General features: G+C 33.1%; 3 protein-coding genes across 4 annotated transcripts; 2 read left to right on the top strand and 1 right to left on the bottom strand.

Moving 5' to 3' along the window:
• Nucleotides 1-19,791: 19,791 nt before the first annotated feature.
• On the top strand, nt 19,792-23,203 carry LOC120091718 (BAHD acyltransferase BIA1-like). Its single transcript, XM_039049828.1, has 2 exons — nt 19,792-20,761; nt 22,493-23,203. Exons 1-2 carry the CDS (start codon nt 19,911-19,913, stop codon nt 23,019-23,021), a joined length of 1,380 nt encoding a protein of 459 aa, XP_038905756.1. The 5' UTR covers nt 19,792-19,910; the 3' UTR covers nt 23,022-23,203.
• Nucleotides 23,204-42,204: 19,001 nt separating this feature from the next.
• Nucleotides 42,205-42,777, top strand: LOC120090674 (tabersonine-19-hydroxy-O-acetyltransferase-like). Its single transcript, XM_039048391.1, has one exon. It carries the CDS (start codon nt 42,205-42,207, stop codon nt 42,775-42,777), a length of 573 nt encoding a protein of 190 aa, XP_038904319.1.
• A 792-nt stretch (nt 42,778-43,569) lies between these two features.
• LOC120092125 (bifunctional protein FolD 2) lies at nt 43,570-46,654 on the bottom strand. 2 transcript variants are annotated; one of them, XM_039050338.1, is made up of 6 exons: nt 46,533-46,654; nt 46,306-46,421; nt 46,000-46,183; nt 45,267-45,424; nt 44,878-45,090; nt 43,570-44,003 (listed from the first exon to the last, which is right to left on the bottom strand). In XM_039050338.1, exons 2-6 carry the CDS (start codon nt 46,417-46,419, stop codon nt 43,773-43,775), a joined length of 900 nt encoding a protein of 299 aa, XP_038906266.1. In that variant the 5' UTR covers nt 46,420-46,421; nt 46,533-46,654; the 3' UTR covers nt 43,570-43,772. The 2 variants fall into 2 exon arrangements, with proteins under 2 accessions (XP_038906266.1, XP_038906265.1); XM_039050337.1 differs by having other exon boundaries at nt 46,306-46,616.
• Between the last annotated feature and the right edge of the window lie 25,435 nt (nt 46,655-72,089).

Genomic DNA, 72,089 nt, shown 5'->3' with positions numbered 1-72,089 from the left:
CAACTACTGTGGCTTGATTATCGGCCTAAGACATATTGTCTTGCAAAAAAGAGAGGAAAGACTAAGGCAAGGGTGCCTAATAACTCATACACACAAAAGGTAAAAGACATCTTTTTTACCTAGAGGGCTAGCTTTCACACTCAACCGCTGAAAACCTATCCACTCTTTTCTCTTGAGGCTCTAATTAGACACGATGGATATACCTCTTTTCACCTCTATTCATGCACTCACACTTTTTTTTTTTTTTTTTTTTTTGTAGCAAGCTAGCATTTTTTTTATGCATTAAATAACTCTCCTTTTCTTTATATACAAGTATATTCTTTTTATATGCATCACATACTAGGTTCTATTTTATCCACTTTGTCTAGTTTTGTTTCTAAAACAAGTTGGTTACTCTAAAGGCTAAAAGTGGGTCTTTCAATGTGACAAAAAAAGTCAAGAAAAATAAAACTTTTCTAGAAATCTAGGATTCCAAAATGAAGTTGAAAGAAGGCAGTAAATTTTTCGTGAGATTGAAAAGAAATTTTGTTTTTTTTTTTAAAAAAAAAAATAAGGTCAAAATTTTGTTTGATTTTTTTTTTATCTAAGATCTCAAAAGAATACACTTAAATGAATGTGTCATAAACTTTTCATTGATTATAAAGAAATTACTGAGTAAAATAAAATGAAATGAATCAACAGATTGAATTGAATTGATTTTGGGTATATTATGTTTCATATAATCAAACATTCTTACATGTGAAGCAAAAATGTAAAACCCAAAGTCACAAATTTTGTTTTATCATATCATCCAGAAATCTAAATAATTATAAAAAAATTTAGATTGGGTCAAAATATGTCATCAATATATCAAAATCACAGAAAATGCAAAACTGCAAAATATATATTATAGCAAAAAAAAAAAAAAAAAGTTTTCAGCATGGTTGAAGGATATAGATAGAATTCAAACAAAAAAAAAAAAAGCGAGCATGCATCGCATATCCACCCCCAACTTTAAAAGCAAACATTGTCCTCAATGTTGTAAAAGTAAAAGAAAAGCACATGGACAAAATTGAAAGAGGTGTACAGACAAACTCCCTTGATTTTGGACGGATGCTTGAGTAAGCATGAGATACGCCTCTTCTTTTATTTTCAAGATTATCTGACAAAAAATAGATTAAAAAATTCTAGACCTTTAATATTAATATTGTTGTTTTTAAAACTTATTAGAGAAATATTGTTGTTTCGAAACTTATTAGAGAAATATTTTTGTTTTGGGAGTTCGAGGCTAGAAGTCGAGGGTTGCGGATTTGATTAATATAGAGGTCGAACGTTCAGAATTCGATAAACAAAGAAAAACTTGGAAATAATATGTATATTAGGGTTGTCGTATGTCGAAACTTCAACCCTCGACAAGGAAAAGGAAATCTAGCTAATTTTGTGATGAGGATCTCGCTCTAGAAGTAAATCTCGATAATTTTGTATATTAGATTGTCGAAGGTTGAAGTTTCGACATACATAAGTTATGTCGAAACTTCAACTCTCGACAAGGAAGATAAATGGGTGAAGGAAATCTCACTAATTTTGTGGTGAGGATCTCACTTTAGAAGAAAATCTCGCTAATTTTGTGATGGAGATCTCGCTCTAGAAGGGAATCTCACTAGAAATGTGGGTTGGATCTCGTGAGCATCGCTAGGAAAACAGTTTGTTAAAGAAATGCTTGAGGATTTCGCTCTAAAAGGAAATCTCGCTAATTTTGTGATGGGGATCTCGCTCTAGAAGGGAATCTCGCTAGAAATGTGGGCTGAATCTCGTGAGCATCGCTAGGAAGACCGTTTGTTAAAGAAATGCTTGAGGATCTGGCTCTAGAAGGAAATCTCGCTAATTTTGTGATGGGGATCTCGCTCTAGAAGGGATTCTCGCTAGAAATGTGGGCTGAATCTCGTAAGCATCGCTAGGAAGACAGTTTGTTAAAATGCTTGAGGATCTCGCTCATGAGGAGGAGCTCGCTCATAATTGTCTTCACTTTATTTACTTTCCATAGAAATATATATATACATATATATATATATTATGACCAATGGGAAAAAAAGCTAATAATCATTAATGAAAAAATAACAACAATAACAGAATTTTGTTACAATTAATAACTATAATTGAGTAAGTTTAATGAAAGTGCATATATTAAAATTGACTATAATTGAATAAGTCTAAAAAAAATATGGTCAACCTTGATTTTACTATCAAGTAAATTAAAAAAAGGTGTGAGGTCCTATCACCATGCTACCCCTGCTTCGATTCCCCTACGCGATTCCCTGCATATATTTACCCACTGATCCGATTCCCCTGCTCTGATTCCTTGCATGTATTGAAGCATTCATGCCCCTCTGCCATAGCCTTAATGCCTCTTCAACCACCCCAAACCCGTGGGTCGAGTGTTCAATACTCGACCTACATCCTTTTAAACCACCATCCTCTTCATTTTTGCTCACTCACTTTCTTGATAATTTTTGCTCCCTCTTCATTTTTGTTCACTCACTCCCTCGATAGCTCAATGCCCTTGATTTTTCTCACTCTTCTCCTCTTGATTTGCTCACTGCCCCTTCATAGCTCACTTTCCCTTCACTGCCTTCGAAAATAAGCCTTCGAAATCATCTTTATCTCCTCCCATTTCTCTTCTTGTATTTCGTTTAATACAAATTATTCTCACACAACTATATTGGTTCGTTACTCTACTAAATTTTTAATTTTAAGAATAATTATAAATTTTGTTTCTGTTCTTATATTATTATTTTTTCTATAGATTCTATTTTTTTTTTAATTTCTTATAGTTGTTGTCAGATAACAAATAACAGGAAAAAAGGGTGAACGTTGTCACTTTGAAGGAAAAAAGAGAACTACCGTCGAATTTGTGAGTTGAACTTATGATATTTGAAAATTTTAATTTATTCTTATGATATTTGATTTATTTAGTATTAACTTTGATGTTTATAGTTTAAAAATAACAATATTTTCCTAAATAATTTCTAAAAGGACAATATCCTTTTAATTTTTCCAGTTTTTGTTATGTTTAAGAAGTTGATATTTATAGTTTAATACAAAATTATTGTGATAGTTAACAAGTTTAATATAGTTTCAAAAGTTTAATATAGTTTGAAAATTTTAGTTTATTCATATGAAAATTATTGTTGTTATGTTTACTGTGATAAGTTGATATTTTCTAGTATTAACTTTGAAAATATAGTTTAAAATAGTTTGAAAAAGTTTAATTTAATTTACTTTTTTATTATTTTATTAAATTTGAAAAAATAGTTTTAAAAAGTTTACCTCATTTTAATTTGAAAAGTTTAATTTGTTGTTATGTTTAAAAATAGTTATAAAAAGTTTAGTTTATTGTTATGTTGAAAAAGATTCAAGAAATTACATGAGAAATTATTGAACATTCAACCTCTTACCAAGAAAATTAAGAATCAGACCTAAACTAAACTATATTATTTACCTTAATGTAGCATCTCCTTTAAGATTTGATCAAGGAATAGCATTGATGCATCAAAGGTAAGGAAAGAATCAAAGAAAAAGTGCAGAAAGGTAAGAAAATTAAGAGAAAATCGAATTGGATATGATCTCTTGTGTGAAAATGGTGAAATTTAATTTTATACAACAGATGTAATTTTGAAACGCTAAGGAAAGCATTGCAATTCCCTTGTCGATTTCAGACCTCAAGCGTTGGGATAGGGTTGCAATTGTGCGATGCTTGCTTGCGACAAGAGGCATGTGCGCATTTCTTCTTTTTTCGTCAAAACTTGTAGTGTTGCAACGTCAAGGGTAGCATTGTGATGCTACGTTGTTTCTCACTTACTGCCTTCAAGGTAGTATTACACAATCTCATCGTGTAGAACACCTTCGCTCACATGACTCTACATGAACGAACTGATCACATAGTTTATGATACTCTACAACATTTGTAACGATTATAAAGCGGGTCGTATTCAATAGTATCTCCAGAAATAGGTACCCAACCTAATCTAAGTACTATAGACGGTTTAGACTATTTTACTCAAACTTGATCAAGTTTATGTCTTCACATAAAGTCCAAGTATTCGTGACAATAGCCAAGGGTTTGTAGTTTATTGGATTTAGAGTTATTAAACAATCAACAACACTTGTCTGAATAAACTTTATATATGTTTACTGTCTACAAAAGTATGAGTTTTAGGATATACAACCCAACAGTCAAATCATCTTTCATTATTCAAGAGAAAGTTAGGGTTACTACAAGTAGGTTAGTTACTGATGAGATACCTATTTCTATCTCTGGTTTCTCTGAGAAAGAAAATGTTAATATGCTTGAATGTTATGCTTAAATGTTAGTCATTCACTGGGCTTCTAGCTCATGTTTTCAAATGTTTTCGTTTCTAGATCCCAAAAGAGTTCGCTGCTGCTGCTCTGCCACTTAAAGAATCAGGTTGAAGGAAGCCTAATTGAAGACCTGTATTAGTTAGTACACATGTGTCTTTCAGATGGGGACTAATATCCTAGATGGGGCTCATTAAGTTGTAATGTTCTTGTATAAAATGTTATAAAACCCTATAATGTAAATGTGTTAAGTTCTGAGTTAATTTGCTTGTATATTGATGAAATGCACATATTCAGGGTATGAGCAAAATTTAACAAGTTAGATAGGCAGTAAGTACCAACAAAAGGGTTAGTAACTGCTGCAGTCACCATTCCATCCAGGTTAAGAGGGTAATCTGGAGCGGGGTGTAACAGCTACTACTTGTACCGCATCATCAAATTGGTTCGAAGTTAGTTGTTCAATGATGCGGTTACCCATAGCATTTGGGTTATCTTATGCGTCGAGCACTTCATTGATGAATCAGGAGGAGAAGTGAACAACGCAGTCTTCTACCAATGACATATCCTTGGCTTCATCGAATTCACTACTGTAGAATGTGCGGAAAAGATGAAGCCAAATTCGTGATGGATCGACCCAGAGTTGACACCAGCCATTGCATCGATGGTATCTGTGATGTACACTAGCAAGGAACTGCGTTATGGGAAGAAACCCTTCTCTACAAGTATGTAACTAAATTGTCACTTCCTCCCTCTTGTAGGCTTGGGTGACCCGGTGCCACCATCTTTCTTTTCTTCTCTTTTTTCTTATACCTCCCGGGCCAAGCCCTCGCCTTCTCCTTCAATTCTCTTTGGAGGACGTTTTTCCTTTGTATATGTTTTGTAGGTTTGTACTCTTCTAACCTGCGTTCCAGCTCACTTGAGTCAAATGAGTTTCCTTCCTGCGTTGCAACCACAAAACCAATTGCAACTTCATTCTCCTTCCCTTCTTCTTCAATTATTAACCTTCTTTTTCTTCTTGAAGGCTAAACTGAGGACCCTTCATTCGCATCTGATAGGTATAAAATGATGCATCAAGGTCGACTGCTGCATTACTAAGTCCTTGCGACCTTTTTTCATTTTCTTCTTCAACCATTTCTTCTTCCAACATAATGATAAAGCGGTCAGCCTCGTCCATTTACTCCTCTACTAGGCCTGACGTGCTTTTAACCCTTTCTCTATCTAGCTCGTTTTCAGCCAATGTATCAGCAGCCTCGTGCTTTTAACGTATCTCTATCTGATCCACTTCCAAAAATTGTCTTTGGTCGAGGCTAGCTAGAATAGGCCCAAAAACCTCTTGCTTATCTCTTCGAGCCAACTCGCTAAGGTCTGGGTGAGCTTCTTTAGGTTATTCAAGTATGGGTTTATGTGTCAGCATATTGGATGTGATGGTTGGAATTGTTGGTGGAAGAGTTGGCTTTTTGTAAGGCTTTGCAGAAGCTGTTTTGGCATGACCTTTTGATGTAAGTTGCTGCATTGGTTTGGATGGGCTTGGATACTTAGGAATTTTGGTTTTTGGGGAGATGGAAGGCTTGGGTTTTGAGAGGGTTTTAGAGGAAATGGATGGTCGTTGGGGAGCGGAGGGTTTCGCTGGCCTTGTTTGGGTTGATGGTTTAGATTGGACAGTGGCTTTCTTGAAAGAAAACGAAACGGTCAATTTATGGGTCAAGACCATGGGTTTTGAAGGTGGAGATAGAGATGAGGGTGGGGTAGGAGAGAAACGAATGGAGAGAAGAAAGAGTTTACTGGGTTGTCTCTGGTGAAGCTCAACAATTTATTTTGGCTGTCCAAAGTGTCTAACATTGTTGTCGATGAGGGAGCTTGAAAGTTCTATGGAAGAAACAATCTGCACGAGATAGTCGGTCGACAAGAAAATGGGAAAGAATTTAGGGCTCAGGAGATAAAAGGAGAGAGAAGAAGATGATTTTGGAATTTTGACCCTTTTTATAGAGAAACGCATGAGGAAAGAGAGAAGGGACAGACGTGACATTTGTCAACTACACGTGACATTACAACTTCATAATAAATGTGAATCTAAAGAGACATGCCTAGGGCCACCCAAATACTCGAGTGATTCGTCTCCCAATATAACATCTCTTACTTTTCCAATGCATGGGTCAAACTAACTCTAATGCCTCAATTCAAGTATTCCAATTGATGAATCCACAAAGTTGGTTTTAAAAGCAATCATTCAAAAGACAAACTTAAAACTTCACTACCAAACAAGAATTTAAACAAGAATATGAAAGAAGCATGGTATATATAAAGAAAAAACAAAGCTTGAAAGAGGAAGCGTCCCTAGAATATGTATCTGTTTGCATGCAAGGACGACTTCGATGTCAGCTTCAAGCAGACTTATGTAGATCATAGTTGTTTTGCAACATTTTTCATTCCCTTTTAAGTATGGCTTGACTCTCTACTCATTTACTTTGAAGGTGTTTGTGCCATCCTCTCGAGTAAGCTCCATGGGGAAAGATTTCCTTGATAATAAATGGTCCAAACCACCTGAATTTTAGTTTTCCTAGAAACAATTGCAAAGGCGAGTGAGATAGCAAATCTTTTGACCAACGAAATTTTTTTTCTTACTGATGTGTTAGTCATGTCAACGTTTGGTCTTTTCCTTGTATATCTTCACATTCTCATATGCGTTCAATTACCATGCGTCTAACTTGTTTAGTTGCAGGTTTCAATGTTTTTTTGCGACTTCCAAGTTTAAATTTAGCTTCTTAATTTTCTAATATACTTTGTGCTCCAATTCCATGCAATCTAGTTTTGAAATAGTTGGGGAAATAGGGTGCAACATGGAATTCGCTCCTACCCATTTGTAGGAATAGTAAAAAGGTTGTTTTCTTAAGTGCTGACTCGGGGTCTTAAAAATGGGCTCCACCTTCTCATTGTCCCGAGAGGGACTCAGTTTAGTGATTGGATCACAAACCAATTGTTCATTAGAGAATCAGTGGGACTTAAGGACCAAGATGTAATCTCGGGGATAAAACAACTTTTGAACCCGCCGTCATTACGAACGATCTGTGAATGGTCGACTTACTGATTATGGTTAAATCAAGTGGACTGAAATATATCTACAATGAGGGGACTACAACTACTGAGCTTTAGTGGAGTGGCCCGGTAATTGACGAATGTTGGTTAACTAGATTAAAGAGTTTAGTCGGTTATTTTCGGATCGTTGGAACTCATGATCTGTAGGTTCATTAGGTCCCACTACTAGCTTACAAACAGATTAAACCTTAGAATAGAATGACGTGAGAATTTGAAATGTTCAAATTCAAATTGAGGGAATTAGTAATTATATACGATATAATTACATGTTTAGTTATCGAATTAAACGAAATTTGAGAAATGAATAATATTTAAATATGATTTAAATATTAAAATTACATAAATGGGGATTCATGTTTTTGGAGTTGGTAGTTAAATATTTTAATTTAATATTAGATATTAAATTATATTAATTAATTAAATTGATTAATTGATTAATTGAAATTTGAATTTTATGAAAATTCAAACAAAATTAATTTTGATTTAATTTGAATTAAAATTTTAAAATTGATTTTAAAATGAAAATTTGATTTTACTAAATTAATTTTGAAAATGAGTTTCAAAATTAAAAGGAAAATTACTTTTCATTTTGAAAACTCAAATTTTTGGAAAATTCGACTAAGTGGAATCATCCCACTTTTTAACACCTTCCAACTTACAAATCCACTTCGCATTTGAAGTAGGTGATGTCATCTTCATGGCAATTAGGATTGCATGAAGAAAGTGGTTAAAATTAGCATCATTTTGCTGAGAAATTCCATGCAATCTTATTTTGAAAGCTGAATTGCTAGAAAAATTAGTTATTCACTCTTCAAGCTAAAAACCAATCCTTTTTCTCAAAGATTCCCTAACTCATTTTGAATCCCACAATTCAATCTAAGGTCCGTTAGAATAATAGGAAAGATCCATTGGTGGTCCGCAAGTTTTTGGAGTCAAAATGTAAGTTGTTTTTGTGGATTAAAAGAGCTCTATAAAGGTATATATGAAACCCACTTTTTTAGTCCTTGAAAATGCTTTCATAATTGCTTAAATTGATGAATTAGAATGTTTAATGATTTTGTTTACTTCCTCTAATTGCATGCTAACTCCAACATAAATTACTACTTATACATTAAACCTAATTTTATGTATATAATTATCTCATATATCTCATGTATATGTGCAAAACCTCTCTATTAGTTAATTATTTGTGAATCTAATTCACTTGAATTAATTAATTTGAATCTTATTCAAATATTACTTTCCAATTTGATTATAGATCATATTCATAATTAATTATATATTAATCATATTAGTATATAGTTTTCTCAAATTAATTTGAACAATTCAAATCATCCCTCTTAAGTATCCTTTAGTGAGCTAACGAGGGGACTTGGTGGACCTGTAGATCAAAAGCTTCAGCGATATGAGATTATTTGTTAATCAATATTCGTGAACTGTGAGTACACTCCACTAAAGACCCACAGCTGCACTCTTTTCACTACATATATATTTCTGTGTCCATGGATATAGACCAATACCAACAAGTTAGTCCTTCGCTAGTGTTCGTAACTTCAATTGGGCTAAATTACCTTTTTACCCTTGGGTTACCTCTGGCTCCTTAATTACCAGTGTTCCTCTAATGAATAACCTATTTATTGTTCAACCAATAAACAGAAACCTATCTTGGGTCAATGAAAAGGTAAGGCCCTTTGTTCAAGTCCCGTAGACACCAGTTAAAGGAACACTCGTCTACTTACCCTCGAGGAGGGAAGGAATGAATTCTATCTTATATTATTATGTTCCCAACTCCTCACTCGGTCTTTTCCGTAAAATGGTAGGCATATTGGGTCGACGAACTAGCCACCTTCACCCATGAAAATCAAAGGACAATCCCTCATGAACAGGAGTTCATAATATACATAGGATTAAGACTAAGTTGCCTAGGCCATCCTATTGAAATAGAAACCTAACTAGCCAACGATGTTACATCTAGTGGTTACTATGTCATAGTTCAGTCTTATGCAAACTTGTTCCATAGGATACCCCACTCACGTGTCATGTATACGAATGCGTTGGATCATTACGTTTGTATCAAATACAAAGTGAACCGTATCCATAATGTTACCAAGATAAGGTACCCAACCTTATTCCTATACTATAAACCCTTTAGGCTGTATCTTGAACATTTATCCTTGTATATCTCCACATACAGTTGAAGACTTATAAGAAAATCTCAGATGTTAGTTTATTGGATTTATGGTTATTTAGACAAAATAGACAACAATAAAAACAATAACATTTATTGTCTTAACATCTATAACTCTTTATTAATGACGGTTAATTAGTAACATTTACTATCTACGAGTTTTAGGGCATAAAACCCAACATCAAGTATCTCTATGGTGAGATTTTGAGCTTAAATCTATTATCTCTATCTTCATGAATTCTTTCTCCTTTTATAGGTTGCATAACATTTGCAAAGTTATTTCTTTCTCTTCTTCTCACGTTTCCTCTTCCTTCAACTTGTCTTTCTTGTTCAATTAAATCAATCATTCTCTCATCTTTTTATAAGGCTCGTTATCCTCTTTGTTGTTGCACCCTTCGTTCCTCCTTATCCTCCCTTATTATTTTCATCATGCCTTGAATTGTTGGAAGAATAGTCATATTGGGATTTTGCATTTGTGGTACTCTTTTATCACCCTGTGACATTTTCAAGTTAGTAATAAGGATCTTTTCACACTTCTTATCATTTCACTCAACGATACTTGTGTTTATCTCTCAAGGGTAGGATTTTAGAACTAGATCAAAGATGTAAGGGTTAACTTAAATATTTGTGCAATCTTACTAAAGCTTGATGTAATCAATTCAAATAATGATCAACTCTCATAAATTAAGACTAGAGTAAGTCAATCTTAAAAACAATAACTTGAAAATCTGAATATATATATATATATATATATATATATATATAAACCTAATTATAAGAACTTTTCATATGCCTTGGATCTTTGATTTTTTCTTTTCTTTTTGCTAATGTTTTTTTTTCTTTAGTTGCTGATTTTTCTTACTTTCGTCTTTCTTTTACTACTAATTTTTTTTTTCTTTTTTTATGATCTAAGAATAAATTTGAAGTAGATTTCAAGACAAATTGTAGTATGTCTTGTACTACATGTTGTAAGCAAATGATTGAAAGAAACGAGAGAGAGAGAGAGAGAGAAAGCGAGCAAAGAGAAACGAAAATAAATTAAGAAAAGTAAAGATATTTCACTTATAGAGTCGGCCAAGGACATTGATCAAATGCTTTGATACCAAATGAAAGTGTCCACAATGCTTGATTAATGCAAAACTAGAGATCCTTCTATTATCCTTGCAAACACTCACAAATAAGGTTAACCTAACAAATGATTCCCACCAAGAGCTTAGTTAGAAGGATGAATAATTCTTAGGTCGAACATAGAATTTATGATTGTCACTATTAGATTCTAAGACAACTCACTCGAGAATTAGCTTGATCAAAACAAATCCAATCAATTGGTTTAACATCAAATCTAAAGAATGATTTGAAAAAAAAAACATCAAAGGGTTGAAAAAACACAAGGTTTTTAATATCATTAATATGAATATTGAAGAGCATTACAAGGAATTTTTAATACCAAAAGAACGTTTAAAGATATAAGAATTCAAAAGTCATTCAAACACAATTAAATGCAAATTGTAGTAAATAATATCTAGAAACTTGAAACTTAATTTCATACTAATTAATAAGTCAAAATGCAAAACTAAATAAATAAAAATGCTCCAAATTGTCTTAAATAACTCTTCTAGAAGGTGACAAGCTTGATGTGTAGGTTTCACAAGGTTTGACATCACGAATTCCAATGCAATATCCACTTGATAACACTTTCTTCACAAAATATGTATACTTTTTTTTCTTCTATGTCATCTTCTAAAATATAGGATTTTTCTAAGTCATCTTCACTCCATTCTCTTCTTGACTCATTAAACTAACATTATGCATAAATTTGGACTCGAAAATCTTTGTCTATTGTTATGCATTTTTTAGGCTTTGAAGATGTAGTGTGAAAGCCTCTTGATCTTTCTTTATGAGTAATTGCAATGGATATTATTTTTAATGATAATAACCAAGTGTATAATAACATGTTTCAAAAATTGCAAATATAGCAAAGTTCCTTCACACACAACTCAACTCACAAGAAGATACTTAGACTCCCCCTAAGTATAATATCCTCTCCTAAAGAAACTTATACGGCCCCTAAGTTGGATATTAGTAAGTTTCTCTTAGGTTCCCTCTAAGAGTGAAAATCCTTCAACTCACGATCTTTCCTCCTTGTTGTGAAGTCCCTTTACACACACAAAGTTAGGCTCTCCCTAATTTAGCAAAATCCTTCTTAAACATTGTTGAGATCTTCAAGTCATCCAATGATTAAGACCAGTTGTCTTGATCAGTATAAATACAATCAATTCTTTTCTTCAAACAGTTCACAAACAGAATGGTACACACACTTCAACACTTCAATCGTTCTAACGAATCCAACTCATACAAATTGTAAAATAATTTGGCAACCCTAGCCAAAATCAAATCTGCCTTTATAAAGAAGAGCAGCAAAAGAAAGAAATCCATTCGGACAACAATACACACTAGAAAGGAAAAAAAATTGATAATGGAAAAAAGTATGCAATTGCATAAAAATGAGAGAAATAATCCTAGGAGACTATCGGTGTTACTACTAAACTTAATGACAAGCACTGAGACAACAATCAAACAAAATAGCACTAGACAATCTTAAACAAATGTAGCAAATTGTGGCATCAACAAGGTGATAGTGTTTAATTCTTAGAAATGTAAGAAAATAAAAAATTTATGAACGAGGATCTCAAAACTTAGATCCTGTTTGGTAACCATTTGGTTTTTTATTTTTGTTTTTGAGAATTAAACCTATTTCATCCAGCATCTTTCTAAATAGTTGAATTATTAGCCAAATTCCAAATTCCAAAAAAAGCTAGTTTTATTTTTTTAGATACTTTTGTAATCTTGAGTTTTAATTATTATACTTGTGCTGATAATTTAAATTGATTTTTTAAGATTTGGTTTCTTATTCAAATTAGTTTGTGAAGATTGATTATATCTTTGCTTTTTATAAAGTTCAACTTTGATTTTAATTCACGTCATATCAAGAATTTTAGTCCAAATTCAGTTTGTTTTGCATGTAGTCGTTTTTCAAAATCGCTATTTAAATTTAGTCGTCGATCTTATTACAATGAGATATTAATGTACAATGAATTGAGTTTTTCTATTTGATTCCCTGGGGATTTTTTTTTTTTTTTTTTTATTTATTATTATTATTATTACTAAATCATCTTTCAAGAATATTTATTCTTTACTAGTAATCAAACCCGTGCGATGCACGTTAAATATGGTAGTTTTGTATAAAATTATGATATCATTTTATTTTGAACAATTGAAATTATTAATTTTTAATCTAATTTTTATTTATAAAAACTTTCTATAAATTGATAAATTGATTTTGTCTCTAAAACATCAGTTTCTTGAATTTAAATAATTTTTTTTTCTTAGCTTAAGTGACTCTTAAATTATTGATTATATATTAAATACCAAAATAGGATCTAAAAAGAGAAAGTATTTCAAATGGTAAATTTGTTGAAAATATTTACAAGATATAGGAATTTTTTTGATTTATCAATCAGTGTCTATCAGCGTTTATTTTGTCATATTTTGTAAATAAATTTAAAACTTAAATTTTATTTTTATATTATATTTTGATTATTTTTATTTTTCTTAAAAGAAAGAAAATAGAATTATATGTTTTCAAGATATTGTTGTCCAATTAGAAATCATGAACCTAAATTTGAAATATAAATATTGAAAGAGAGTCTTAAGCAACAAATAAATAAAATTTTAAATATAATAGGTTATTGAATATTTATTATTTTAATAAATAATTATAAAATTTTAGATTTTTTATAATAAATAGAAAATAAAAAAAAAAATTATAAATGATAAAAATGCTTAAAATATTAACAAATAATAGCAAAATATTACGGTCTATCTGCAAAAGATCGTAATAAACTATTCTTTGTATCTGTTATGATAGATATAGACACAAATAGTAGTCTCGATCCATCTTAAATAGACAGTAAAATTTTGTTATATTTATACATATTTTAATTCATTTTTCTATATTTCAAAACAACTCTAATAAAATAATAAAAAAACAATCCAGAGATAACTTAAGAGAAGAGAGGGGTACTGAACGTGGAATTTAATTTAGTGTAAAGAAAATTTTGAAACCGAATATAAATCATTATATGGTCAAACTAAAAATTGATAACATTTTTTCAAAATTAAAAAACAGAATTTAAAAATAAATATATAACATAATGATCAAAACGAATCTAAATTGAAAATTTGAAGGTTTTTTTTTTTCTCGATTTCTCTATTATTTTCAATTTAAAATTAAATTATTATTTTTCTTTATTTTTTGTGATTTTTATTTTTTAAACCCTAAAATCTCATTTCATTAAATTTATGGAATGATATTTTCTTAATTTCAAACTTTATTTCAAACAAAACTATTGGTTTTTAATGGAACTGCAAAATCCTAAACTATTATCATTTGTTTAACATATGATTCACATAAATGTGTATTTACAACATAATTGAGGAAAAAACAGAAAAGAGATATACATCACTAAACTAAATTTATTGGTGTTCATTAACATTTCGAAAATTGAAAATTGAGAAAAAAAAAGTAAGAACCACTGAATTGCATAACGTGGAGAATATTGGTCTTCTTCTCCGCCATCTTCTTTGTGTGAGGATCTATGTATATTTATGATCTATGCGTATTTATGTATTAAATCACTATATTGCATACATCTGTTGCTTACATTGAAAAATGATCAAGCATTGAAATATTAGAAAGAAAGATTTGAGAATTGGAAGATTGAAAAATGAATAAGTTTATAACAACATCAATTATATTTAATTAGTATATATGTAGATATATCATTTATTCTGAATCAAATCTTTTGAAATGGTTAATGTCGATAATTTTCTTTTTCTTTAAAAAACATTTTTAATGGGAAAAAACGTGACTATAATTTTAAAATCAATCATAAATTATTTATTTTGAATCAAATATTTTGAATTAGTTAATGTGAAGATGGATCATTTAAAGAAAACTAAAAACTTAAATCTAATTTTAAAATCAAACATAAATAATTTATTTCGAATCAAATCTTTTGAATTGGTTCTTGGATTTTTTTTTTTTAAAAAAAAGACTAATCTAAAAGTAATTTTAAAAAAAATTAAGATAATACTCTAAAAAAACACAACTAAAATATAAATTTTTTTAGCTTTTTTTTTTTTTTTAATTTCATATGATTTAGTTTCGTGGTAATACTCTAAAAAAAACACAACCTTTTACCAAAAGAAGGAAAACATGTGAGGCAAAAATAAGAAAAATTATAATATATATTATAAATATATATTTAAAAAAACCTTTTACGTGTGATTCTAAAAAAGGAAAAATGAGATCCTTTTATTATTTTTTAACCATCCACTGAAAGGTAAAAGGGAAATTAAAAGTTTTTTCTCATAGCTCCTTAACCCTTTTAGATAGTAGAGATATAAATAGATTGATTGTTTATTGACTTTAACATTTCATTCTTTATTATATAAACTGTCTTTTTTCGATATTCAACTAAATTTTTCTATAGAATTGTTGAACAATAAACAATTGACAAATAGATTTTATCTACCACTATCTGTAACTCCAAATGAATTTTAACTCAATGATAGATAAGACGAAAAATACTGACATCTAAATCCTTCCATTAAACAAATAATTTCTTTGAAGATTTTAGAAGGAAAGGGATAATAGCAGAAACACAATGATAAAAAAATCATAGAAAACCCCCCAAAGTTATATTTTCTTTTCTAATTTTTTATTAGTTTTATTGTTTTTTTTTTTTTTAAAGTTTTGATAAGAAACCTAAATTAAAAACCAACAACCAAAGGGCCGAGGAAGAGATCTCGAAGATAAGTTGCCATCTAGTTTTTCACTAGGTTGGACATCCTTATGTTGCAATTTCATATAGCGTGGGCCTATGCAAAAGACAGACTTTTCAAACCAATTTAATCGAAAGGTATTTTTGAATTTCTCTACCATTTGACTTTAAAAAAAAAAATCAATGAGGAATACAAGAATTAAGAAAAAGATTGAGAATAACATTGCAAAAATTAAAGAAGTACAAAAAAAACAAATTCCTATTCATCTAATAAAATGATCTTTAAGATTTGGAGATTTTTAATGTCATGCTTTTGAAATTTCTCTTTGTCAAATTTGAAGCTACAAAATTTTGAGGATGAAAGCAATTGGTGAGATGAGATGAGACAATTGAGTGGTAAAAGTTAAAAAAGGTCCATATATATAGAAAAAAAAATCTACACGTGAATGTATAATTTGTTTAGTTTTCTATTAATTATTTACGTTTTTTTAATCATTATATGAAATATTATAATCGAATATTAGAGACAATCACATTTTAAAACAATAAAATCGAATATTCAAAATCAACATGTGAACAATAAAAATAAAAAAAAAAATCTAATTTACACATGTACAATAATAAAATTTTCAAATCTAATTTACACGTGAACGATCAATTATTTTTTTAATGATTTTAATGTTATGTTATATAACTCCATAATTGATCACTAAAAAAGACAAAAACGAATGTTTCTTCTTATAACCTCTTTTAAATAGTACAGATTTATTTGTCATTTTTATATTAACTTGTTGTGAACAACAATGGGCTAGCTCTCTCTAGGTATGTTTCTTATATAATCATATACATAATATATGTGAATATTTATGATATGACATGTGTCACATGTAATAATGTTTTTATAACTCTACATATATCTTGAATGCATCATCAATGTACTTATATTATGTTTCTAAAATAAATTATTCCAATTTTAAAACAAAACAAGTACAAACACTACCATATATAATAATAAGGTTAACATTTTAAAAAGAAGCTAAACTAATTAATAAAAAAATATTTTAACAAAGTTATTTTCAACTCATTTAAAATAAGTAAAATTATAATATTTACAAATAATAACAAAATATTAACATTTATATGTAATAGATTGCGATAGACAATGATAAACCACTGTCTGTGATATTTTGTTATTATTTATAAATATTTTGGTTCATTTTTTTATATTTGAAAACAGTCTGTAAAATAATATTAATCATCAGAGTTACTAGTTACTAAATTTAGTTTGAAGTTTTTATTCAATAAGGTAATCCTGATTCAACAACTTCGTCGTGCCATACACCCTCTCAGCATTAAGTTATCAAATATGCTAAAATTACTGTAATAAATATTTAATAGAAATTTTCATTTTTCTAAAAAAATTTATAGCTGATTGTGTAATTACAATTATCATAACCTATTCAAACCAAATTTATTAATGACTTATAATTAACTCTGCTGAGTTGTGATTTAGTCAATATTTTGCTATTATATAATATTTCTTAAATTATATATCTTTTATTTGGATATATCATATAATTTCCATACTTTTATTTAAGATATTTGTTATATCCATGATTATCTGACCCTATCCTTAAACCAAAACATTTGTTTAGTGCTTTTGATCATGATATGAGAAGTCATATATCCAATCTTGTCGGCTGGTTTTCTTATAGCACGATCTTTCCTTTATCAGTTGCTTTGACCGTGGGTGTTTGGCTTGATTCAACAGCCTCTCGAGTCTGCATTTATTCTTTTAGGGTAGTGATCTCATGGTCTCGCTCCTCGACAACTTTCATTAGAAAGTTAATCTTCCTTTCCATTTCTGCCATGGCCGCTTTCGCCGTCACGTCTGCCATCATAACAGAAACCACATCTGACTGTGAATCCCTTTTCGGCTTGTTGGAGGCGGAAGTAGAGTTGTCAAACAGGGGGTTTTCTTTAATGACAACCCCGCCTCGTGTGGACTCCGTCATTTGCCTCAAGATGTTATAGGCGATGAGGAAGCTTTGCTCTTGCTCCTGCATGGCTTCTTTGGAGTGGTTGCGGGTGACAGGTCCCGTGTAAGAGCTGTTTGTGGAGGAAGATCTGGATGCCATTTTCTTAGGTACCATTTGCCTTGTTTGGATGCTGAGAGAGAGATGAGAGGTAGAGAGGTCTCACTGGACGTACCAATTTATTCACACAAGACTTCCAGAGAAACATGTTTTGTGGAGTTGAACTTGAGTTGGTATTGATGTTGAGGTTGATTTGATGCAATGTAGTTCGATCTCTAGTACTTGATCCTCTGATTCTCTCGGTTGGGTGGATATGCTTGACTTGAAGAAGAAAAGCACCAAACGTTCTTGAAGTAGAAGTCTTAGAAGAGTGTTTGTGTCGTCAAGGGTCTTCTGTCTTCTAGGAATGCAACTTCAAGAGTCTTGAGAGTCTTCTGCTTGTTGATAAATTCTGGGCTCTCTGAATGTAGAATTGTTGACCTTTGAAATGAGAAGAGTTACTTTATTTATAAGGCTCTTTGATGGGTTTCATGGGCTTGGGCTGGCTGGCCCATGGGTTTAGTTGGCCCATGGATTTGAGCCTGGTTAACCCATGGGTTTAGTGGGCCCGTGGATTTGGGCCTAACCTTTAGGCCCAATTATTTGGATCTGGGTCTACTTTGGTATTTAGGCCTCATTAAGCCCGATTTTGGGCTCAACTCTACTTTTCCCCAAATAATTATATCAGACAAGGCTAAATTAATCTTACCCGATTCAACGGTCATGATGGCATCACGTGACTTCACCAAAATTTGTCTTCAACTTCAATTCGAGACATGTGTCAACTCCTCATTGGTCTAAATTTACTGATTTAGAATTTCATCATTCAATTTAGTAAATGATGTGGCAGCTTGTGATTGGTCCAAAATTTCTCATTCAACAGTGACAAAACTACTAAAATATTTACAAATAATAACAAATTATCACATTTTGATAAGATCGCAATAGACAATGATAGACTACTGTCTGTGATATTTTGTTATTATTTGTAAATATTTTGATTCATTTTCCTATATTTGAAAACAATCTGCAAAATAATATTATCCGTCAAAGTTACTATTTACTAAATTTACATCGAAGTTTTTACTCAATAGGGTAATCTTGGTCCTGTGATTTCGTCGTGCCAAATACCCTCTCATAATTAAATTATCAAACATGCTAAAATTACTGTAATAAATATTTAATAGAAGCTGTCAACAAGAGCGTTGCTCAATTGCTATAATATTCATACTATCAATCATGTGGTTTAAGGTTTGATTCTCCCACCCCACACTTTAATTACAATACCTCTTTAAAAAAAAAAAAAAAGAAAAATATATTTAATAGAAGTTTTCCTTGAAAAGTCATATATCCAAAAGAAGAATTCCACATGAAAGGAAGGAGAGCAATCCATCAATTTTATTAACTAATGTTGTTGAAGAATCAAACGAACGAAGAAAAAAAAATAGAGTTATATCAAATGTTTCAATTGTGTATTAATTTTTAAAATTTATTTTGTCAAATGTGTCAGAAGTCCAAAAAAAATAATCCAGAAGGAAAAATCAAGTGGGTGTTGTCAATTTTTTATTTATAGAATAAATAAACCCTATTTAATTGTTATAATTTCCCATTGACAAGTTCATGGGCATAGTAGTTTATAAAATGTATGGTTGATACAGCTTTTTAGATGGTTAACTGATCCCTATACAGTGACCAACGACTAGGACAGGGACCAGTTATCAAACCATGGCTCATTGATTGCTCTAACGCTCAGAATAACTAAGAATCGGTGATTAATGATAGGGATTGGCCCATCAAGACTAGGATCCATGATGAATTTGGTGCATGACAACTTATGATTAGACATTTGTGTAGATTTTATATGATATAGTGAAAATCTCGATTCACTTCAATGTTGATGTCGAATCCATAAAATCTGAAAATACCAATGAAAAAATATCTAAATGTCGATGAAAATTTAATATTATGGATGCAACTTGAAATACATCTAAGTATTTTATGCTCATAACCGAGAATTTATATTGATTTGATTTTTAAATAATTTTAAGGATTTTATTGATAAAATTATAGATCTCACGCTGTATTTAGCTAAATAAAATGTGAGAGATGGAATAAACCAATAAAAAGTTTTAATTAATACGATTATTAATTTAAATTTATAATTCATAAAACTCCAAAATAATCCCAAAACCCATGTTAAAATATATTTCTTTTGGAGAATCTTATTCAGTTATTCATCAAGAAACTAAGCCAAGAACATATTTAAGAAACAACATTTTCCCTTTGTCCCCTCTCTCACTGGACTTTGAATAATCTACACAGCTTTTAACTTGGCAATAGTTGAGCTTCTTCTTCAATAGCTACACAAACAGGATGGAGCTTGAAATAGTGAGTAAAGAAACCATCAAGCCTTTATCTTCAACCCCACCAGAACTCAAGAATCTCCCCCTCAGCCTTTTCGATCAACAAGCCCCGAACATGTATATACGCCTTCTCTATTTCTACAATAGCTATAATATCAGCTCCAGCCATGGCCGGCAGCTTCTGAAAGACAGCCTCTCAAAAGCCTTGACTTTTTACTACCCTTTTGCCGGCCGTCTCCAGGACGGAGGCAATTCCATCGACTGCAATGACATGGGTGCGATCGTCTCGGAGGCAAAGCTCAGGTGTCCCATGTCAGAATTTATGAACAACTTCAATATGGAATGTGAGGAGATTTTGAAGTTGACTTTTTTCGATGAAATCAATGATGGAAATGACCAAAGATTAAACCCTTTGTTGTGTGTTCAGTTGACTCAATTTGAATGTGGAGGAGAAGTTATGTATGTGTTGTGCTCTCACAAAATTGCGGATTTCGCATCGTTGACCAACTTCATGAAGGATTGGGCTTTCATTGCTCGTAGCTCCGGTGACGGTGATCCACCGACGCTTAGTAGTCCTCCTCAGTTCAATGGGGCAAGTTTTTTCCCGCTGGAATTGGACGGCGGCGGCGGGGAAGATTCGAGAACAGAGAGACATGATGAAAATGTTGTTAGCTCAAAGAGATTTGTGTTTGAGGGTTCAAAAATTGCAGCTCTTAAAAGTATGGTATGTGAGAAAGTAGAGAATCCAACTAGAGTTCAGCTTCTCACTGCCTTCATCTACAAAGCTGCCCTTTCAGCAAAAAATTCAGTTACAGGTGTGTTAATTTTGGTTTGTATCATCTTTAAACTATATCATAGCTAGTATGTTTGTCTGAAATAAGGATTAAAATATCATATCGGAATTTAATTTTACCGATATTATTGTTAGCTGAAAAAAAATCCACATTAAATAGAAAAAGGAATGATCGTAGATATCATATAAGTGAACTTTCCCTATTTATCCTCATATCTTCATTTTCGACATAAACTCTTCTGATTTTGCTTTCAAACCATCTAAAAACACTAATATCGATATAAATAATTATCTGACCTCTTCTTAGATCAATGTGGAACTTTGTTTATAATAATATTGATAAAATTAAAATCCTGATATCTAATATTTTAATCCTTAATTGGAAACAATGGGTCAAAAATTATTTTGAAACAAAAGTCAATTTTTATGTAATTAACTATGGGCCAATTTATATTTTAAAGTATTTTTTGCATGGCCTTTCATTTGTTTTATTTTAGAGGCTCAGAATTGTTTTTCTTTTCAATTTCGGTATATAAAATGGGCCACAATATAGGAAATACTTCTCAACTTTATACTGAGTTTAAAAAATAATACTCCTAAATTTTCAGACTTTTCATTAATATTCTTAAACCTAAAAAAAGGAATTTAAAAATGCATATACGGTTAGTAATTTTTTAAAAAATATCCATACATTTTCAAAAGTTTATACCCTTAAACTTTAAAAGAGATATTAAAGAATTGGGGTCATAATTAATAAGTATAAGTAGTGGGAGGAAAAATTTAAAAGAAAACATGTGCAATACAAATTTTGTGGCTTGAAATTAGTCTATTTAATGTGATAAGTTAAGAAGGTACCAAAGATGATAATTTTTGTCAACTCTTTTGTATTTGGTGATTTATCAATTTGTTGAGTTTTAGGGAAGTTTTTTAATTTGAGGCTTTTTGGTATTTGTCCGATTTTATACTTTAACTTGAAGTTTTAAGGTCTTGTTTGATGCCGAGATACAAATATGAGTGAGTTGTTTTCAAATTAGCCCTTTCTCAATTTTTTTTTTTAAAAAAAACTTTAAAGAAAATTATTGTTTAGGTCTCATTTGGTAACCATTTATTTATTTTTATTTTTGTTTCTAAACATTAAGTCTATAGACACTGCTTTCACCTCCAAATTTCTTTCTTAATTATTTACGTTTTACTAATTGTCTAAAAAAGTCAAGCCAAAATTTGAAATGAAAAAAAGTAATTAATACCTTATTTTTGTTTTTGAAATTTTGCTTAGAATTTAACCGTACTTAATAAATGTGCAAATGATTATAAGAAATTGAGAAAAAATAGACTTAATTTTCAAAAACCAAAAACCAAAAATGAAATTGTTACAAGAGGAAAGAGCAAAGCAGCTCGTCGGAACTTTAGTCGTTGAAATTTCTTATGTTTATTTGTCGGCATGAATAGAAATGAGAAAGCACATTCAACATTTATTTAAAGTTTTGATATTTACGAAGAGAGAATAAAAAATAAGAAAAATGGGGAAAATTTTAATGACACAGATTAGATTGAAATAAAAGTTAAAATTTGTCGGCATGTATAACCTTTTAAATTGTAAAAATGAAATGAAAAGTAAACTCAAACGTGGGAAACTAAAAAAATTATCTTTTTCCTTTAAATGAGAGGTTATACTAAACACAACTTAAATAATTAATTTCCTTTTTATTTTCCTAATGAAAATGTATTATTTTTTACTTAGCTTGTTTGGATTTATGTTGGGATTAACGAAACATTTATTTTAATTTCTTCTATCAAAGTGTGCCGGCAACAACTCTGCTTCAGCTCATCAACTTACGAAACAGAGTGGATCCGCCATTGCCGGCGACATTATCTGGAAACATAATCTCATCCTTCATAGCATCATTGACGATGCCGGAGCAGCAGGAAATGGAGCTATGGGACTTAGTGGGTGACATGAAGAGAAACTTTGAAGAGTTCTGCAAAACGTTCCCAACAAATTACAGAGCTGAACAATGGGGTTTACTTTACAAATTACATGCCAAAGAATCACTGGAGAAGGTGAGAAATCCAGGGGATTGTACACTGTATACATGTTCTAGCTGGTGCAAATTTCCAGTGTATGATGTGGATTTTGGATGGGGGAAGCCTGTATGGATCACTGTACCGGAGTTTCCATGGAAGAATATGATTTTGTTGATGGATTCCAAAGATGGTGAGGGGATTGAAGCTATGGTGAGCTTGGAGAAGAAGGAAATGGAGGTGTTTCTGCAAAATCAAGAGCTTCTCTCATTTTGTGAACTCAAAACTCCAGCTCATATAATTTAACTTGCGTGAAAGTAGAAACCGAAATTAAGATACGAAAATAGTTAATTAAAAGTCTGTACTAGGGAATCGGATTCCACCAAGTATTATGGTCGATCATGGAACTCTAAGATGCATTGCTTGCTTGTTTTTATCCTTAGCTTGTTTGTCCAAAAGACCAAAGCACGACATCCTAAATCATTAATTAATTGCTTAATTAATCTAGATTCTCTATCAATTGGGTTAGAAAGTGTCCATATTAATTAAACACCCGCTTTAAGCAAAGGAATCAAGCTAAGATGATTATCAACCTAAATACCCTAAATTACTACTCGTTTTCATTCTTGAAGTTAATCATGAAATGTTGTGAAAAATTGTTCTAAACCACCTAAAATCCACATCCAAACATGTTTTAGCCCATGCCCTTTTGAGAGTAACACATTAGATGTATTTTCCCTGGACATTAACAAAGAAAATATGAAGATTGGCAAAAAAACGTTCATAGATTTGCTAAGCATAGAAGTTAAACTACATCCAAGAACAATATAAATCCAGCAAGCAATCTGAATTAACAAGTTTCACAACCAAAATAAATGAGTTTCATCCTACCTAAGCTAGAAGAAGACTTACCTTAGCCACTTAGCCACTCATGATGTACCAAGATCAAATCAAATGCTAATAAACCAAAATACAAGTATATAAAAGTTGGAAAGGGAAAATACAAGAAGCATAGTGAAGTGGAGGCTGCAAAATCGAGGGAGAATGACCTAATTTGGAAAAGATGGACTTTTATAAACGTAGCGAAGCACTGCAGTGTTGGTGTCTTTTTGTCATAGCGTTGCTCGGCTATGCATGTAATACGCTCGATGCTACACGTCTTCAATTTTCCGTTAATCTCTGGAGCGTCGCGATGCCATAGAACAGTACTACGACGCTAATCCTATCTAAAGCTATTGTTTTTCGCGTCATGCCACAAATATCGAGAAAGCACTGTGGCACACTTTCCTTTGCACAGTTATTGGTTTTGGTGTTGCGGTGTCGCCCTAAGGACATTTTGATAATTTTTCATCTCTTCCTCGGTTGATGTTTTTGAAGTTTTGGTTTGGTTTGTTTTAGCCCGAATCTCACTTTCATGGTCAATTCTATCCTGTTAATACTCGATACCTACACAATCATGCATAGAAAAAACATGTAAACTCATCAAATGAGTCCAAAATAAGTGAAATAAGATAGCACTTTTCGATAGCTATCATGAAGCAAAAATATTCAATTTATGCTACCGTGAGCGACAAGGTCAGCTTCAAAAAAATTTCCCAAATCTCCCTACCCATCTTTATTGCTATAATATAATTTCAATGTTTATATTGATTGCGTGTTGCTCCATCTCTCTTTTTCATTGTTTCAATCTAACTATTTCTTATGTGGGTTTAACTATCGACTAATAGATTTGTAGCAATCAATTTAAGGTTTTTCTTTTTTTGCTTTCCAGTCTATAACTTATAGGGTTCACCTTATTTTGTGAAGCACAATAAAAGTGACGTGAATTTGACCATTGAATCGTTGCATGTACCTGAAGGAGCAATTACAAGAAGCAAGACAAAGAAGATTTAAAGGGCTTTCACACTACATGTTCAAAAGCTAGCAAATTGACAATAACGGCAAATAATTTTGAGCTCAAATTTATATATAATATTAGCTCAATAAGTCAAGAAAAGAATGACATGAAGATGACATGGGAAAAGTCCTATAGTTTGAAAGATGGCATGGAGGTAAAAAAAGTATGTAGATTTTGTGAAGAAAATGTTATCGAGTGTGCACTACATGGAAAAATGTCATGTCAAACTTGTCGGAGCGGATTTCGTCACCTAAATTCAGACCAATTAGTTTAACTGTATCCAGTCAAAACTAAGATAGTTGATAGCACAAGTCGAACTCAGGGAATCCTTGAGTTTTTTAATGAAACAGATTGCAGTCCGAGGGTAACCAAAATGGGGACTTTTTGAAATTGTTTTGTTGCAAGAGAAATTTAAATGCATAAAATAAAATAGAAAGTAAAGTGTTGAAAGTCTACGTGAGAAAGCCTAGCTTGGGTTATTACGAAATTTTCCTATTCAATGTATTTGATCATAGAATTCTCATTGCTAGAATCAATTATGCCTAACCAAATTAATCGGAAAAGCCACTTAAGTTGGTTAGAATAATACTCTTCAAAATTGTTTCACAAGCTAACATAACCTATTGCTTCTAGTGATTAAAACAAGATTATATGTCACGTATCAAATATTAATCAAAGCTACAATTATAAAATTCAGAAGCGTTCAATATATAATCATAATATATAAAGAACATAATTGAATCTAATAATTATAATAATCTTGGTTAAAAAGCTCAAAAATAAATCAAGATAAGTAGACAAATCCTAAAACTCAAGCTAAAAACGAATACCTTAGCCCATTATATTCGTCAAGATAAACACTAAGGAATTGTTTTGATACATTCTGAGACTAAGAACAGAAGAAAAGTGGAGAGAAATCGTGGGGAGTACTACAACAAATATCATATCCAATAGCATGCCAAAAACGCTATGTAGACTTTTGATAGCGCTTTTGGAGACGCTGTCATAGGCGATCTTATGGAAAGTCTAATACTTTTGATAGCATTTTTTATCTGCTATAATATGTGCTATAAAAAGTCTGTTCTTTATTGTAGAATTATCATGCTATTGAAATATTTCATAGTGTTAGCCAAAAACTATGTTTTCTTTTTAATAGCATTTTTAATAGCATAATAAAAAATATTGTCAAAACTATTTTATAGCATTTTTAATAGCATGAAAAAAATGTTATATAAGACTTTCTATAGCATTTTTAAACATGCTGTCTTAGCTGATGTTATTGAAAGTTTCTTACTTTTCATAGTGTATTTTCAATTTCATGATTTTAATGTTATGAAAACATTTTATAACATTACAGAAATGTTATGATTTACTTTTAATAGCTTTTTGTTACAATAAAAAAATTTATAATTGACATTTAATAGACTGTTTTTCAATAATTAAAAATGCTATAAAAACATGTAGCATTTTTAATCTTGTCGTGATAGCCAATAATAATCAATTCGCATATAAACAATAGAATCATTTTATAAGAGTGACAAGTTGTTTCAAATGTGATTGTAAAATTAAATTCAATACACATTTAACATAACCAAGTGGATTTACATAAAATAAACTTTCATGAGTCCAAACTTATAATTTATCGCTCGCAACTATTCATCTCTCTTGCTTAGTTCCTCTTGAATGACAACTCTCACTTGTTCCAACCCGAGAGTTGCACAAAAAAAAAAAAGGAATGTTTCAATTCTTCAATGTTCTATTTCGAAGAAAACATAAACCACCAACAGTCCGAAGCCAAATTTTGCAAATCGTGGAAAAAGAAGCTTTTGTACGAAGAAAATAGTAGTCCCCTACTTGCAAGACTTACCTTATGAAACAAACTTTACTTTCTCTATTTATGTGTTCATATTCTGTTTTCCTTCAAAATCCTAGAAAAAAAGAAAGTGCACCATTTTTAGTGTTATTGGATGCAATCATCTTTTCGGAAAAAAATGAAATTCAAGTTGAGGATTCTCCAGTTTGCAGGCGTTTTAGGTCTAAGAAAACCCAAAAATAAAACTCATAAAGATAGATTTGACTAAAAGAAGTAAGAAAAGTAAAACCCAAGTTAATTAGCACATAATATATGCTTTGTTAAGTATACAAGTTGGATGTCAAATCTTTCAGCTGGTCTTAGAAGACAAAAATTGGGAGAGTCCATGAAAATGCAATTTTCTACATAACAACTCAAATTAAATAGCCTTTTGCACAAACATTCATAGATCTAACTTGAGAGCAGAATATGAGGAAGTTCAAACGAGCACCTTGGTATCATCAAATTACAGTTAAGTTTAAGTTTCTAGGGAAATGAAAGAGGAAAGTTCAAATTTGGGGAAGATTTTAGCCAATAAAAAGAGTAAAGGGTCAACATCGACCATAATCATAAATACATTGACAATCATAAGGCATCCCAAATGAACCTCAATGGAAAACAATAAAACAAAGGATTGATTCATTCGATCATAAAATTCAAAATAAACAATACAAATGCAAAGAATGAAGAAGTTCGAAACCACCCCTTTCCCATCCAAAATGCAAAAGCTAAAGATGGAGAAAAAAAAAAGACAATTCTTGAATAAGTAACAAATCCTTGATTATATAAATACAAATCGCACAAAACAAATGTTAACTTTTGATCAAGATATTTTCACCTATCCTATAAGTAAAACTATGACAACAAATTAACAAGAATAATTAATTATATGAAAATTTCAACAAAGTCAACTCTCTTAACTTTTAAATTAATAAATTAACACGGATAACTAACACGGATAACTATTGTTATCATTAATAGGATTTATTTATACTATAAATTTTGTCTTTAATGTTCTTAAAGTCACACTAGTAAAAGTAGTAATAGTTCAAATTTCACTATTATTATTTTTCTAACCATTACACGAGGCGTAGAGATTTTAAGCCTTGGTGTATTTTCACGAACATGTATTACAAATTTCGAGGCTAGAAGTTGGAGTCTTGCCCCTGAGGTGAGCCTTAAGGCATAATAAGCCTCAATAACTTTTTTAAAACACTGCCCCCTACCTCCCTGACTGACAACTCTCCACGAAAGAAGAGGGAAAGGAAAAAGAATCTGAACGGGAAGCTTGTTGTGCTTTAGACTTGTATTAGCAAGGTTTGAAGAAAAAGCCATGACAACATCTAAGAAGAGAAGAAAAGGGAGTGGTTTTAGTACAAGGAGAAACAAGAGCAAAGAAAGTGCTTTCAAAATTATTAGTAGAAACCAAGCACAATAGACAGAATATGTATATATATATATATTATATATATTATATAAATTATATATAGTATACAACACACAGAGAATAAATCGTTCATTAATTTACATAATGCAAATCTAAGGTAACCAAAATCAAATAGATAAATGTAGAGGTTTCATACATTGAAAATGATTGTGACATATTAGTTAAGTAGTTTGCTTGACTTATTTTCAATTTTGAGAAAGGCTGTCTTCAATCTTAAAACATATAAACATAACCAAATGTGTTAGTAACTCAAAACTGTAAATTAGTTTTTGAGTTGGTCTGGTCAATTCCTAGTTTCTAGGAAATAGTTGAAGTTATTTTTAATTGTAATCAAGTCTAAGTTCCTATTCTTGTTGAGTTAGTGGGATTAGTTGCTAACATTGTAGAATATAATTTTAGATTAAAGATATGTATTTATATGAAGTTTTCTAGAATGAAATACACACTTCCCATTCTTCTCATTTTCCTCTCATTAGTTAGAATAACAGTGGTATCAGAGCCTTCAATTCTTAAGGGATCTGTGAATGAGAATCAGTGAAATATTTTCGAGAGAAACTGAGTGATACATTTGTGAGAGTTGTTAGGTTTGGAATTAGGATCAAACAGTCTTTCTTCATTGGCTCCACCTGTGTTTGATGGTGAAAACTACCAAGCATGGGCTATCAGAATGCAAGTCTACATGGAGGGATGTGATTATTGGGAAGTAATTGAGCAAGACTATGAGATTGCTTCACTTCCTGATAACCTAACAACACATCAGATCAAGACTCACAAGAAGAGGGTCACCAGGAAGGCAAAAGCTCGAGCTTGCCTAAATGCAGCTGTGTCTCCCTCCATATTCAACAGAATTATAGCCTTGAAGTCGACAAAGGAGATCTGGGAGTTCCTCAAAAGTGAGTATGAAGATGGTGAGAGGAATAAAAGCATGAAAGAGTTGAACTTGGTGCAAGAATTCGAGAGAATGCAAATGAAGGATTCTGAGTCCATTAAAGAGTACTCAGATAAGTTGATTGGGATTGCTAACAAGGCAAGAGCATTAGGAACCAATTTATCTGACAATAGATTGGTTCAAAAGATTCTAGTTTCAGTACCTGAGAGATGAAACAACCATTGCTTCCTTAAAAAATACTAAAGACCTCTTAAAACTCAAGGTGATAGAAGTGGTTAGTGTTTTGCAAGCACAAGAGCAGAGAAGGTTGATAAGACAAGAATGAAGCATTGAGGGGGCATTGAAAGCTAGAGTGCAGCAGGGAGAAGGTGGAAGAGAGAAGAAGGGAAGTGGCAACAGTTGCTCAGAGTCTACTGCAAAGGATGCTGGTAGTAGATGCAAGCACCGTAGGAAGCAGAATCATCCACATTTCAGATGCTGGAGAAGGCCAAATGTTAAGTGTAGAAGATGTCAAAAACTTAACAGCAAGGAGGAGCACATGTTGTAGTACAACAAGAAGAATATCAACTCTTTATGGCTACTTGTTTCTCATCAGTCATTTAATGTGATGGTTGATTGGTTCATAGTAGGTGTACCAATCACATGACAAGTAACAAAGAGTTGTTCAAGGACTTTGACAAGTCATTCAAGTCAAGGGTGAAGAAAGGAAACAATGAGTATCTAGAAGTAAAGGAGAAGGACACAGTGTCAATAGAGAGTTGTGCTGGAACCAAGTTGATTACTGAAGTGTTGTTTGTCCCTGAGATTGATCAAAATTTGTTAAGTGTTGGTCAATTATTAGAGAAGGGATTGAAAGTGTTGTTTGAAGAAGGAAAGTGCCTCATTTCTGATTCCAATGGGAATTAGTTGTTCAAAATAAAGATGCAGCACAAGAGCTTCTATTTGGATCCACACGAGAAGGAGAAAATAGCTTTTAAGTGTCAAGTAAATGACACTAAGTTATGGCACAAGAGATTGGAGCATTTTCATAAAAAAAAAAAAAAATGTATGTACAAGTCTGAGAAATTGATTTTTCTGAGACTTTTGCACCAATTGCAAGAATGGACACAATCAGATTACTACTGGCTGTGTCAGCCCAACATGGATGGAAGGTGTATCAACTAGATGTAAAGTTAGCATTCCTAAATGGAGTGTTAGAAGAAGAGATCTATGTTGAGCAACCAGATGGATTCATCATACCAGGATAAGAGCAGAAGGTTTATTTGTTGAAGAAGACTCTCTATGGGTTGAAGCAAACTCCTAGGGCATGGTACAACAAGATGGATGATCATTTGTTGAATTTGGGTTTTGTGTGAGTCATTTTTAAGCTCTTAGGAGCAAGTTAGGTGTTTGCAGTATTTAAGTTAGGAGGAGAATGTTAATAACTCAAAACTGCAAATTAGTTTTGAGTTGGTCTAGTCAATTCCTAGTTTTTAGGAAATAGTTGAAGTTATTTTTAGTTGTAGGCAAGTCTAAGTTCCTATTCTTGTGGAGTTAGTGGAATTAGTTGCTAAAATTGTGAAATCTATTTTTAGATTCAAGATATGCATTTATATGGAGTTTTCTAGAATGAAATACACACTTTCCATTTTTCTCATTTCCCTCTCATTACTTAGAACAATAGACTTTTAGATAAGTATAGAGGCAAAAATGAACTTTAAGGTGTGAACTTTTAGGGCGAAACGTGTAGAAGCAAAAATGAAGTATCATATACCTCATTGTCCTCCCATTGAGTGTTCTACCTAGGGTTAATTAACTTAGAAAATATGACTACCGATTTTATCTAATGTTTGTTTAATTTGCTAAAAAACAACTCTTGTCTTTGATGATTAAACAACTTTGATTCAAGTCTCATTAAACTCTTTAATAGTTTTTCATCAAACTTGCATGCATGTAACAAATCTATCTAATTTACCTTTCCAAGTAGGTTTCTAGGTAGGTTTCCAGGTAAGGGTACGACGATTCCATCGAATTAAGTACCCCAACCTAGCCAGAACCAACATTAGATAAAAGGTCCCTTATAGATACATTTTTTACATATTTAATCTTTTATTAGGAATCAATTTAATCCTATTAAATCGATTTAAAAGATTAAACTTAGATTTCTAATCTCATTAGAAACGTAATCTTAGGTCTATCTCAATCAAATTTTATAACAATTTTAAAAAATGATTAAAGTCTAAGGTTTGCATGCAACTCTTTATTATTGATTTTAATTCTAATTTCATTTATTATAACAATTATAAGTAAATGAAACAACTAAAACCAATCATTACATGAAAAACATACATAAGTTAATTATAACATTTATAATTTAACCTAAGGTAGTGTTATGCTTCATGCAATGTTCATTTATTACTAATATATAAGATTAATATAATTAAGTAATGAACTATACTATAGCCTACATTCCATACAACCATCCAACCTTATTTTATAACCTTTATAATATAAATGATGCATGGATATACTATAATGCATGCATACATATACTATATTTTTTATATTATATGATGCATGAGCATGCTTTATGTAATTTAAATCATCCATACTAGTATATTATAACACTTATAATGTAAAATGATGCATGAAAATAAATGCATAACCTATGGTGGGTTTAAAAACTATATGACATACATTATGGTATATAATAAAAACATACATCACATGTATATTTATACTAAAAGTTGATGGACTGTGATAGAAACTCTCTAAAACGGAAAAACTAAGGCTAACTATTACAAAATTTGAGTCCACCGGTTTAGAACAAGTGATCCGGGTCTTGAACCGCTCCACAAAGAACCCTTACAGCTGATCATGTAGAAATGCCTAATCGTCAAGCAGCAAGAAGTCGAGTATATTCAATCATTTATATGCGATCACGTAGCTTATGATTATGCGATGAGCATGAAAGTATACACAATCGTGTAGTAAACATCCATACGTCGAGTATCATATACTATCTGATCGTGTAGCTAATGACTATGCAATGAGCATGATAGTCTACACGATCGTTTAACACACAAGGATGCGTCGAGTATCTAATATCGTGTGATCGTCTACCAAGCAAGCGCCTACGCGACCATGCAACTAATGCAACACGATCGTGTAGCAAACTCTACACGATTGCGTAGTATTAGCTATTCGATCGTTTAGCAAATGCTACACAATTTTGTAGTAAACTCTACACGTTCGCATAACAAAAACTAAACGATCGTTTAGCTCAAGCAACACGATGCGACAACCTCCGTTTCATCTTCTCCAACGAAATGCACTGCAACCCTTCTTCTGAAGCCTCATGAGTGACTTAAAAATTTAACAAATATAGACTCGATTGTAATTTATTGCCCAAAAACGAAAGGGCCCTTACAAACCAACTTTGTAAATTAAACAAAAAGCCATAAACTGAGATTTTTATCCTGAAACATCCATCAACAAGCCATCCATAAACATTTATCATATAAACGAAATGTAGATTATAAAACCCACCAATCTGTAAATGAATTCAATACAATAATAGAATTTAGAATAAAAAACCAACAACCTGGCTCTGATACCAATTGGAACTCGTTTGAGGAGATCCTTGAGCATAAGTGGATCGTCCAAATTCCATTAATTATTGAAAACATAATTTACAGTGAGATATGCATTCAAAATAAATTACATCATGCTTTTTACAGAAAAAGGGTTTCAAGATATATTACCTTTTAAGAACCTTTTTCTTCATGTATCCCTCGAGCAGTCATGAACTTAACAACTTCTTGAAGACCTTTTTGAAGAATCCTTGAACAGTAAGCCAGACACTACCACAAAGAGTACTTGTTATTCTCATGGTGAGAACCCAGGAGTGGTAGACTCTGACTATTTTGGTTAGGAGAGATAGTTTGAGTGGAGGAAGAAGAAGATTGAGAAAGCTCTCAAGAAAATCAAGAACAGAAAATACTTCTCATTCATTCAACAATCTCAAATTGTTAGCCGTTGAGGAAGAAAAGAAACCCACTTTCTTTTATTCATTTTAACACAAAATTAATAACCACTAACTAAGGTGGTTGGAGTAAAAAGATAGGGAAGTTATTATTCAAATAATAATAAAATAATATAAATAAATATGATAACTAACTTATCATATTATATTTATATTAAATTATATGATATATCAAATATAACATATAACCTATAGTTTTAATATTGTATCACATACAATATAAAATATAGTTTCTTTTCTCTGACATTTAAAATAAATCATATTTATATTAAATTTAACAACTATGAATCACACTCATAGAAAATATATTTGAATCTCATTCAAATATTTATTTCCTCTCCTTTAACTATAATGTATCAAATACATTATGACAATTATATGACATATAAATGAAACCTATGAGGGCAGTCCTTTGATTTCTATGGGTGAGAGTAGCCAGATCGTTGACTCAACAAGCCTACCATTTTGAGGATTCGTGTGATTGGGGAGCTATGAATATAATTATACAAGATGGAATTCACTCCTTCCCCAAAGCAAAGGTAAGTAGATAAATTGCTCCCTTAAAGGCTGATTTCGGATCTTGAACAATTGGTGCCACAGCCTCTCCTTGCTCGAAAGGGGTTTAGTCATAGTAGAACTATGATCTATTATTCATTAGAGGAATCAGTGGTATTTAAGGAGTTAGATGTAACTACAGGGGCAAAACGATAATTTGGCCCAGCTGTACTTACGAGCAATTTGTGAAGGGTCATCGTACTGTTGATTGGTTATATCCAATGGACACATAAATATATCTGTAGTGCGAAGAGTGCAGTTGTCAGTCTTTAGTGGAGTATCCGACAGTTAACGGATGGTGAATAATGTAATTAAAGAGTTTAATTAATTATTCATGTACATTTGTCTCCATTGCTAAATCCAATCATGCATCTCTCACTTTAGACTCCTACCAATAATATGGTTTATCGTTGATAGACTATTTAAATTTGGCCATATTTGTAACTGTTTTCACATTATATTATATCTGCTAATACTTTGAGTCTAATGTCTATATTTGCAACTGTTACCTATGGTCATCCTGGTGAAATGTAAGTCTCTATTATGAACCGTATTATATAATGAGACTAAACATTTCGTGGTCCGGTCTTATACAAACTCTTTTATATATAATATCTCCACTCGCATGTTTAATACATGAATGATCAAGATCAGATCATTTGTAGCACTTTACAACAATTGTAACACCTATAAAGTGGGCTATACTTGTAGTGTCACCATGATAAGGTACACAACCTTATCCATCTACTACAGACCATTTAAGTTATCACTTAAACATGATCCACCTGTATGTCTCCACATACATGTTTAAGTTACAAAGATAACCTTGGATGTTAGTTTATTGGTTTGTGGTTAATGCAACTAAAATATCACATATTTTATAGACAAAATGAATAAAATCTTGTATATTTTACTATCATATAAAGAGTTTGTTCAACAATGTTTACAAACTATAGAATCCTACGAGATTAAGGGCATCAACCCCAACACCAATACCTCCAACCACCACTGTTGATGATCTCTACTAGCCAACCTCTAGCCACTATTTTCAGAAACTGTTGCTAGTCAACTTTGGCCGCCACCGCCTCTGAAAAAATCCTTTATAGTAATCTAATATTAATAAAAACATTTTCAGTATATAACGTACCAAAAAAATTTATATATAAAAACACTTTTGAGTAAAAGTTATCAAATACATGTGTGCTTTTATATTAAGGAGTTCTTATCAAAAGTATTTAATTGCAAAATGAATTTTTGAAAAACATATTTTTTCTAAGTCATTCCAATTAGGCCCTTACCCAAGTGGAACGACGAACTAAAGTGATAGATGCATATTTGGATTTCGCAATGAGACAAATGTTGGGCTGGGATAGCAAAGAAAGGAGCGAAATGATCAAGCTCAAGGATATGTGAAGGATCAAAAGATGGGGTCAAATGATTGGAGGCTGGTGTTGAATCTGGGAGGTGATCTGTTGAATATGGGTTAACAGAGTCAAGGGGTGGGTGATTAGGCTCCAAGATTAATGGAGATTCAGACAAAGGAAATAAATCACTAGACAGATCAGTGAAGAAAGGTTAGGAACTAGTGAGAGAGACATCAAAAGATGAAAGACTGAAGTATGTAGTATGTTCCAAAAAGATAATGTGGCGAGGGATGCATAATCATTTTGAGATAGGATCCCAACAACAAAAACCCTTCCGTCCAATCCCATAATCGAGACAACAGCATATGTGAGCACGTGGTTTAAGTTTGGTGTGTTTATAAGGTTGAAGTAGGACAAAACAAACACAACCAAAAACTTTCAGATGAGAGTAAGAAAGAGAAGTGCTACATAAGCTTTCAAAAGAAAAGATGTTTTGAAGGATAGAAGATGAGAGACGATTAATGACATAGACAAAGGTGAGAACAACCTCATCCCAAAACTATTCAAGATATGATGTAAAGAGAAGTTGATTATGAACAAAATCTAAAATTTGACGATATTAGCATTATGCTCACTGATTTTGTTAGGATGTAGGAGGGCAAGAGCATTGAACAAAGGTGCCAAGTTGGGTGAGAAATGAGAGAAGACTTGACTCCTTATACTCCATAGCATTTTCACTGCAAAGAATTTTAATAGTTCGAGAAAATTGTGTTCAAACCATTTTGGCAAAGACAAAGTAAACTTGAGATGAGGCATAACGGTTTTTTAAAAAATATATTAAAGTAAAGTAGGAATAACCATCAATAAATATGACAAAATAACGATAGGCATTAAGTAGTAGATGTAAGAGCAGGACCATAGATATCAGAGTGAATTAAATCAAAAGTTGTATTACATGAGGATGAAGAAGTATGGAAAGACAAGACAGGTTGTTTCGCAAGTTTACAATTTAAGCAGTCAAAGAATCATCTTTTAAAATATTGATTAAGTTTATAGGTGATACTAACTTGCGGAGTTTTTTAGCAAAAGCATGACCAAGATGAAGATGTCATTGATATATAGCACAACCAGTGACAGGTGCAAAGATAGGTGGAGTCATGGAGAGGGAAGAAACTAAAGAGATGTGAATAGCTCAATTAATCATGCTTTGCAACTAGTACCAACTATCCATCCCATATGTTGATTGATGGGTGGAAAATGGAGAGTAAATATGCATGCATCTTATGATATGCGCTGATCTCCATGCGTTGATGATCATGCGTTGAACTGAAGAATATGCGTGAATCGTGTATGTGATGTTCATTCGTTCCTATCACAAGTTTTCTTGCTTTCTCGCCAAGTATAATGAGATCACAAGTTTCTTGGGGTGATCCGAGGTCGAACTCAGGGACTTGTAACTAAATGTTACGAAGTAATGTGTTTGAGGCGATGAATAAAAGAATGAGGAAGTTAAAAGACTATGCGCTACTCCTACTCCTAACTAAACAGATTGAGCAATAGAAATATGATTATGAGAATTGATAGAGACGCGATAACTATTAACGCGTAATAAGATGTATGAAAAAAATAAATTGAATGATGGAAGGGATAAATTCACCGTAAACTTAAGCTTGATCGCAAGGGTAATCCTAGCTTGCCACACTAACGTGTCGCACACCTCTCGGTGGTCAGCCGCATGCTTTATATCTCTATAACGCATGGTTGCGTTAAGCATAAGAATATTCCTATCTCTAAGAACACCGCTTACTCTGCTTAGTGAGTTTCACTACTTACCCTCTCGGGTAATTAGTCGCGGCTAATCAGCTCATAAACAAGCATTGCGACAGCTCATAGACAAGCGTTGCTACAGCCTCACACTAAACAAAGAGGATTAACTCACTATCTATATTCCGCATGATTGAGTATGCAATAACACTTGTGATCTTTACTTAGTTCATTGCAATTAAAGTAAGGGATGATAAAGAAGAAGATAATGAAGATGGTGTCGAAGGAAATAAAGAGATGCATTGATTACAAAATGTATTAATGTCTTAAACCAAAATGTAATACAATACAAAAATAAGAAGAGAGGTGGAGGGCTAGATATAGGCAATCTCTTGCTTCCATCAGATGTATGTCAAGGCTGCCGATGGTGCCATGGATGGGCGGTGGAGTAGTCTCTCTCGAGATCTATCTCCGGCAAAGTTCTAGTCGTCACTCGGAATGGTTGAAGGAATGAAGAACTCTAAAAAAATATCTTGCTCACGCTCTCAAATGTGATCACAAGGATCTGCCTTAAGGCAGAAGCTCGCATGCCTTGAATTTGGGCTCTACGACTCTATTTATAGAGCTTAAACGCCGACAACATTGGTGATTCGGCTCTGAATCACTGCCACTTTCGACGCGGTAGGTGAAATGTCAACATCATCTTTTTGGTACTCCTAAGGTATGCATTCATGCTTGTTTTCCGAAGTACCATCGCATTCCACCAACCTTGCGATCATCCTTCTATCATGGTTATTACTCTATAGCCCCAACCTGAATGCGTTATCAACTTTGCGATGGTCTGGGATTCACCGCATGTGATCAATTTCTGCGATAGCTACAAAAATAGACATTTTGACGCAGAATAATGCATAATATTGGGTTAGCAGAGATTTCCCATGCTAATCGACGCAAACTCACTTTTCACATGAATTCTTAGTATTATCACCATATATTATACTTGTTAGCCCTCACAATTCTAAATAAAAGGCTACAATAACTTGTATTTCTACCGGCTATCATACCTCCAAACTTAGAATCATGCTTGTCCTCAAATATGTCTTATACTTAGGAAATTCAAAATTCACCCTCTGGCTTTTCCTTTGTGATGACCAGCTTTTCAAAATATAATTCACTCGTACCTCTAACCTTGGTAGCAATGCTTTCCTCAATTTTGGCTACTTCTTCAAAGAGATATCTTCTAAGTTTAAATCTGGTAAGCCTCTGCTCAAAAACCTTTTTACCCATTTCTGGAAACTTTGCGTTTAACTTTTTACAATGCGTTCATTTAAGACAATTCAAAGCTTTGTGATACATTATTAGTTTGAGGCGTTGAACCTGGTTACGCTCTTCGTTTTGGCTTGCCCCCACGGGTGTCATGCAGGTATCCAACTTCGGTTGTGTGCCATATTCAACTCGACTCTTGCCTTAGCTTATTTGGGTTGCACCAGATAGAGGAGTTATTCTTATGCGTTGATCTTGGTCGCTTACTTTCGTTTTGGCTTACTTGCACGGGTGTCATGCGAAGTATCCAACTATGGGTAAGTGTCTTTCACAACTTTAACTCTTATCAGCATGGGTTTCCCCTTTGCGCTGACAGTGGAGTTTTTATTATGATTTTTTTTTAGCATCGCAATGTGATGGACGCATTTGCTCGAACCACTGCCACCTCCAAACTTAGAAAGTGGCAGTGCTCTTGCCGAAAAGCTAAAATCAAACTAGTTCAGGAATGCGGTAATAGATGTTTGAGCAGAGGTTTGCACATGATAAAACTTAGACTGTCAAACCTTGAAGAAGCTATTAAGTGAGGTGAGCCTTGCAACATTTAGTTAGTGGATGGAGTGAATGATAAGTACTGCCATGGGTGCTAATCTTTCAACGCAAAGTTAGGCAAGCAGACAAAAGAGAATTTCAGAAGGATAATGCATAAAAGATAACAAGAAAAGAACCTTCGAGCAGAATAACAATTGCGACCATACTTTAAAATTCATGCGGTCATAGCCATGCATTGAATGATTGAGAGGATTCTTCCGTTGAAACCACGCTCCGAGAGGAATTATTATCACATCCACACGGAGCGAACGCACACCACATCCAAGAAAGCAGTAGCAAATCCAAAATGAAAATAATCAAATAAATAAACTAATGTTAACTAGGAAAGCAAAGTAAAGATAGCGTAGAAGACGTCCCTGGAGAAATTGGAGTGAAGCCACCGTAAAGAGTTTTTCATGCAGAAGATTGATCTTAACTGCTTAGGTCAAGAGACTCGTCTTGACCATTGGAGCTTCCAGCATTTGATGGCAGCATGATGGTTGACACGCGCCTAAGACTGCTTTCAGCTCATGCGATGGATAGCCTTTCTATATTGGAGTAAATATTGGCTCTCGGTGCATCACTTCACTCAAATATTGTTTGCAACTTGGTCGCACAAGCTATAATACACCCATGATAAAAAAAGGTGCCTGTGAAAACACAAAACTTCACAAACTATTAGCTGCCAAGTCTTTGGCAACGGTGTCAAAAACTTGATGGGTGGAAAATGGAGAGTAAATATGCGTGCATCTTATGATATGCATTGATCTTCATCCGTCGATGATCATGCGTTGAACTAAAGAATATGTGTGAATCGTGTATGTGATGATCATTTGTTCCTATCACAAGTTTTCTTGCTTTCTCGCCAAGTATAATGAGATCGAAAGTTTCTCGGGGTGATCCGAGGTCAAACTCAGGGACTTGTAAATAAATGTTGCGAAGCAATGTGTTTGAGACGATGAATAAAAGAATGAGGAAGTTAAAAGATTATGCGCTACTCCTACTCCTAACTAAACAGATCGAGTAATGAAAGTATGACTATGAGAATTGGTAGAGACGCGACAACTATTAACGCGTAATAAGATGTATGAAAAAAAATAAATTGAATGATGGAAGGGATAAATTCACCGTAAACTTAAGTTTGATCGCAAGGGTAATCCTAGCTCGCCACACTAAGCAAAGAGGATTAACTCACTATACTCGCACAACGCACACCTCTTAATGGGTTGCTACATGTTTCATATCTCTATGCAATTATTGAGTATGCTATAACACTTGTGATCTTTACTTAGTTCGTTGCAATGAAAATAATGGATCAAAAAGAAGAAGATAATGAAGATGGTGTCGAAGGAAATAAAGAGATGCATTGATTACAAAATGTTTTAATGTCTTAAGCCAAAAAATGTAATACAATACAGAGATAAGAAGAGAGGTAGAGGGCTAGATGTAAGCAATCTCTTGCTTCCATCAGATGTATGTCAAGGCTGCCAGTGGTGCCATGGATGGGTGGTGGAGTAGTCTCTCTCGAGATCTATCTTCAACAAAGCTCCGGTTGTCACTCGGAATGGGTTGAAGGAATGAAGAACTCTCAAAGAATGTCTTGTTCACGCTCTCAAATGTGATCACAAGGATTTGTCGTAAGGGAGAAGCTCGGTTGCCTTGAATTTGGGCTCTACGGCTCTATTTATAGAGCTCAAATGACGACAGCATTGGTGGTCCCGCTCTGAATCTCGACCACTTTCGGCGAGGTAGGTGAAATGTCAACATCATTTTTTTGATACTCCCAAGGTATGCGTTCATGCTTGTTTTTCGAAGTACCATCGCATTCCACCAACCTTGCGATCACCTTTTTAACATGGTTATTACTCTGTAGCCACAACTTCCATGCAATGAATGCATGCGATCAACTTTGCGATGGTCTAGGATTCACCGCATGCGATCGATTCTTGCGATAGCTACAAAAATAGACATTTTGACGCAGAATAACGCATAATATTGGGTTAGCATAGATTTCCCATGCTGATCGACGCAAGCTCACTTTTCACATGAATTCTTAGTATTATCACCGCATATTTTACTTGTTAGCCTTCACAATTCTAAATAAAATGCTACAATAACTTGTATTTCTACCAACTATTATTGATCCTAAACCTGACAACTATTAATGAAAAAGAAAACAATTAAAACAAAAATCACAGAGTTGATCAATAGAGGCAAGGTTAAAGATCAAAAGAGGAACATGATGGGTATTTGGGAGATTTAAGTCAGGTATGACAACGGTACCAACATGGGATATAACCATATGATTTTCTATTAGTAGCATGAAAAGGAAAGTGATAGAGCAGGAGTTGAGGAAGACGTAAAGAAAACGTTGGAAGTCATGTGATTACAAACAAGTAGAATCAAGAACCCAAGAATTATTTGAAGGGGCTGTGAAGGTAGAGGATTTGGAGGATGTTACTTGTCGTAAGAAATGTTAAAGGTTACACGAACAACCAGATCTAAGATGAAGACCAAATCTAGAAGTAGGTGCAGCAACATGCACGAATCTGAGAAGGCATAACGATGTGCGAGCAGGGCAATCCAGGAGTAGGCACAAGCGTCACAAACGAATCTGGGTAGGGTGTGCAATTTGGTCCATCACAAGAGTTGGACGACAATCGATAGTGACGACAAAAGGCAGGGATGACGACTGAGCTAAACAAGATAAAATTATAGGGCTTTGATACCTAGAAGAATACATATAAATATACACAAGATGAAAAAATAAGAAAAATCTACTCATTAGCCTAAATTGTAGCTTCTAATGCATATATGGTAGCATTTCAAACCAAAATTCCAAATCTTTTACAAGATATATTAAATTAATTATCTTATCATATTAATTCAATTTTAAACCACAATATAATCCAAAATAATTCGAGATAATTAATTTAAAATTATCTAAAAGTTTGGAATGTCACAAAAAAAAAAAAAAAAAAAATATTTAAGAGGCCATAGATAACATAAAAGGAAGATAGAGAGGAAACGGAGAAAAGGTGATGGAGCAAACTGTTTCATACATATAATAACGGTATGAACAGTTTGTAAAACTTTTTTAAGGTTGAAGGTATTGATGTCATTTGTGAAAGTTATGTGGTATTTTTTAAATGAGGTACTAATGATTTCTATCTATATATGCACCAACAATAATAGTATTTTTTTAAAAACTTTTTTAACAACTATTTGAAACTTTTGAAAGCTTAGTACTATTTTTGAGACAAAATAGTAACCGTCTATAGAAAAAAAACAATATAAGAGAATTTTTTTAACTTTTTTCTAAGTGCATTAAGGAAACTTTGGAAATTAGTTTGAAGTATTTTTTAAACAAAGTACCAAAATATTTCTTATAAAATAAAAATACTTCAAAATTAGATTGAGAGGAGGAGGAGGAAGATGAAGGAGAAGAAGAAAAACTTTTAGAGCGATAAATGACTTTGGAGACAATATCTTCAATCCCAATTTTAGGTCTTTCCATCTGGTGTCTAAGTTAAAAACTTTTAGTAAGTTTTGAGTTTGATTTCAATTTAATCCCTAAATTTCAAAATATTATAATATTACCTTTGAATTTGAGTTCTATTTTAATTTCGATCCTAGATTTCAAAATTTTACGCTTTTAATCTCGATTTTGACTAAACACTCACTTTCAATCTTTAATATTTATGTCTACTAGTTAATTTAAAAATAATTAAAGAAATATAATAAATTTAGGTTCACTATTTTTAAATCACTATTTCATAAATATTTTAAATTAATTAATAGACATTGAGTGAATATTTAGTGAAAAATAATTTAAAAAATAGATTAATGAAATCTTTTCTGCTAATTTCTTCTATCAAAGGTAGTGTGCCGGCGACAAGTCTTCTGCAGTACATCAACCTGCGTAACAGAGTGGATCCGCAATTGCCGGTGACATTATCAGGAAACATAATCTCATTCTTCATAGCATCATCGACAAAGCCGGAGCAGAGAGAAATGGAGCTACAGAACTTAGTGGATGACATGAAGACGAACCTTGAAGAGTTCTGCAAAACCTTCCCAAAAAATTACAGAGCTGAACAATGGGGTTTGCTTCAAAAAATTACATGTCAAAGAATCAATGGAGAGGATGAGAAATCCAGGGGATTATACTTTGTAACATGTACGAGCTGGTGCAAATTTCCTGTTTATAATGTGGACTTTGGATGGGGGAAGCCTGTATGGATCACTGTACCTGCTGAGTTTCCATGGAAGAATATGATTTTGTTGATGGATGCCAGAGATGGTGTGGGGATTGAAGCCATGGTGAGCTTAGAGAAGAAGGAAACGGAAGTGTTTGAGCAAAATCAAGAGCTTCTCTCATTTTGTGAACTCAAACTCCAGCTCAAATGTTTTCACTAGGTGTGTCCATGTCGGAAGGAAATCAAATCATCGACTTTTAAGATGAGTCTTGTCCTTTTATCATGTACTGAGATATAGATCGATAGATAATCACGATGATTATGTTGGTATTGAAAAGGAAGTATATTTATAGATGTTGGAATGTAACTATATTAAAGGCAATGGTGGCTCGTCTATCAAACTTAGGTTTCTAAAGTCAGAATTAATTTAAGTTTCCCAAGCAAATGACCGACTTACTTCACATGGAAAAAGATTGTCATTTAGAACATTAAGTTTCTTTGTCTTCATCACATTGTGAAATTATTGTAACCCTTCGAAGCATACATGGTGGCTAGCGACACTCGAATCTTGCTACTTACTCTCTCCCATCTCAATAATCCTGATCGCTATTGCTCTTGATGACTCGACACAGTTATTCTTGCTCTTGAACTTGTTAAAAGAATTCTTACTCACTCCGTTATAGAGAAAGTTGGAGATGAAAAAACAAGAAAGGAAAAATGAAACGTAATATTTTTGTTCAAATTTAAGATATACAGAACAAGAATAAAAAATGAATAACAAGAAAGAAAGTGAAAGCAAGTGCAAAGAAAGTGAAAGCAAGTGCAAGTGTCGAGTCAACGAGAGTGAACATGAATAAAAAGAAACTAGCATCGGACCACCATGCGTGCATTGCAAGGTTGTTACAATAATTTCACCGTGTGATGACACAAATAAAAGGTTATAAAAGACTTAAGTTTCTAAAAAGTTGTCTTTTTTCATTTCAACTCTTCAAAATGGATCATCCTTACAAAATTCCCCTAAATTAAGATGGATTTTATAATGTATTATGAATGCAAATTGATTTCAATTACTCCACAATCTTCTATAATTAAAGGAAAAAGGAAACTACTACATCAGTACGAAAGGATTGCACAAAACAAAAATGTACCGTTTATTTTGAAATTACTCTGGAAAAGTCCGACAAGGATCCGTAACAAGCTGAGGTATTTATTTCTTCACTGCTCGATCACACGCTTAGCCCCATCCAGAGTATTCCTAAGCAGCATGGCAACAGTCATAGGGCCAACGCCACCAGGAACAGGAGTTATCCAACCAGCTACTTTACAAGCTTCCTTAAAATCTACATCCCCGACCAGCCGGTAGCCCGACTTCTTGGTTGGATCATCAACTGCATTTGTACCGACATCGATGACTGCAGCACCTGGTTTGATCCAACTTCCCTTGATCTAACATCAACCAAACAATACAACCATGTACACCGGTAAGTCGACTATCATTAGTTGTGTTTCAACAAGCAAACTTGTTGAAAATGCAACCAAAGTCCCACATTGACTATATAAGGGGATAATAAACGTACGTTACCAAAGATAACTATTTTCATTGGTATGAGTCTCTTTTCGGGTGAAACTAAAAGTAAAGCCATTAAGGTTTATGTCCAAAGAGGACAATCGTATACCGTTGTGGAGATACACATCGAGGGTCATTGTCTCTAGCAAAACTAAATCAAATTCCCCACTAGCAGATATCACTGGCCTGCATGTCCATGCCTTATTTCTTAATGCTTTTGCAATTATGGTTCCATCATGCATATGCATATGGCAAAGATTTAGGTCTCTGAATGTACTTTTCTAGTTTGAAGTACCAACTTTGATGATTGTGCTTGCTTATTCTCTCAACTATCTTTCTTTAACTTTGAGTTAACATTGTTCAGTAAATAATGAGGTAGAATTTCTATTGGGGGGAGATAGATGATATAAGAATGTAGATATCTGTATAAAATAAAATCATTGAAGCAACACACTAAATCGTTTTCATAGATCATGTCACTTAATATTGTTCCCCTAAATGTGTCATTATTTAGTTAACAACATGAATTATATAGAACAAAATTTTTAATTTCAAAGACAAGTTTTAGTTAAACCTATCGATCTGACCTTTTCTTTTGTCCAGTACTATTCTAGTATAAACATATTTCCTAACATTGTTTTATCTCGGGTAAACTTGGGGACCAAATTTGATACTCTCTGTGAAGTGAAACAGATATTCAGATAAAAGTAAAGCGGAAGGAGAAAACATCGTGATTGTATAGCCAAAGCATACCATTTGTGCCTGTCCTGCTGCAGCGATTACAATGTCAGCTTCGCGGATAATACTTTCTGGATCGACAGAACGTGAATGGACAATTGTCACGGTTGCATCTGCTTTAAGAAGCAACAATGAAACTGGTAATCCAACTATGTTGCTTCGCCCCATAACAACTGCCTTCTTTCCCCTGATGCTTATTCCGCTTCGTGACAGCAGCTCAAGACACCCCTGAACATAAAACGATATCTCAGTCTAGAAATTGAATTGCCGTTTCCTGAGCAAAGATCTGCATAAAACCAAATCTTGAACATAGATAAACAAGGATCTATTGCTCTTCTAGCTGAAAGAGATCTATCAAGAATGAGATGATGATTTTCTAAGGCTTATAAAACATTCATTATTGCCTTTGGAGTGCAAGGTAGAAATAAGGGATCTCTGCCTTTCATTGCAAGCTTCCCAATGTTCAGAGGATGAAAGCCATCTACATCCTTATCAATGCTGATTTCAGATAGAACTTTTTCTTCATTTATGTGGTTTGGCAAAGGAAGCTGAACCAATATCCCTGACAAATAAACGAAGATTTTCAAAATTCTAAGCATTAAAAAGAAAAAAAGGATCAAAATGAAAAACTCCAATATCACACATTAACGGTAAATTACTTTTAGAACACTTTTTTCAGTAATTGTGAGGTGGAGGATCTAACCATCAACTGGTAATTGATGTCTTTCACCACTAAATTGTTTTCAGATTGACTACTTTTAATACTTTAAAAAAGTAGTTTTGGACCATTGGAGTAGCTTTTAAAATATTTAGACACAGACAAGTTTTAAGTTTTGAAGATTTATAAAAACACTTAAAATACTTGTGTTTCTAGAAGCACTAAAGGGGTACTTTTTCTTAAAATGCACCACCTTCAAAAGTCATCTGGAATGAACTACATGATTTTAGAAAGGTAAAAACCTCTAATTAACATTTATCACAGATTCACAAATCGGGAAAATGAATCCAAGAAACGATTATCTATCAGAAAACATCTTCACTATACTATTTCGAAGACAGTACAGGCTCCATCAAATTTGAACTGTAGCACTAAAATTCGAAGATATCCTAAGTATAGAAGTACAAAAAGAGATTAACCATGTACTTCAGGATTGGCATTCAGCTCATGGACCTTGCCGATCAATTCAGCTTCAGACACTTGCTCAGGAAGATCAATCTCAAAGGACTTGATTCCTACTTCCCCGCAAGCCTTTCTCTTCATAGTTACGTAGGTCAGCGAATCCTTTCTATTCCCCACAATCACCACCGCCAGTCCTGGAACCTTCACAAATCCCACACCATATGAAACAAGAAAGATGCTAAAATCAGACAGATATAACGCAGAATTTCGTACAAGAGTAAATCGAAATTGTGAGAATATCGCTCGAGCACAGGAAACTAAACCTTTCCATATTTGTCAGAGAGTTTGTTCACTTCCTCGGCGATTTCAGATCTGACAGTCTGTGCGATTGCTTTGCCGTCGATTATTGTAGCTTTGTGATCGGATTCGGACGCCATTTCTGCAGGTGACAAGGCGAAAATGGTTACCACTTCTGGATTGATGGTATCAGTGGCAATGGCTCAGAGTAATGGATGAGCTGAGATTGAGAAGAATTGATTTGTGTACTCACTGAGTTGCAACCATGAAATTGGTCGAAAGGAATCTGATGGGCTTGGATTTGCGCGATCGACTGTGGTCCGAAAGAAATGGGTCCGTCTGTCAGATCCGAAAATGATTTCACTTTATAGGCAAAGAAAAAAAAAAAAAAGAGACACGTGGAAAACAATCAGAATTCATTTAAAAAATATAGAAATTACAAAAACTAAAACCATACAAATACAAGGTGGCCAGTTAGCGTTGTTCTTCATGGAAGAGCTTTTATTTAATGGTGACATTCTAACACTAATGAAAGTCAAATTGTTTAATCCTCTTCCAATTACTATATAATCTCATATGAAATAAGAAAGTCAAAGAACTATATATTGTATTGACTTAAAAAATGATCATATACCTTATACTCAAAAAAGAAAATCATTTTTTACCGTGACAGTCTAAAATGTGAACACATTTACTCCATACTAAAAATATCATTTTTTTACCATGAAAGTTTGAATATGAACACTAACACTTATTTTTTCATAATTTTAATTTAAGATTTTAGTAGAAAAAAAATCTTATTGAAAATTCATAAAGAAAGAAGTTAATTCATTATTAATCAAAATTTAAAATCTAGAACAATTTAATTCCAAAGCTCAAATCGTAAAAACTAAACCAACACTCAACCTAATGTATTGTTAGTTCTCGAAAAGAGCTAATTTTATGCATCTAATCTCACTTGATTGTTATGTTTAATGTGCTTAATTATGTATTTTTGTAGAAACTCAAGTAAATCATGCATTCTAGAGCGTTACAGGTCATTTGGGGTTAATTTAAAGCTATTGAGAGTATTATCGAACACACGAAGCTTCAAATGATACAAAAGGACAAAAATGCCACAAGGAGGTCTGGTGCCACAAAATCGCCCAATGTCATGCTCGACACAAATTCCAGAAGGCGGGCTAAGCGATGAAGTGCAATAGCCTCGTGGCACTCCAGACATTTTGATGGAACGCAGATGAGCGTGGGTGATGCTGCGACACGGTGCTGACCATAGAGAGCCAAATAAAGCGGAGGGTCGCAACACTACCTCTCGGCATTGCAATGCCATCGTGTCTTTTATAAATCCTACTTTTCATTTTAGGGTGGTTCAGGCTAGTTTTTCATGGAGGCCAAGGAGTTGCTGAAATTTCTTCTTCCTCCATTGTCTTTCTAGCTTCTTTACCTTAGAATTTTGTATTTTTGGGTTGTATTTGAACATTGAAGCTCATCCTCTCCATTTTGCCTATGGATTGTGGTGGTAAGTGGGTTTTTCTAGTTTTTGGAGCAAGGAATCCATGTAAATTTTGTGAGATATCTCTTATTGATTCAATGCATTTTAATATATGTTTCTTTTATTCTTGTTCTTATTTAGATGTATGTTCTTGAATGGATTGACACCCCTCCCATTGGATGTATGTCTTAGCTAATGGATTATAGGCTTGTGCGTTCCTTCTTGTTCGTATAGCTTAAATCACTCAAATAGTAAGGGTTGAATTATGTATGCTAGGAATGTGGTCTAACTATAAACCTTAAATGCATGCAAAACCTAGATTAATAGATAATTCGGTTAATTAGTTGGGATACCTAATTGATTAATCACACAATGGAACCCTTAATCTTAATACACTTATCTTTAGTTTTAGATTGATGCTTTTGAATCCAATAGGATTAAAGCATATAGTCTAATTAGAGCTTAGGCTTTAATTAATAATTAGGGTGCTTGCTTGATTTAACCCAATAAGTTGGCTGTCTGTAGCGTCAATGAGTTGATTACGCCAAGTAATCATTGTGCACATATAAAATCAAGTGTATGTTAGTCAAGAGAACTCAATGGTTGAAATTGTTTTGGAATCCTTTCTTGCTCTCATAACTAGAATTTCCAATCCTAGGTTACGTTTATCTGCTTTCTTTTATTTTCATGCAACTTATCACTCTTTCCACACTAAATTCCTCCATTTTCTGTTATAACTAGCAAATTGACTCAATGAAATTATATCTTGCCCTTTCCTATGGATTGATCCATACTTATCATTATTGCTACACCTTTGTGTTGGGAATGACCCACATACACTTTAGGCCCAAGGCCCACAAAGGCACATGGGAGTAGCACCTTTCACTTGTCCCACATTGGAGAATTAAGGAATGGGTAGACAACTTTTATTGACTTGCAAAAGTGTGTTGGTAGTGGAAGTATAACCCTTTCACCATATGCGCATTATCATTGCCATCCATTTTTAAGGACCTATAAAAGTGTGTTTGGGTAACTATGTTTTCTGGAAAAAAATATTTTAAAAATAAAAACGTTTAGGGTTTTTAATGATGCAATTATTTTTCCAGATTTGAATTTATTTTTTCTAAATGTTTATGACAATTGATCTTCTTCTTCCTGATAGCTTTACAAAACTAGGGTTCTCAGATTTGGAAATTAATGATTTGCATCCCTTTTTCTGTTTTCCCTTCTTCACCGATCTTTTCATCTGATTTTGAGAAAACACTTCTCTCACTGTGATTCCAACCCTCCGTTCAACGACTACATGTCTGAAGGGGGTGTTGTGTTAACCTTTGAGAGCAACCGATAAGAACAACTCGTACCACGTTTGTGCCGAATTTACTTTCAAGGCAGTGGTTTCCACTTCCGGATCTATCGGCGACTAAAAATTTCAAAGAAAATTAGTACCTATGTCTATCAAATCTGGAAAAGTTCTTCCAGATCTGTCTAAGTTGGAACTGTTAAATAGAGCCAATTACCGCTACTGGTCCCAAAAGTTGCTAATCTTATTTGGACAGTTGAAGGTGGACTACGTTCTCACCATGGACAACCCTGAAAAATCCAAGGATACTACTGTCATGCAAGATCCAACATCTTCCAAGAATGTTATTGCCATCACTGATCCGACAACCTCCAAGGAAGTTGCTAGTGATCCAGTTCGCACCATGGAAGTTGATAAGTTCAAGAGGAAAACAAAATTGTTTATGACCATATGCTCAACCACATTACAGATTCTTTATTGGGTCTGTTCGTCATCCAAAAACCTACAAAAGTTATTTGAAATACCCTAAAATCCAGATATGGAGGCAACGACGCAAGTAGAAGAAAATACGTAATCGACAAGTGGTTGCAGTTCCAACTGTTGGATGACAAACTGGTGATGGAGCAATTTTACAAGTACGAAAATTTAGTGTCCAATGTTTTTTTCTGAATGCATGAATATGTGCAAGATTCTTCAAGCAAATGTGTTGCTTGAAAAATTTCCACCATCTTAGAGTGTCTACCGTAACCACCTGAAGCACAAAATGAAATATCTGACACTGCAGAAGTTGATTGGTCACATGCACACTAAAGAGGTGAATAGCCATAAAAATTAGTTGAATTTTTTATCTATTATTTCGGTTAATGATAACCTTCTTAAATCTTCAAATGTGAAAGACAGGTTCAAAGACAAAAGGACAAAAATCAAAGACATCGTGGAAGAAGGGTCAGTCTAAGGCCGCTGGTGGACGAATAGAGAAATCCAAAGTGATTTGTTATGTCTGTGGGAAACCCGAACATAAATCCTACCAGCGCACCCAGTGAAAGGGAAGACCAGATTAAAATTCTGCTACTGCTAAACTAGTCTCACAGGTCAACATTGTCAAGAACAATATCATGCAGTGATCATGAAGGGAAATCTAGCGGAGAACAAGTATAATTGGATCTTGGACACTGGTGCATCAAGGAATTTCTGCTCAAACCAGGATCTTTTCTATAACTTGCAGGACATCGATAATGGCAAATGTGTTTCCATGGAAAAATCAGCAATTACGGGTGTTCTTGGGAAAGGGAAGATTTTATTGAAACTTACTTCTAGGAAAACTCTATCCCTTGGTGATGTACTACATGTTCATTCTTTGCATAGGAATTTGGTTTTAGGGAGTCTGTTGAACAAAGCGGTGCGTAGGATTGTGTTGGAAGTTGACAAGGTTATCATCACAAAAAATGGTGACTTTGTTGTTAAGGATATCTGTTTAATGGTATGTTTTTTCTGAATGTTATTTCTCCTCCTATTTTTATGAATGAAAATGCCTCTCATTTTACTTATGTAGTTGAATCACTTGATGTGTGGCATGGTAGATTAGGACATGTGAATGTTGCATCAATTAAAAGGCTTAAAAATTTGTATTTAATTAATGTATCTGAAAACAATAGATGCCCAATTTGTTATGCAAATAATAATGTTGAATATAAGTTTATGTGTTTTACTGATAATTTGTTATGTGAATATAGAGATGCTAGTATTTTTTAGTATGTTTTTCCATGATTAATTGGTGATAAATCAGTAGATAATTCATTCAATGATCAATCTACTAGTACTTCAAGCATCAATCAAATATATGAACTCCCTCTTTCTAGCCTTAATAACACACTTGAATTAGAGTGTAGAAGAAGTAAAAGAAAAAGGGTTAGTAAGGATTTTGGACTTGATTTTCTAATTACCTTTCTAGTTGAAAATTCAGATAGAATAGACAACCAATTTGCTTGCATGTACTTAATAGTAATCATCCAAAAACCTATCAAGAATCTTTAAGCTCAGTGGATTCTAGGTTTTGGAAAGCGACAATTAAGAGTGAAATAGATTCTTTAGTTATGAATCAAACATGGAAATTAGTGGAACTACCTAAAGGAAATAAACCCATTAGGTGTAAATGAATCTTTAAGAAGAAAATGAGACCTTATGGTACAATAGATAAGTTTAAGGCTAGACTAGTGGTTGTGGGATACACAAAAAGTAAAGCATAGACTATTTTGATACTTATTCACCTATGACTAAAATAGCTACTATTAGAGCTTTGGTAGCCTATGTTGCGATACGTGGCCTTCTAATACATCAGTTCCTCAATGGGACTTAGAAGAGAAAATATATATGACACAACCTGAAGGCTTTATTATTGCTTGTCTAGAAAATAAGGTTTGTAAATTTACAAAGTCTTTTTATGGTCTGAAAATGGTATGCAAAATTTAACAACACTTTGGTAAACAATGGTTTTAAGGTAAACCATTCTGATACTTGTGTTTACTTAAAGTCATTTAGAACTGATTGTGTAATTATATGTTTGTATGTTGATGATATGTTGATCTTTAGTACAAATATAGATATAATTAATGGAACAAAGTTATTTCTATCCTCACAATTTGAAATGAAAGATTTAGGTGAAGCTGACGTGATACTTGGTGTTAAGATAAGAAATGGTTTCTCTTTATGTCAACTACACTATATTGAAAATTTGTTAAAGAGATTTGACAGTTTTGATGTTACACTTATAAAAACACCCTATAGTCCTAGTATGAGTCTTAAGAAGACTAAGGGTGAATGTGTCTTTCAACCTGAATATGCAAAAATTATTAGTAGTGTTATGTTTTTAATGAACTATACTAGGCCCGATATTGCATTGCGAGTAGACTGAATAGATACACTCATAATCATGATAAGGATCATGGACTGTTGGGAATGGTGTCCTAAAGCTCCTGGTAGTCTCGTAGTTTGTAAACTCTATAAACATATTGTTATTTAATAAAATAAGTGTTATTTTATAAGCATTTACTCAATCTAATAAACTAAGATCCGTAGTTATTTTATGTAAATTTAAATAAGCATGTAGAGACATACAGGTGGATCTTGTTTAAATTAATAACCTAAATGGTCTGTAGTAGATGGATAAGGAGGGATACCTTATCCTGGTGATATTACGGATACAATCCGTTTTCTAGATGTTACAAGTGTTATAAAGTGCTACAAATAGTCTGATTCTAATTATTCATGTGGAGACATGCGAGCGGGGGTATCCTACACAAAGAGTTTGTATAAGACCAGACCACGAAATGATTAGTCTTTTTATAATGCCATTGATAATTGAGACTTACATTTCACTAGGATGACCATAGGTGACACTACCTGAATCTTGAGTGAGTTGGAAACTCCTACCTATGAGAGCGGTCCTTTGATTTGTATGGGTGAGAGTGGGCCAGATTGCTAACTCAACAAGCCTACCATTTTGGGGATTTGTCTGATTAGGGAGTTGGGAATTCAGCTACACAAGATGGAATTCACTTCTTTCCTGAAGCAGGGGTAAATAGATAAATTGCTCCCTTAAGGGCTGATTTCGGGTCTTGAACGTAGTGGACACACCCTCTCTTGGGAAGAGAGAACTCAGTCATAGTGAGATTATGACTTATTGTTCATTAGATGAATCAGTAGTACTTAAGAAGTTAGATGTAACTATAGGAAAAAAAGGGTAAATTGGCCCAACTATACTTACGAGTGATTTGTGAAGGGTCATCGCACTATTGATTGGTTATATGGACACATAAATATATATGTAGTGTGAAGAATGCAAATGTCAGTCTTTAGTGGAGTGCCCGACAGTTAACGAATGGTGGATATTGTGATTAAAGAGTTTATTCAGTTATTCACATATCGTTTGAGCTTCAAGCTACAGGTCTATAAGATCCCTTTGGTAGCTCAATGGGTTCAAGTTGAGAATCAGATTTTGGGTTCGTTTGAAGTGTTCAAATTAACAAGTGGAAATTTGATTATATATGATATAATTAAATTGATTCAATTATATGTGTTATAATTGATATAATGTATTTGATACATTATTTGATTCGAGGAATTAATATAAATATGATTTATATTAAATGCCATAAAAGAGAAAAACAACTACGGTTTATGTGTTTCATATGATGAAATATTAAAACTATAGGTTATAAATATAATATGATAAGTTAGTATAGTATTTATTTATAATATATTAATTTTGAGATAATTAATATTATTTTTCTCCAATAACCGACTTGAGTGGGAGAGTTTTTATATTTTATGGCTAACTGTTGGATAAAGATGAAAATAATTTTAATTTTGTAAAAACACATGCTATAAGCATCAAGTAATCAGATTACTTGTAGAGAGAGTAAATGATAGGCATTGAGTATTCTATAAGATAGTTACTCATTGCTACACGATCGAGTAGCAAGTCTATATGATAGGCTTCTTCTTACTACACGATCGAGTACCAAGTCTATATGATAGACTTCCTTTTTCTGTCGCATACTCGATCGTTCACTTCCTCCATTTCTCTATCCAAAGTCATACAGAGCTTATAACTCCTGGATTCTCATACCGAGAATATCAAGGTACCTTTGTGGTGGTGTCGAGTTTTTTTCAAGGACCGAGGATCAAGTTGTACTCGATAGTGATCGAGGTTTTTCCAGGTTGTGTTATTAGCTATTATGATCGTTGCGTTCGAGTTCTTGTTTGGACGTGTTGGAGTTTAATTGAGGGAAATACGTGAAGAAAGAGTTCTTCAAAGGTATTATACTCGGTCTCTTTGTATTTATTTTAAAGTAACATGTTGTAATTTAGTCTTTATGCATTATCGTTTCTGTTAAACTGTAAATGTATATGTTATTTCTCAATAGAGTTTAGAATGATCCGCTTCCGCTCACTAGTTCTCTAGATTTAGAGTTCCTTCATGGGCAACACTTCGTCATTTGCTAAGGTACCTCAAGTACAATGGATTTTATCTACATTTCAATCATTCTCCTATAGTATTAGAAGGATATTGTGATTTAGAAGGATATTGTGATGCAAACTAGTAACAAATAACACTGAAGTAAGTTCCACTAGCAGATATGTATTTATACTAGGTGGATGAGCTATTTAGAGAAATCGACTAAACATACCTGTATAACACGATCCACCATGGAGTCAAGGTTTATAGCACCTGATCTAGCTGGAAAATAAGTAGAGTGGCTAAGAAGTCTATTAGGAGACGTGCCACTGTGGGGGGCTTATGTACTAGTATCTCTGCATTGTGATTTATAGGCTACCATGGGTCTTACCAAGAATAGTGTGTATAATGGCAAAAGAAGGCCTATTCACCTGAGACATAGAGCTATGAAACAACTGTTGAAGGAAGGAATTATCTCCTTAAAGTATGCAAGGACTGATAGAAATTTAGCAGATCCTCTTACCAATAACCTAACAGGAGAGTAATCCTAGAGTCTTCAACTAGTATGGGACTCAAATCCTTAGTGTGATTTATAGCCCTTTATTTTGGGTGGTCTATTGCGATTGACTTGATGGATAATTTGTGAATGATCCATAACCCTTTATGTTGGGTGGTCTATTGCAATAGATTTGATGAATAATCTCTAAAGTCTTCATAACTCAGTTTTGAGTGGTTTATTGTGATAGACTTGATGAAGCATCTAACGTGAAATTGAAGGTGTGGGCTGCCTTCTATAAAAGAGTTTGAGGGTCTCTTTCTAGAGTTTTCATGATGACACAAGATTCTATGTGAATAGCCCAAATGGCTTTATATGCATGATTTTATCGGAGAATCAAGAAAGAAATTAAAGGGATTGAAACGTGTTTGGGTCAGGGCGAATGATCTCAACCAAAATTCATAAAAGTTTAAGAGGTAACTCACCTTTGTGAATGTAGTTGATGCCCCACTTCACTATGCATTAATTCAAATTGCAAGATATTCATGCTTAAGTTTCTTATCATTCCACTGCTCAGAATCATCTTCTTCTTTCTGTCATTTTTCCTGTGCTTGTAGGTCATTCGTGGGGGACTGCTGGGAATGACCCACATACACTTTAGTCCCAAGGCCCTTAAAGGCACATGAGAGTAGCACCTTTCACTTATCCCACATTAGAGAATGAAGAAATGAGTAGATGGTATATATAGAAGACTTCTATGGACTTGTAGAAGTGTGTTGGTGGTGGAAGTATATCCCTTTCATCATAGGTACACCGCCACTGCTGCCACTATCCGTCTGATCGAACAAGTGGACCGAGTTCGAACAAGTGGTTCGGGTAATCGTGCTGACATAAAAAAAAGAAAATAGTTTTATTTTGTTTATTTTAATGTTTTACAAAATCTTAAACATTAATTTGTTTTAAAAATAAAAACATTTAGGGTTCTGATGATGCAATTATTTTTTTAGATTTGAATTTATTATTTATCAGAAGTTTATGACCGTCACCTTCTTCTTCATGATAGCTTTGAAAACCTAGAGTTCTCAGATCTAGAAAATTAATGATTTGCATCTCTGTTTTAGTTTTTCCTTCTTCACTGATCTTCTCCTCTGATTCTGAGCAAACACTCCTCTCACTATAATTCTAACCCTTCATCCGACAAGTGCATGTCTGAAGGGGTCATTGTGTTAATCTTAGGAGTAATCAACGATTAGCACCATGGTCGTGCCAATTTTACTTTCAAGGTAGTAATTTCCACGACACAACAACTAGCTTCTGGATTTGCCGACGGCTAACACCTTGGATTAGTAGTAGTATGGTTTGGTAATTATAAATGTATTTGACTAGTCATTTGCTTGTGAAGTACTCAAGTATTGTCTTATCAAAGTCACACATCACCACAGTACACTCATCAATAAGTTTTGAAAATAGAAAAAAATACAATTTACTTGACTCTTCTTCAAACATGCAAAACTAAAGAACTCTAATTCATTTGAAGCCAAAAAGTAAGATATTTCTTCTTCTTCTATTCAAACCAAGAAACTCAAAGTAAAGAATAAAAGAAGAAGATTAACACACTATTTATGGTGGTTCGGTACTGAGGCCTATAACCACCTTCAAGACGAACCATGATTATTTCATTCAAGGTTAGAAAATAGCAGAGAAATGTGCATTCTTCTTCTTGTTCGTCACCTTCTTCTCATTCTCTCTAAAAAATCCCTGAATATTTTTTTTATTCACTCTTTTCATACTCAAATGTAACGAATTTTAAGCATTGCACCATGTGTAAATTATGTATAATAATATACAAATATCTATTGTCAAAAGAGAAAAAAATACAAATACTTTGTAATAAAAAAGAGTTAATGTCTATACTTTGTTTTGGCTTTTGTATGCACCCCCATTTTCTATGAATCCATCTAGTTTCATACTTCCATACTTCTTATGATGTTGGTTCTCTACCACCACAACCAAAGTGTTGATCCATAAATCTAAAGGTGGAAAGCATATGAGAGAGACAAGAGTGGAGTATGGGAGGATCTAAGAAGAAAGACATAATAGATTTGAGGAGGGGGTTATTGGAACTCCATCTAGAGCCGAGGCTCCGCGATTTGGGGCTGAAACTTATGTTGTTTCTTCTACTTCTTGATATCTAGTACTTTTGGAAGTGATGATTGCTAACTGATTTGCTTCTATTGAACCAATGTCGGGGTGAGGTTTTGAAGTAAAATAAGCTCAAACATTCAACCATATATTCAATAGTCGTTCACATTTCTTTTTCTTTATAGTTTGTTATTGTAACTACTTGTATTAGAAAAATGTATAAATAAGCATCATTTACAATTTGTAGAAACAACATACAAAGCTTACAAGAAAGCTAGAAATCTGTAAAGAAAAAGTGTGACTTAGCTCTTGAATAAAAACTCCTCCTTCCCGTGGATGCAGGCATCGTTTGCCGAACCACGTATATCATCATGTGGATCTCTTCCTTCTCTTTTCTTTTACAAGATTGCTTGGTCTTCATCTTCTTCATTCACACGACAATCGCTTGAAACAATCAGAAAGAAAGAAAAGGGTTAGCAAATTTTTCTACAGAATGATAGAGAGAACGATAGAGAGAAAGAAATTAATTGTTATGAAAATCTCATAAAAAAAAGAATAGTCATTCACTTCCATCAGGCAAAAGATAGTGGATTATTCCATGTGGTGCACATCAGCTGGAAGATCGTGGACAAAGGAGGACCAAGTTTTCTACCAAACCAATTTAATTTTGGGGCAAATAACTTGGTGGACCACGATTTGGATCAGCAAACAGGGCCAATATTTCATCGTTTGGGCTTTCACAATTCATAATATCAAGTGTGCAGGCCCAACAAAGTGGTATCAGAGTAAAAGACTTACAAGATTGCAGTTCTTGAAGATTCAAGATTCAAGTTTTTCACTCCAAGATGTCAGTAGCAAGATTCGAAATAGAGAAGTTCAATGGCAAAGGAGATTTTGACCCATGGAAGGCCAAAATCAAGGCAATTCTCAGCCAACAGAAGGCTCACAAAGTTCTCCTTGACCCATCAACTCTCACAGCCACAGTGATAGCTCAAGAAACAGAAGACTGGGAGTTGGCCGCTTATGGTACGTTGGTCTTAAACCTTAGTAATAGTATTTTAAGACAAGTTTTAGATCAAGAAACAGCCAATAGGATATGGACTAAACTAGAAGAATTATATGCTACCAAAGATCTTCCTAGTAAAATGTACCTTAGGGAGAAATTCTTTACATTTAAAATGGATTCATCAAAATCTTTAACTGATAATTTAGATGAGTTCAAGAAAATTGTTACTGAATTCAAAACCTTAGGAGAAAAACTTGGTGATGAGAATGAGACCTGTGTGCTTCTTAATTCTTTGCCTGAACCCTATAAGGAAATTAAAAATGCTCTAAAATATGGAAGGGATAGTATAAGTACTAATAATATAATATTAGCCCTAAGAACTAGAGAGCTAGAGTTACAGATTGATAAAAAGGATCATCCTAATGGTGAAGGGTTATTTGTTAAAGGAAACTTTAAACCAAATCACTCAAAGGATAGAAATCCATAAAATTCAGAAGATAATAAATCTAAACAAAAATTAAAATGTAAGCATTGCAAAAAGAAAGGGCATTTAATCAAAGACTGTTTTATTCTAAAGAGGAAGAACCAAGAGAAAGAAAAGGACTCCAAAGGCAAACAACACGAAACATCTGTTGTAGAAGATTTCTTTACCTACTCAGATGCTTTAGCCTCAACCTTAGACAAATCCAAACATGTAAATCCTCTAGGAAAACATGATTGGGTCCTAGATTCTGGATGCACCTACCACATGACCTCAATGAGACCATGGTTCAACACCTTTAAAGAAATTGAAGGTGAAATGGTTTATATGGGAAACAACCAAAGCCATAGGATAGAAGGCATTGGCTCTGTTTCTATGAAACTTAAGGATGGAACTATTAAACTTCTTAGGAATGTGAGATATGTTCCATTTCTTAAGAGAAACCTAATCTTCTTAGGTATGCTTGATGCAATTAGGTGTGAGTACAGGGGTAAAGGAGGAACCCTTGAGGTGCTAAAAGATTCTAAGTTAATATTAGTTGGGGAAAAGATAAATGACTTATTTGTGGTCAAAGAAGTTGAAATGATGACAGGTGCATATGTTGCCACCACAAATGAGATCACAGAGGCTGATGTTTGGTACAAGAGACTGCCTTACATTAGTGCTAAAGGCCTAGAAGTCCTATCTAAACAAGGGATTTTACCTAAAGGTCTCTCAAAAAATCTAACCTTTTGTGAACATTGTGTTTTAGGAAAGGCCATAAGGCAAAGTTTCACTAAAGCACAACACACCACAAAAGCTACCGGACTTATGGGGTCCAACTCCTACACCTAGCCTAAGTGGCTCAAAGTATTTACTTTCTTTTACTGATGACTTCTCTAGAAAAAGTTGGGTCTACTTCCTTAAAACTAAAGACCAAGTGTTTGATAGGTTTAAGAAGTGAAAACTCATGATAGAGTAGCAAACTTCTAAAGAAATTAAATACCTAAGAACTAACAATGGACTGAAATTTTGTAGTGAAGAGTTTAATAAGTTCTGTAAAGAAACAAGAATAACTAGACATAGGACTGTTAGATTTACTCCTCAACATAATGGAGTTGCTGAAAGACTTAATAGAACAATCATGGAAAGGGTTAGATGTCTTCTTTCAGATGCAATCCTTAGTGAAAAGTATTGGGCTGAGGCAGCAAGCTACACTGTATACACCTTAAATAGATGTCCTCATTCCTCCCTAAACTTTTTAACTCCTGAAGAAAAATGGACAAAACATCTACCTAACCTAGAAAATCTAAGGGTATTTGGATGTGTTGGCTATATTCACCAAAGTCAGGGGAAACTAAAGTCTAGAGCAGTAAAGTGTATGTTTGTTGGGTTCTCAGAAGTTGTTAAAGGCTTTGAGATATGGAATCCTATTGAGCAACGGTTTGTCATAAGCAGGAATGTCACTTTTAGAGAAAAAGAGATGTTTATGCAAAAAGAAAAAAAACTTATGAAGTTTCTAAAAGCCCTAGTACTGCTAGGATTGAGGTGGAGACACCTAAAGATTCTTCCACTAGTCATAACCCTCCTAATGAAACTGAAGAAGAAGAAGAGGAAAACTCAAATGAGCATACTGAGAATACTGAAGTTGTACTTGATTTAAGTTAGTATTCATTGGCTAGAGATAGACAAAGAAGAGTGATAGTACCTCCGGCTAGGTATACTGAAATTAATTACATGAACCTAGTCCTAAATGCCACAATAGCTCCTAATGACCAAGAACCAGCTACTTTTGAAGAGGCAGTAAACTGTCCTACTGGTAGGTCTTGGATTCAATCTATGTGTGAAGAAATGGAATCACTCACTGCCAATAATACTTGGACCCTAGCCCCCTTCCTAAAGGATGCAAACCTATAGCTTTTAACTGGATATATAAACTAATAGAGGGTTCTACCAAAGAAAAAAAGCCTAGGTACAAGGCAAGGCTAGTGGCTAAGGGATTTACCCAAAGGGAAGGCATAGACTACTCTGAAATTTTTTCACCAGTAGTAAAACAAACCTCTATTAGACTTTTTTTTATCTCTAGTTGCTCAGTACAACCTTGAACTAGATCAACTAGATGTTAAAACAACTTTCCTTCATGGATATCTAAAAGAGGTTATCTATATGGTTCAACCTAAAAGGTTTGAAGAAAGAGGGAAGGAAGACATATACTGTCTCCTAAACAAATCTATATATGGTCTTAAACAATCCCTTAGATGCTGGTACAGAAGATTTAATGATTACATAGAGAATATTGGATTTCAAAGAAGTTCTTATGACATTTGTTCTTATATTAATTCAACAACCTATAAAGACAAAGTCTATCTACTACTCTATGATGATGATATGTTACTAGCAGGAAAATCTAAGGAGGATTTAAAACATGTCAAAGATCTTCTAAAGAGAGAGTTTGATATGAAGGATTTGGGTCAGTCTAAAAAGATTCTTGGGATTGAAATAAGTAGAGACATGGCTTTCTTTATTCTAACCATTAGTCAATTAAGCTACTGTGAAAAAGTTATTAACAGATTTAATATGTCTAATGCAAAACCTGTCACTATACCTATTGCTAGTCATTTCAAACTTTCTTCAGAAAACTCACCAAAGGAAATAGATATAGAACATTTGACTCAAATGCAATTAATTCCATATAATCAAGCAGTAGGTAGTCTAATGTATCTAATGATATCTACTAGACCAGACCTATCATACAACACTAGTCTTGTCATTAGATACATGTCTAACCCTGGAAAAAAGGCACTGGGAAGTAACAAAATGGATTTTAAGATACTTAATTTGGTCTAAATAGTCAAATTTAACATATCAAAGAACAAAAGAAATAGATTTAGAGCTATATGGATATGTTGATTCAGATTTTGTAGGTGACCAAAACAAAAGAAGATCATTAATAGGTTAGCTATTCTTATTTGGTCCAAATTTATTATGTTGGAAAGCAAATTTGCAGTCAATCACAACATTATCAACAACAGAAGCAAAAAACATGGCTTTATCAGAAGCAATAAAAGAAACATTTTGCTTAAAGGGGTTGATGAAGGACTTTGATAGGCATTGTGGTTAATTTGTTTCATTTGATCCATTAGTAGGCATACAAGGTAGTTAGAAGGCAAAGTAGGGGGAAAAAACAATGAACTAAACACACCCATTTAGATATTTTTCAAAAAATCCTACAAATAGACATTTTTTCAAAATCACTTACCTGTTTTAAACATATTCTACAATTTCTCTAGCTAAATCTAATCATTTTAACTTGAAACACCTCCATCAATCATATGAATTGACAAAATTAAAACGCTTAGGCGGTGTTGGAGCTCCAACTTGAAGTGGGTTGATCACTTATCAATTGGGATTTTTGTTAAAATAATGGAGAATAAGGGTATTTTAACCCCCATTTTTTGGTAGTAAAACTGATCACAACTCAGTGGTTAAAATAAATCATCTCTCCCTCCATTCAATATTTCCAATAATTTCACCCACCAGAGACCAACTCCGACAACCACGTCTAGCGACCTATTCCAACAACTATCTTTGGCAACCACCTACGCGACCAACTCTGGTGGATGATTTCAGTGGTCACTCTGGTGGTCAACTCCAATGAAGACCACTTTGACCCTCCCCCCAATTTCGGCGATGACCGCCTTCGCGATTACCCCTGACGACTCCGTAGCCAACTTTGACAATCACCTTCAACAACCACCCATGTGACCCAACTCCGGCGAATAGTTTATAGTGTTTAATAATCTTCTTTTATAACACTTTGAGTATAGCAAATCAAACAAACTCGTATATAAAAACACTTTTGAGACAAACTTGTGTAACATTTTGAAACATAGGAACCAAATGAAAACTAGGCCCAAAACCTATGGATAAACATTGTAATTTTCTCTTTCTTTTTCATACTATTTTTATTTTTTGTTTTCAATTTAGTTTTAAAGAAAAAAAATCAATTAAATTAAATTAAATTTAGAGAAAATTGCAAAAGCCACCACTAAAATATAGTGGTAATTGCAATAATACTCTCAAATTTTCAATAGTTAAAAGTTGTGTTCTCTCAAACTTATACAAGGGTTAAAATTTGACTATTTCATCAACATCCAATATACTTGATTTATGCAAATATAGAGGTCATTCTGGGATCCTTGCAAACATTGACAAATAAGGCTAACTAAACGAATGATTTTAACCAAGAGCTTAGTTAGAAGCATGAATTACTTTTAGATTGAATTTATAATTTATGATTGTCACTCTTAGATTTGCAATTCACTCTTGAATTAGCTTGATCAAAACTAATCCTATGAATTCTTTTAATAATCAAATCTAAAGCAAGATTTGAAAAGAAAAAAAAAACACTAAAGGAGTTGAATAAACACAAAGCTTTTAATATCATTATTCTTAATTTTGAAGAGCATTATCAAACATTTTAAAGGCCAAATGAATTTTCCGAAGTCCAAAAACTCGGAAGTCATTTAAAAATTAATAAATGAAAATTGTGGAAGATAAGACCTAAAAAGTTGAAACTCAATTGCATACTAATTGGGAAGTCAAAATGCAAAACTAAAAATGTAAAAATGCTTTAAATATTCTTAAATAAATCCTCAAGAAGGTGACAAGCTTGATGTATACATTTGATAAGGTTTGACATCACGAATTCCAACGTAGTGCACAATACTTTCTACAACATTTTTGTACATTTTTTTTTGCTTCGTGTCATTTTCACTCATTCTCTTATAGACTTATTGAACTAACATTATGCATAAATTTGAGTTCAAAAATTTCTATTTTTTCTTTTATAAATTAGCTACACTTTGAAAGCCTCTTGAATCTTATTTGGCTTACTTATTGTAATAGCTCTTTTTGTTATAGACAATGTTACTACAGGAAAAGAGTCCTACGATAGCTTCGAAAAATACTATAATAGATATTTTTTAACATTTTTCGCGAAGTTGTGACAACCCACACTATTAAAAGTACGAGGTTTCTTATAGCATTTTTAAAATGCTATAAAAAGTCCAACATTTTTAAAGCGAATAACATGCTATGAAATACTTGACCTTTTATAACATTTTGCAAACCATATTCAATATTTGTAAAATGTAAGATAGCATTTAGAAAAAAGCTATAATTTTTTTTTTGTCTATTATAGCATTTATTTGAAAACTATTTGTTTAATGAAAGCTATAATAACACTTCAAATGTTCAAAAAAAAAATTCTTTCCGTAACTTCTATAAATTTTTATAGCTTTTTTTAGGAACCTTTTATAGCTTCTCGATTATGTTCATGGTGCTATTATTGTATTTTATACCTTGCTATACATTAAAAGTGAAAAAAATATTTATAATTCACATAATTAAAATATGTATATCTAAATAAGTATTCATACAAGTTTCATATTACAAAAAAAAAAAAGATATATATTAATTAGTATCATACTTTTGGAGATGAACAAAACATAAACTTTATAAATTACAAAAGATTGATATAAAAAAAATCCAATTAGCTCCAGGTTACTTGTGTTTGTTGTCTAGACATTGCATGCATTAGTAGTTTTTCAACAACCTACAAAAAGTTATTAAGTAGTAAAAAGTTAAGTAAAATTATTGAAATAACTAACAAAAATAATAAATAGATATACATACAAATTCAAACTTTATACTTCAAATTGCATCTCGGATGTATCTTAGGATGATAGAAGAAAATAAAGATGGAAGAAACAAAGAACCTACCAATATCTATAAAGAAAGTCCGTAATGTAACTTCCAACTAATTTCAAGTGCATAATATCTATCTAAACAAATCACAAATGTAGTCACAAAGATAACTCTTCTAATTTTTCTAACCCTCAAGTATCCTTGAAGTCATTTTTAACAAAGTACACATTCAATAATCACAAATAGTCACAAAGATAACTCTCCTAAACTTTTTCACTCTCAATAGCCAAACAAGCTAAAAAAATAAACATGAAGACTGAAAAACAGAGTTGAAATATAAATAACACTAATATATTTATTCATTACAAAACCAAGATTTTTTAAGATTTAGAAATGACCATCTCCATTAGTAGAAACTTGAAGTCCAAAACTCAGAGTGAAGAGTAAAATTATACACCAAAACATAAAATTAGTGCATTCAGAGTGAGGAATTCATAATGCGAGAGACTGTATCTTGAGATAGAATCCTGCAACAAGAAAAATGAAAGAGAAGGGTGTCTGCAATGTTGAGAGAAGGGAGAAAGGGTTGAGAGACTTACAATCTCTCCATTCTTCATCTAGGTTCAAAATCTACAACAATTACATAACATTTTCCCCTTCATAATCCGAACATCATTTTGCAGCACTAGATAGGTCAAAATAAAGACCAAATCTATAAAAACTTATGAAGCACAGACACGGATACGACTATACGATACGGATATGATTGGATACGGCGATTCGTCAATTTCTAAAAAATTAAGATATGGATACGTTGAAGGATACGTCATTTTTTATATATTATTTTAATATATATTTCTAAAAAAACGAGGATTTTGATACATGGAGGTATATTTTCTCTTGTTTAAAAATATAGGTTGTCTAGTTTTAGATTGAAAAAGATTGGATGAGTTGTTTGTCTTTTTTCTTTAAAAAAAAGTAACCGTAAAAATAGATACATCAAATCGCTCGTCAGATACGTATCTAAGAAGTATCTGAAAGTATCGGTATTTGACACGTATCTGATACGGATTCTTTGCCTCAGATGAAGTATCCGTACTTCATAGGTAAGAACCTTTACTAAGAACTATCATTTTGCAGCAATATGGATGGATGCAATAGGTCATATGAAGGAAAAGAATAAGAGAAATAGAAAGATAATTTAGTTCAAGCAATTTGATAGAATAATAAAGGTGGCTCAAATGTCAGCAACTCAAATACCTTTCCAATTGATAAACAGTGAAACATATAACTACTTCTAAGAAATTAGTTACATAACCGTCTCTCGGGAAAATTAGTCTTATCTCTCTAATTGTATAAAAACAACCCAACTACCATAGAGTTTAGGGGGAAAGGGCCGGAGATGCCTAACAAACTATTTTGGAAGAGGACTTCTTTGGTCAGTATAGCTTTACCCACAAAGTAGGGCAGATAGAGAAAGACAGTGATATTAACTTAATTATGTCAAAATATGCACTAAAAATTGAAAGTCCTTCCACCACGACTTAATATGATTTAGCTCTTGCTTTGTTCATAGGCTTGTCATTCAGAGGTTGATGTGACATGACAAGTGTGGTATTATCTAAAACTTGATCTGACATTCGAATGATGAAGTAATGTACAAGATACTTCATATGAGGCAAAGAATTCGTATCAGACACATATCGGATATCAATACTTTCAGATACTTCCCAAATACGTATCTGACACACGATTTGACGTATTTATTTCTACGCGTACCTTTTTTTAAAGAAGAAAAAGATAAGCAACTCATTTAATCTTTCTTAATCTAAAAATAGGCAACATATTCAAAAACCCCCCACTACACGAGTCCAAAACTAAAAGAAAAAAAATAAATAAAAGACCAAACCCTAAAATCATCTAATCTTCATCTTCACATTTGAGTCTTCACAAAGTCCACCAAAATATAAACCATTTGGATATCTTCAACAATTCAATGAAGAAGTTGTTCGTTTATTTTCATATTTCTCTCTCTAATCTTCTTCTTCTTTATAATATGAGTCACTTTTCTATTGCATTTTATTAACTATTATACTTCAACATTTTATATGTTGCTTTTTTTGTATTGTATTTTATTGTTTGTATTTTATCTTGTGCTATTGTTATTAACTTGTATACTAAATTTATCTATATCCTAGATTTTTTTAAGAAGAAAAAATGTATCTTCAACATATCAGTATCCTCTTTTTTTAGAAATATATATATTAAAAAAATATATAAAAAATGATGTATCCTTAGACATATCCGTATCTTAGTTTTTTTAGAAATTGATGAATCGTCGTATCCGTATCGTGTAACCGTATCTGTATCTATGCTTCATAGATGTACAATATATCAATGCTCAAGATAATGAATTTACACAAAACTAAGATATATCACAAATATTCTAATGGTTTGCCATTTTGAAGTAAATAATGGTTATGGAGGCCCTAATGTTTCAAAACCAATAAGTTTGATTCAAATACTTTATAAAATAAGTCCAATTGTAGAAGCTCATTCAATACTTTAAGAACTATTAGGATCAATTTAGTATCACATAAACAAGTAAAATAATTTCCTATTACAGAGGCAGCAAAGATGAAGGTGTTGCTAATGAGAATGAAAAGTTAGAAGAAATAAAAAAAGGGTATGTGGATAAGAAATACCTTGAATTTATCATTTTGCTATTGTAAATTGGCTGCTTGATAGGGACTTACTATTTGGTTTCCATCAGGTCAAAGTTTGTGTATGTTACCATGAAGCGGCTGGCTAGAACAACTTCAGAACACTTTCCCCTTCTTCTAACTATGGGTAATCAGAAATAGGACCTCTCTCTCTCCAAGTTCTAATTTATGTAGTTCATTGAAAGCATCTTTTGTATTCCCCTCAGATGGACCCATTTGTATATTTAGATATTTCATTCAATAAGCGAAATTGTTTCTTATAAAAAACAAAAAAGTCCTATATTCATCTGATTTTTTTTACAAAAGAAAGAATGTTGAAAAAGAAAAAGAAGTTAATACTTCTTAAGTTCTTAAAAGTAGTGGTATCATCTAGTTCTCCTCTTATCTCTAACGCATATTCATGATAATGTAACCAATGAGAAATAGAATGTTATTAATATATTGTTTATTTTGAGTCATGCTCTTAATGTAAGCTTGTGTAATTTTGAAGTTACAAACATTGTAGTTAAAGAGTGAGGGTATTTGAATTAGATTATAAATTCCAGGATACAAGATCTAAAAATGGTAAAGACATATGTAAATAGCCATCATACTTGTTATTGTTTTTATTTGACATGTGAATTTTCTTTTATTGAAATGTTGGACCTTTTCCCGTTGACTTTGTGTTGGACTGACTGGTTTTTTTTTTTTTTTTTTGGAATATTCCGGTCACTTACTGTATTAGTAATCATGCTGTTTTCCTTGTGTATATCTTCCTTATTAATGCTACTATAAAGGAAGTATGAGAATATTTTCAATTAGGTTTTTGAGGATATGATCGTTGTTCTTTTGCGCGGCCATTGCTGAAAAAGAAGCAGAAAGGTCTGTTGGTTTTACCGTGTGTGGGTGAATTCATGAAAAGAAGCATTGAGTTTAGGGGGAGCCTAAATGTACAAGATCAATCAACCCAAAGGTTGCAAACTCAAGGGAAGCCTGAGCTGTGAGAAAATCTTGAGGTAGGTGACATCAAGTTTAGGGGGAGTCTAAACAAATTTCCTATCTAAGTTTTACTACATTACATAATAATTTTTCTATCAGTTAAGTAGTTCTTCTTGTAAACCTTATGAATTCTACTGAGCTTCTTTTCAATTTGGGCTTTATGCCCCTCAGATGTAGGTAAAGTTATACCAAACTGGGTTAACATATTGTGTGCTATTTTCTTCTGTGCTTTTCTTTCTGTTAGTTCTTCTGTTAGTATCGTGCCCATCATCGTATATTCAGTTGACTGTTTGTATGAGAGTGGGTTTAGCTGTTATATTTTCGTTAATTGTCTACAACGGAACCAACCAGAGAAGGTGGATATACTACCAGACCTCTAATCCTTGATGGGACAAATTACTCATACTAAAAAGCTAGAATGACTGCTTTTCTAAAATCAATTGACAGTAAGACTTGAAAAGTTGTGGTAAACTGGTGAACTCATCCTAAAATCACTGATGAGGATGGCAAAGTTTCTTATAAACCAGAGAAGGATTGGACACACTCTAAAGCAATTTTCAATGGGGTTGATAAGAAAATTTTTCGGTTTATAAATATGTGCATTTCAACTAAAGAAGCTTGGGAAATTTTGGAAGTTGCTCATGAAGGTACATGCAAAGTGAAAATGACTAGATTGCACCTTCTAACTTCGAAATTTGAATCCCTAAAAATAATGGAGGATGAAACAATAGCTGATTTTAACGTATGTATTCTAGACATTGCTAACGAATCTTTTGTTCTTGGTGATAAAATGTTAGAAGAAAAATTGGTTCAAAAGATCCTTCGCTCTTTGCCGAAATGGTTTGACATGTAACTTATCAACATTCAAGAAGCACACGATATAGCCACCGTAAAATTTTATGAACTATTTGGGTCTATTTGTACTTTTGAGTTACATTTGATGATCGAACGGACAATAAAGGTAAAGAGCTAGCCTTGCAATCATCTGTGAATGAAGATCATGTCCCAAACAGGGGGAAAGAAGATGAGGAGAACCTTGCTGACTCTCTTCCTCTATTAACAAAAAAAGAGACTGAATAAATGTCTTGGTCAGTACAACTCACCTTATGTTAGATATTGGGTTTTATGTCCTAAAACTCGTGGTATGTAAACAATGAAGTTTATTTTGAAAATTCAATAAAGGTGTTATTGAATAGATCTATTACTTGAATAGAAATCCAATAAACCTAAAATTACCTTGACTATTGGATGAGTACTTGAACTTTGTGTGGAGACATAAAGGTGGATCGGGTTCGAGTAAATAGTCAAAATGATCTATAGTACATAAATAAGGTTGGGTACCTTATTCTGGTAACATATTTGATACGATCTGCTCTGTAGTTGTTACAAGGAGTTGTAAAGTGCTACAAATGAAGTGATCCTAATTCGTTCATGTTGGACATGAGGAGTGGGAATGTCCTTATGCAAAAGAGTTTGTACAAGATCGGATCACGAAATAAGTTACTCTTACTTTATAACGTTATTTACTGTTTAAGAATGACTATTTCAAAGCGATGACCTAGGTAACTTGACCTTAATCCTGAGCTAACTATGAACTCCTGTTTATCTAGGATTGCCCTTAGATTTGCATAGGTGAGGGTTGGCTCAATAGCGTCGGCTCAATATGACTGCCATTTCAGGGGTAAGACCGGATAGATAGCAGGGAACATAGGGTACAAGAGGGAATTTACTCCTACCCGCTTTAGGGATAGTAGAGAGGTTTTTCCCTTAAGTGTTGATTATTGGGCTTGAATAAGGGATCCCACCCTCTCATTTGGTATGAGAGGGACTTAATTTTGTGATTGGATCACAAAACAATTGTTCATTAGGGGATCCATGGGAACTTAAGAAATAAGAGGTAATTTTAGGAGTAAAACATACATTTGATCCAGTCGTTATTACAAACAACCTATGAAGGGTTAACTTACTAATCATGGTTATATCGAGTGGACATAATATATCTACAGTGAGGAGAGTTCAACTATGGGTTTTAGTGGAGTGACCCATTAGTTAACAGATGGGGGTTATATCGGCCTAATGCGTTTAGCCGATTAATCTCAGATCGTTGGAGCCCATGATCTGTAGGTCCATGAGGTCCTTCTACTAGCTTGGAAATGGATTAGCTCTAGAGTAGCGTGATGAGTTAATTTGAAACGTCCAAATTAGAATCAAGCAAAATTGGAGAAAATATATTTAAATATGATTTAAATATATGAAGATGAATTTGTGTAAAAATGAATTTAATATTGGATATTAAATTAATTAGAATTATTTAAATTGTTTAATTAATTATTTATTAATTTTATTAGAAAATTAATTTGTAAAATTAATAAATTTTGATTTTAGAAATAAAATATGATTTTAAAATCAAAATGGATTTTTGGAAATTGAAAAATTACACAAAACTTGAAGAATGAGTTTTTCAAGTTCATCTTCAATTAGCTTACAAAGAACCCACCACCTCTTCTTTGGTTTACTCCAAGCATGAGCTGCATCCCAGCAACACTTCTCTTTGCATGATAGTTTGCAATATATTGAAGAGATTGGAGTGAAGAAAGTAGGATGAACTGAATGAATTTTTGCTGAAAAATTCAGACGAAGAATGTGTTCTTTAATGGGTTGGTTCAGTGAGCTTTCTCCATATTTCCTTTGATTCCAGCTTATTTTGAGTCCCACAACTCAATCTAGAGCACCAAGATGATAGTAGGGAAGATCTTGTGGTGGTCTACATAAGAATTCAGAGGATTTTGTAGCTGGAAATGGAGATTTCGTTGGTTTGGCCAAGGTATGTTCATGAAACCTTCTTTTCAACCAAAATTAATGAATTGGACTACTTATGGATCCTGTTCTCTTCCACTGCATGATGGTGTCGATCCAATAGTTAGAGACAATACTGGTAACATTAATCATAATATGCATAAGAGTTTTAAACCTTTTGGAGGGAAGAAAGATAGTGAACGAGGATTGAATGGTAATCAAAATGGTAGGGATGGAAACTTCAAATGCAGAGACTGTGAAGGTTTTGGTCACTTCCAAGCTGAATGTCTAAACTATTTGAGAAGACAGGATAAAGGACACTCGGCAGGCTTGTTAGATGATGAATTGGATACAAGTAAGGAGTTAGAAGATGAGATTCATGCCCTGATTGGTTGTGCAACCATTGATGAGTCTACGATAGTCAGTACTGATAATGAAGAAGTAAAAAAATGTATTGTGGACTGGGTCAGAATGTTCCTAATTTTACCACTGAAGAAGTATATGAAAAATGGGAAGAAGGTTTACTGCAAAATTCTAAACAAAATTCTAAATATAGGGAAGCAAACTGTTGACAGAAAATGGGTTAGGTTTAGTAGTCATGGGAAGTCTAGTTATGAATAACGTCGTCCTCTAAAACTTTTTTTGTTCCTACTCAAAATTCTCACATGTCTAAGCTAAAATCAGATGACACCATACTTGTAACTCATGTTGAAATCAGTAAGCCTTAGAGGAAATAGGTGTGTCATAACTGTGGGAAGGTAGGTCAAGTTTGTCCTTTCTATTTTTACCTTATTGACAAAAAAGGAATATAAAACATGAAGACATTTTTCCTCGAGATTAGGAACTATGAGTCATGAGAATATAAGAGCTTCTTCTAGAAGATTTGAGTAGCGTATCAAATGAGAAAATTCTCAAGAGAGGATGTCCTGTAATGTGGCTTTTAACTCCTCACACACTTTAACCCAAGAAGATTGGTACTTTGACAGTGGATGCTAGAGGCATATGACAGGTAAAAAAAATTTCTTGTCTGATATAAAGGCATGTGGCTCTCAACATGTAACCTTTGGTGATAAAGCTAAAGGAAAAATGTTAGGTATAGGAGATTTGTTGAGATCTAGTCTTCCTACTCTTCGTGATGCCATGCTTGTTAAAGGCTTAACTGCTAACCTAATTAGCATCAGTTAATTGTATGATAAGGGATATCAAGTAAGTTTCTTTAAATACAAGTGTTTAGTAAAAGATGATAAAAACATGTTAGTTATGACAGGTTCTCGTTCAATGGATAACTGCTATCACTGGTCTTCTGATGCTCCCATTGATGTTTGTCACTCTTCCAAAATAAGTGAGGCTGAAGTGAGGCACAAGAGACTTGGTCACATAAGTCTACGATCAATAAGAAAAGCTATCACCGTGGAAGCCATTCTTGGATTATCCTCTCTAAGCATAGAAGCTGATTCATTCTGTGGTGAATGTCAAATTGGTAAACAAGTCAAAACCTTTCATAAGAAAATGTCACAGTGTCGTACTAGAAGAGTTTTGGAGTTACTACACATTGACTTGATGGACCCCATGCAAGTTGAAAGTTTGAGAGGAAAGCAGTATGCTCTTGTTTATGTGAATGACTTTTCTTGCTTTACATGGGTGAGATTTATCAGAGAAAAATCTTACACTTTCAAGGTGTTTGAGATATTATGTCTTCAGCTTCAACTTGAACAAGAGAAAAACATCATTTGTATTAGAAGTGATCATGG

This window comes from Benincasa hispida, chromosome 11 (assembly GCF_009727055.1).
Source record: "Benincasa hispida cultivar B227 chromosome 11, ASM972705v1, whole genome shotgun sequence".
Taxonomy (NCBI): domain Eukaryota; kingdom Viridiplantae; phylum Streptophyta; class Magnoliopsida; order Cucurbitales; family Cucurbitaceae; genus Benincasa; species Benincasa hispida.
Note: the sequence above shows the minus strand (reverse complement) of the source record. Positions and strands in the feature narration are given on the sequence as shown.

Coding starts and splice junctions, on each gene's coding strand:
- LOC120091718 (XM_039049828.1), top strand. CDS start 19,911: ATGGAGCTTGAAATAGTGAGTAAAGAAACCATCAAGCCTTTATCTTCA. Junction 20,762..22,492: donor TTTAAACTATATCATAGCTA/GTATGTTTGTCT, acceptor CTTCTATCAAAG/TGTGCCGGCAACAACTCTGC.
- LOC120090674 (XM_039048391.1), top strand. CDS start 42,205: ATGAAATCTTTTCTGCTAATTTCTTCTATCAAAGGTAGTGTGCCGGCG.
- LOC120092125 (XM_039050338.1), bottom strand. CDS start 46,419: ATGGCGTCCGAATCCGATCACAAAGCTACAATAATCGACGGCAAAGCA. Junction 45,091..45,266: donor TTCTACCTTGCACTCCAAAG/GCAATAATGAAT, acceptor TTTTATGTTCAG/GGGTGTCTTGAGCTGCTGTC. Junction 44,004..44,877: donor CAGCAGGACAGGCACAAATG/GTATGCTTTGGC, acceptor GGTTGATGTTAG/ATCAAGGGAAGTTGGATCAA.